Raw genomic sequence first — 72,089 nt, forward strand, 5'->3', positions numbered from 1 at the left:
GGGTGACCTCCCGGGAAGTTTCTGCTGGATTACCGCAGCGATGTCCGTTGAAAACCCCACACTGTCGGATAACCGCAGTGGCTAAGTGGGGACAATATCGATGGAGGAACGGGTCATTACAACAACTTACAACTTTCCAAGGTACTCAAAACTGAGCTATGATGCTGCTGTAATACCAACTCAAAGTTATGAGAAAAGAAGATAACGTGAGCATTAGGATTAAGATTAAAAATTCAGTATATCAATGAACATTTATTCGGGATAAGAATCTATAATGACCTCTTGCAAAAAAAAATGCACTGAATAAGAATGCCAAATAGTTTGCCAGCAAACATAGAATTAGTAAATAACTCACATGACCAAAACAAATGGGAAAACCGACAAATCATCACCACAATTGTTATATCGATCAGTTGTACATTTCTACGATCCCAAACACACATATTCATAACATTATTTGCAATTTATCTAGAATACAAAACAAAGCTTGTCTAAGTTAGGCTAGATAAAGAGCAGCCGAGATTCGTCTAGGAGGGACAAATCTAAGGCCGTGGTTTTTTCAACTAACCATTATAAATACTTTATTAATTGGTGTCCTATTAATTGCTCATAATTAATTTTTCATGATAAATGTTCATTTAATGAATCTAATAAATACATAATTTTATTAATAAATATGTTTATTAAAAACTATATATATATTGATCGACAAAGAATTTGGTGCTGGCGAGTTTCGAACTTAGGTAACTGGTATCATCATCCAATGACTTTACCACTGTACTACAGTGACCCCGGTTAAAAATTATATTAATAATTTTTAATGGTGGTAATGAAAAAAAAAGTGGGTGGTGGAAACAGTGGTGGGTATTTGTGAGTGGTAGAGGTGGTAACATTACTGGTGGTGGAAAAAATAGTGGGTGTTGCTGGTTTCTACGTATGGTGGTGGATGTTAGTGAATAGTAGTGGACAATAATAGTTTTATGTCTTTACAAAATGGGCAACATTTTATTGTGATAAATGTAGTTGGTTGTTTTTAGCACAACTGGTAAGGAAAAAACACAAATATTTTGAGGAGGATACTAAATCATATAAGACAATATGATCATGACCGCTAGATCACCCAAATGGGATCCCAGTTATTTATAGTACCCGATCGAATAAATCACGGTTTTTAGGGATCAATTTATACTTGAAGAATACAAAACAAAGTTTTGACAAGTTAGGCTAGATAAAGAACGATCAATTTATACTTGCAGAACATAAATCTGCCGCTATAAATGATCACGTTTATTTAAAATTTAATAATAAATGTTTAATTGATATTTCATAATAAATGTTTCTTTAATTAATCAAATGAATATATTTTTATTGATACGTAATAAATTTATTTGATATTAACCATATCAGTAAGCATTAATGGTGGTTGTGATGGTGGGCAGTGGTGGGGATAATGATGGTGGGTATTGGTGAGACTGGTGGAGTGGTGACGATAATGTGGTGGTGGAAGAAGTAGTGGTAGTAGGGTGACAAAAGGGGTCATAAGATAGGTAAATTAAGCACTAATGGTGGTTTTGATGGTGGGTGGTGGTGGTGGATCGACGGTGGGGATAATGGTAGTGGGTATTGGTGAGACTGGTGGAGTAGTGACGATAATATGGTGGTGGAAGAAGTAGTAGTAGTAGGGTGAGAAAAGGTGTCCTAAGATAGGTGAATTATTTAGTCACCCTTGGTTAATTTTTCTTTGTTTTGTTTTAATTTGATTTTAGTTTCAAATTAATTTTTTTAAAATTAAAACAATTTTTAAAGGCCATTTTTTTCCAAGAAAAAAAGATGTTGTGATTTTAAGATTTGTCGAGTAGGGGCAGGAAGAAAAATGAAACCTATAAAAAAATTGACCAAACACAAGGCTACACGCGAATTAATTGTAATCGGTTCAGTTTCTTACATCTCTCATTATTCTCCTTTTTTTTGTCATGATTTCTGTTTCTATCATTATTTCTCCCCTACTTCATGGGATTATGTAAGGATACGCGTGAATTAATTGTAATTGATTCAGTTTCTCACATCTCTCTTTATTCCCTTTTTTTGTCATGGTTTCTGTTTTTGTCATTTCTCCCCAACTTCGTGTAATTATGCATGCTTGAAAAATAGTTCATGATAATAGGTAAAGAGACAAGAAAAGAAATAGGTCGAGAATTAAATATTATTATAAATTTTGGGAAAATGAATAGACACAAATCTATGTAAATTGGGAACCCAACAATTTATATCAAAGAGAAAAATTAAACTATAATGCTAACATATTTTGCAAGATTAATCTAATTGATTTTAAAGTAATTTTAGGTGTTTTTATTTTTGTTTCAAGTTTCGTGAATGACCTTTGATGATATTTTTTGAAGTAGTGAACGAAGTAATGTTCTAATACCCATAGGATTTGCTCTAACGATTAACTATGTTTTTCCCAAAGAGTTGTATGACTTACATATACAATATTAAAAGATTCGAGGATAAGGACATGTTTATTAATCAACTCCTCAAAACATTTAGACCTGGATCGATCGGTTCGATTCTTCTCAGACAATTACGACATGTGTGAATCGATGAATGCATTTGGAACACTTATCCTTTCCCATGTCGTTACGACACGGGTTGAGACCTAGTAAAACCAATAAATATTAATACTGCAAAATCATCTTCCAAATAAAATTTAGAATTTAAATAAATAAATAAATCTAAAAACATTGCAAGACGAAAATCGTTGGCTATAGCAATGTGTAATCACAAAATAGGTTATTCCAAACCCTAGTTATCCTTCTTAAAACACAAGAATAAATTCTCATAAGAAGTTTCCTAGACACTAAGACCTCTGAAAAATTCTTTATCGTCCTCGAACTCCTTGTTGTCAACAGCCTTTATAACATAAGGTTCATGAAGAAAGGAGTCAATTCCAACAAACCTTCTTGACTGATGTCGAACCAGGGCCTTCTGTATTTCAAGAGTCCTTAAAACAATAGCCTTTATTTGATGAATCTCCTTCCTTGTTTCCTTCAACTTTTCAAGAACATCAGAAAACTTCTGAAGATTAGAGGGGATAGCCCTTGGTTTCTTCATATTCTTCCTTTTTCTCTTCAAAGTTGTAGAGGAAGGAGACTTATCTTTTTCCTTCATGATTGATGGTTTAACAATCATATTAACATCTTTTCTATCAGAAGACATGATGCTTGGAGTCTCCCTACAAGTATGGAATTGTGAAAGAAATACATAAATAAAGCTCAACAAACAATCTTGTGATAAAAAGAGTTTTTCAGGGAAGGAAAAAGGAATGTTGGGTTACAACCTATATACAGAGTAGGACTCACGTACGACCAATTCATAACCCTAAAGAAGTTAAAATTATCGACTTTAACCCTTTTTTAATGAAAAAGAAAATTCTTTTCAATACCAATTTATGACATGAAAAGATCAACAGAATTCCAGAAAGCAGTAACCAAAAAGAAAAAAAAATCATTTCCTATAATGGTCTTAAAGGTGTAGTTGACAGTGTCCAGTTCATGTAAATTAGCAAAGAATTATGCAGTCATTTCAGGATGAGCAGTTCCCATAGGTTGATGTATTCTGCCCCATGCAAATTCTCCAAAGAACCTAGAGAGATGTTCTACACTAATTTTTGAAGGATCATAAAATCTTTCCATAATAGGTGCTTTCTTCCTATATTCCAAAAAGTGGTCGCGAGCCTCTTTGTTAACAAACCAAGCTCGCAAACTGGCATCATAATAGGTTTCTCCACTAGCATACCACCCGAACTCTCACCACGACTTAGTCTCTTCCTAGATGTCATTGTTGAGATAAAAACCACAAAGTAAGATGAGAAACTTAATTGGTACATGAATTTTCGTTAATTGCAAAGATCTAGAACTGCAAGATATGAATAAACAAAGGTAAACTCGTTTAGTAGTTTTTTGTTGCGAATCCAATGGTACCAAGAACACTCAAAACAATTGAAAAAAAGAGTTTTGGAGATTAAGAGTTAGCGAACTGTTGAGAAGAAGGGTGAAAAGAACGAGAAGCGCTCCTTCTCTTTTATGTGCGGGTGGAACATAAACTGAACAAGTTATGTATGTTTCGGAACACGGTTCTGCCGCGTAGTGGTTACGCATTCAACGTATATGAACCGTACGTGTGTAACCAAGGACTTGTTTGTTTTAAGATACATCAATTTCTTGATGAGCAACAAATTTTTCACTTGAGCAGATCTTTGTATGGTCATGAAGACGCAATACAAGTAGTGACGTACACCATGACACCAAGAGAGAGTTTCTTTCCAACTACTCTTACATCTTACAATATTGAGAGAAATCCAAGGGACTGTTTATACGAGTTTTTCAAAAAGCTTAAAAAGAGCACATGATAATTTTTGTTCCTGATTTCTCCGTTTACAACTTATAACAAATAGTCTCTTCAGATGATATTTAGTACTGCACATGGAAACTGTTTTAATAAGAAGAGTTATCTTGACTTTTTCACAAAGGAGGGAAATACCATTATCTTGAGAAGATGCATCAAAATTTGATTGATGAAAAGAGTCAAGTTCAGAGATGAAACTGACTGATAGATGAGGTTTACATACTTCTTATATAATATCCAGTTTGATTTCTATCCAAGAGTTATATCTCAATTTCTCAAATCAATCTGCAACCGAACAGATAGAAATCTGTGAGCCGGAATAATATGAGAAATAACTTGGATGGTATAAAAGACCAATATCCAAGTGTCAATCAATTTCAATCAACAACCAAAGGTTGGATTCACCAATTGATTGAACTACGCACAACCTGTGATATTTCAATTATATAAAAAATATAATGCGGAAAAGAAATAACACAAACACCAGAAATTTTGTTGAGCCGCTACAGACTCTAGCCTACTACAAGTTAACTTCGGATTGGAATGTAGTTGATCCCTAACTAAGAGTTGATTCCCTTTGCTGATCTCGCCCACAACTAAGAGTTGCTACGACCCAAAGTCGAAGACTTGATAAACAAATCTGTCTCACACAGAAAAGTCTATTGAATATATAAATCTGTCTCCCACAGAAATAACTACGAGTTTTTGTTCCGTATTTTGACAAATCAAGGTGAAAAGGAACCAATTGATACACCGGTCTTATATTCTCGAAGAAAAGCCTAGTAATATCAAGCACCTCACAATGATCTTAATCGTATGGTAGCAGAACAAGATATTGTGGAATCACAAATGATGAGACGAAGATGTTTGTGAATACTTTTTATCTTACATATCGGAGATTGAATATCGAGCAAATCTTAGAGAAGATAGTACTCAATACGATAGAACAAAGTAAGATTAGAACACGCAACTACAGAGAAAATAGTTGGGTCTGGCTTCAGAATCCCAATGAAGTCTTTAAGTCGTTAACATATAATGGTTTTAGAAAAACCTGGGTTAAAGGATAATCGACTCTAGTCGCAACTAGTATCATACAAGAGGTGTGGGGATTAGGTTTCCTAGTTCCTGGAGTTCTCCCTTATATAGTCTTCAAATCAGGGTTTGCAATCAATGCTACATTGGTAACAAAGCATTCAATATTCACCGTTAGATGAAAACATGATTAGATTCAAGCTAATATCTTTCAACCGTTAGATTGAACTTATCCTGTTACACACAAACGAGATGTGTGTTCGCTTAGATATGGGTAACCGTACCTAAACGCGTATACTTGGTTGGCTCAACAATAACTAACCGAAGTTAGCCATATGAACACTTTTATATCAACCTTATTCATCTTTATCACAACTAGTTCAAATAACTCAAATGAAACTAGTTATAGAGTTTTTCAATTGTTTATATTCTCATAGAAGTATACAAGACAAAATTGAAGCAAAATCGATTTTGATTCACTCGAATCAATTCATGAACATTATAGCCAGGATTTGCAAAAGATTGCATTCCTTATTATATAAATGTGTAGTTGTATTATTCTCATCCCAGCTTATTATTTGTTCACGAATAAATCGATTTTAGAACTTAACCCACTCAAGTATGTAATCGGGTACGCATACTTAGAGTTCTGGACTTGGTCTGTCCGCCAGTATGCGAACAAGTACGCATACAGTCGTTCACGACCGAACTTAGTTGAATTAGTATGCAAATGGGTACGCATACTAAATTCTCGGACTTGAAGTGTTAAGCCAGTACGCATACGGGTATGCATAATAAGTTCCCGGACTTCAACTGTTAAACCAGTACGTATACGGGTATGCATACTATGGTTCCCGGACTTGGAGTAACTTGCAACTATTAGCATACAAGTACGCATACTGTGCTATATCCAATCAATGGTTAATTGTTCTAAACTCCATTTTAATCATTGAGACATTCTTAGAAGACGAGAATAGCTGTCTCACACAAACTATTAGCTTCAAAGTAATTTTCAAGTGATTAATAGATCAATACGAAACATTCTGAGTCTACATCAAATGAATGTTTCACACAAATCATGTAAGATGTTACCATGCGATTTTCACATGATCATCTTTTGACTATCGTCAAGAATAAAAGATGAACTTGGTTAAAGCGAAAGCTTACCAACACATATTTTGAGAAATATGTAAGCGAGTTAAACTCAATTAGAAACATCAAATGTGTATAAAGTAAAGTCTATATAGCTATACAACTTTTGTCTCAATAGGAGATAAAATAGAAATAGACTTCTGAGTGATAGATGAGCTCAAGTCTCCACATACCTTTTGTTGATGAAGTTCCACAAGCTCCCCTTAGTAGTTCTTCGTCTTCAATCGATGAACGCCGTGAAGTCTAAAGCTCAACTAGACATTCTATCCTAATCCGAGATATAGCTATAAGTATACTAGAAATCAAGACTTATAGTTTTGGAAACTAAACTTGACAAACAAGCTTGAGATAGCAACACTTGCGAGTTCGACCGAGCAGTGCTCTAACAATTCAGACTTTGAATTTGTACTGGAAATGCCTCAAAATCTCTAGTTTATGTTAATAAATGCCATATATCTGTAAAATTCAGGTTTGGTGTAACTCGTTTATTCCCGCAGTCTCACTTGTATTTATGTGCCGTTATATATGCTTGAGACTGTCGATATTTATACATGTCATTATCTGGGTTGATCCTCAACTCTTTAGGTTGTATATATATAGTGAAACATCTTTGTATGATCCAGTAGGAAAAGTTAGGTTTATGTCTTGAGAAAGTTTGAGTCTTGTTCCATTCTGTTTCACATACATGTTTGCTGCCATTGTGAATATCAGCTGATTTCCTTGGACTCTAGCCTTGAATAACAGATTTCTAATATTGCTTTCGCCGACGTCTGGTAGTCTTTTTACCTTACTCTACTCATCATGGTTCTAATGGTATGTTGCTGTTTAATTTCTAATTATATTTAGAAACATTGAGGACGATGTTTAGCTTAGGTTTGGAGGTGAAGAGTGGTCATTATGTGACTGTCACTGTGCTATATTTTAGAAAGAACTCTACCGTTATTTAAAAAAAAAAAAGTTGAGCTCATTTACCTTGATTTGTGATACATGTACATATATGATATTTTAGGGTTCTTGACCTAGACGATAAGGTACTCCTCATTTCCAGCACCATACCATGTGAGTTCAATTTTTATTTTTTGTTATTTTTTGTTATTTTTTGAAACTACTTGCACAATCTATCAAGGGTGCATAGCGTATGTATTGGCATAGTCGAGTATGCTGCCAATTATCTAGAATACTGATGAGTCTTGCTAACGGTTCGAACTCCTAGATTTCAAAAAAAAATCTAAGTGCTGCTACTTTGAACTTGTACCTTTGAAAGATAGATTGATATATCAGACTGTTGTAAACAAAATTTGAGATGCATGTGCCACATTTCATGGATTTGAACTCATATTTTGTCCTTGAACTTTGTGGTATGTTCTAAGCAAACCCTCACGAGACTCAACTCGTCCACTAGGGACAGTTAGTGGTCTAAAAGGCTTATTGCATTCGCTAAATGCAATCGAGAGACCAACGACAGCGGTATAGGTAGGATTTCCTTAGTTTTTGCTTTACTCGAGGACGAGCTAATTCAGGTTTTGGGTTGTGATCGGTGCCTAATAATGCATATCTCTAGGTCACTTTGTTGTCTTTTATCACATCTCAAGTTCCTTAATGTCTTATTTTAAGTCAAATTATGTATTTTGCGTCTCAAGGTATCAATAATATTCTTTTTTTTTGTAGTAAATATTGATGTTTTGTGTTCATTTGTAGGATTGATAAATATGGGGAGGTCCATAAAGTGAGCTGGTAATAAAGAAATTGCAGAAACATCATGGAAAGTGGAAATGGGAAAGGTGGCTAAGAAGTGGAAGGAAAATGAGGTGTGGGTTGCGTTATATAATTCACGGGCCAAAGTACAAGCTCATTTCACTCTCACGATTTAGAAAGAAAATGCAATCCCGATCTCTAACACCCAAACAAAAGTCCTAAATCTAAAGCAAGCAGCCAAACATGCCTTATGGAACTTTACCATCGACATTTCCAAGGTCAGAAACAAATTTGCTTACTTTCCTTTCTCCCTCACACCACCGACAATACCTTATTTGTCAACTGAAACAAGAGACAACCCTATCTCTGTCAACCCCATCCCTCTCTACCCATATTTCGCTAGCTTTCTCCCCACTTAGTATCATGTCACATCAAGTTACTGTTAGAAGCATGATATGAAGAGGCATGTAGACAAATTCAGGAGACGTTGTGATATGGATGAATGTGTATTTTGTAGTCTGTGCCGTGGTGAGTTCTAGAAACATCAAATCCCTAATTTTCTCATTGTACTTTATTGAAAACAAGGATTGAAATTGGGAGAATTTTTGTATAAATAGAGAAGGGTTGTAGATGAAAACTCAAGCCCGGAGTAGCAGGTGCAATTTGTACTGTAGGTTAAGGTTTAAATTCAGTTTTCTCCATATTCTAATTTCATAAGCTAGGGTCTATACGGAGCCCATAATCTGCTACTAGTTTATTCATGTTATTGTTATTATTCTTGTTCAACTTAATTGATTAGGGAAAGGTTTAATCTTAGTGCTACAACTGATAACTCTCACCTTGTATGTCAAGCATCCTAGGTAGTTAGAACAATTATCTGTTGTGCATCAACTCATGCTTTATCGATTATATTTATTTGTGATCATTTATGTTGTAACAAGACATTTAATTCCATAGGTTAACACCTTAGTTAATGTTAAACTATCCCCTTTTAGGACACCTTGGATATGCGGCAGACTTGAATATTCGTCGCTTTCTACTATAAGGACAATAAGAGTTTCATTAGGTGAATTATCTAGTGTAGGTTATGTGGTTGAATTGATAGCCATAGTGCCCGTTTAATCAAGTGTTTAACTTTAATCTCATTTAGATTTCTGTTATTTATTTACTTCTCATAACAAGCATCTCGTCGCATCGACAAACTCCGTATTTAAATTAGTAAAAGTAGAACTTGGAAATTTAGTTTCACCAATCCAACTCCCCATAGGATCGACCTGTATTTGCCGTTATCTATGTTCTAGACACCATACACTTGCAATATTTTTTAGATGCACTAAACGAAACAAGAAAGACATAAGATGTAACGTTGTTCGGCAATGTGCCTACGTCCACAAACGGCTACGATCAACTCTTATTATAGAACAATTACAGAGAATTAAACCACAACTATGAGCTGCAGGTTGCTGTTCACAAACACCAAACTAATTCTTTATGAACAGACGTTCTAAACCCTAAAATTCTCTCCTTGTGAGAATTCTTCTCTAAACTGTATTGTGTGTGATGTATTTTCCCTTAAGACTTGTATACCTATTTATATAGGTTACAAACTTGTCTTCCAAGTATATGAGTTATACTAGGAAACCTAAACATAGCTACAAAAGGAAACCTTGAGTTTAACTAAATTAGGAAAACTCTAGCTATACTAAATTAAGGAAACACCTAGACGATTCTAGAATACTCTAGAATCTTCCTAAAACATCGACAACATAACAGGTCGTATATTTTTCCCTCCTAGACAAATCTCGGCCGCTCTTTATCTAGCCTAACTTAGACAAGCTTTGTTTTGTATTCTAGATATATTGCAATGTGTGTTTGCGTTCGTGAACTATGACTGTCCCGTATATGTCAAAAGTTAAGTCTATTATATCATTGTGCAAATATTGATGCAAAATATAATGAACTTTTGATGTCAAAGATTAAGTCTATTGTGTCATTATGCAAATACTGATGAAAAATAGAATGAATCTTTAAATATTCCGCAATATTGATCTTTTCCCTAATCCACTTTTATGTGAAAGTACTGTATGGCTCCGTAAGTTTTCTTAATTGAGTTTTTTGGATACAAATTCATGTTTCATGTGATTTGTTAATGTCCAAAGAAATCCTTATTTTCTTGTAAAAGTAAGGTCGCTCTTGTTGTTCTTTCGGGAATGAAATTTTATGGGGAGAGTTCTTAATTGTCAAATTGATAAGTGCATAATTCATATGATTTTAGTATCCATTCCATACTTGTTTTAGCTATTATTCTTGCATGTATTCGTATTATTACTATTGTTTTCTCTTATTTGCCTCTAATAGGTGAATCATCCAAAAATGATCTACAAAGTTCTGAAAGAGCTAAGAAGAGAAGTATTCCAAGTATCCAAGTGCCAAAGTCCAAGAGAAGTGGAACAAGTGCGACGAAAAGGAGCAAAACGCTCAAAATAAAGAGAAGGGACAAAGAATTATCTTAACTCATTCAAATTAAGTATTTCTCATCACCATCTTAAAGATAATTGAAAGATAAAAAGAATGCAAAAAGAATGAGGTCATTCCGAGTTCAGATGAAGAAGTTATGGCCAAAACAAGCTTTTATTGAATACCGAAGACAGTAAAGTATGCAGACGGGTTTCATACTTTAATTCCGAAAATTTCTGCTGGAATTTGAAGTTCGCGGACTGGGTTTGCGAACTTAGCAAGTGAAAAACGTGTATTAATAACTTGGAAAGCCTAAGGGCACGTTTGGATTCGTTATTTCGGGTCGGGTTCTTGAACCGAACTAAATACTTGATGGCCAAGCAATGTAAGCCTATAAATAGGTATTAGGCCTTTCACATATATCATCTCATATTATACTTTTGTTCTTCATTAATATTTTATGGTTTACCCCTTTAGGGGGAAACCGGGTAATTGTGTAATCATGAGAAACTAAATCATTTGTTGATTAAGGATGAATTCAATGTTCTAAGCGTGAAGCTTTATTAATAATACAAATCTATTGAGAGTTTTTATCATCATCATTTACCATATCTAGGGTTTATGAGTGATTCTTAGATTGATTTTTGATGCATACTAGATTAGTCTATTGATTGTTCTATTGCTAGTAGAAGTTATGAGATAAGTAATCGTCGATTAACTCTCTACACAAGTAGAAATCGCGAGACCTTACAGAGGGATTCTGTGGAGCAATCGTGTGTGAAGACAACACCAGAAAGTAAACCTTGATCTAAGAGTTTAACTATTGGGATCAACCTAAATTCACAAAGCATAAGGCGTTCGATTGGATTACACCTTGAGTGATCTACTACTTGGTGGTTCGTTGGATAGAATCTGGTAGTCGAGTACTTCTGTATCCAGTGATAGAAGGAGTTTTGGGGATAACACTGATCTAGCTGTTATTCTACGGTTGGTGATGAATGGTTCTTACGAACAATAGATAAGTATTCTAATCCTGTTAACGCTTGGTAACGACAAAGGATTCCTTGATCATCTATTTTCTTCTTTATCGTCTTTATATGTATCTTACATCCAAACCCCCCTTTGTTATTTACTTTATTTTGTTGATCCAATAACCTATCAATTACACAGCTCTCTGTGGGAATGATCTCTTACTACCGCTATATTACCAGTTAATTAGTGGGAAATATATTTATTAATTTGTTGAGCCTACGACAACCCATACAAATTTTGGCGCCGCTGCCGGGGAGCTGTCGCTAATTGATTTGTTATTTATTTAGCTTGTTTTTATTTTTGTTTTGATTTTCTCTTTCTTGTGAATCGTCATGTTTCCTTACGGAAATAACATGTATGGAGCACAAGATCAATCATATAATAGTGGTAATCAATATGGTTTTCAATCTCATTCTTATGACAACTACCAACCATCCTATAGGTATAATCAAAACCAATCTTTTGGCTATGATCAATATCCAAGGGAACCTTACGGATATTCTCATACATGTCAACAACTTTATGACGGGCATGTAAGTGAGCAATCACACGAATGGGAGGATAGTTATGCTACTAATCTTATTTCTTTGAGTGTTGCAGAAAAAATGTGTATCATGATGGAGGAGTTGCAAGGACAAATAGTTCAATATTACCATAATCAAGATGAGCAACTCCAAGAAATTCAAAGGAATGCAGACAACTTAAAGTTACAAATTTCTCAACTCAATGAGACAAGGAACGAAGAAGAAGTTTGGCCTCAAAACCAAATTAATGATGAAATTCCTAACGAAGACAACAAATATTTTGAGGATGAGCAACCTTTCATTCGCCTATTCAAAGGAGGAGCCTTGGTATGACCGAACCGTTGTTATGAACGGTGTGACATACTCAAATGCATATCAACGTTATAATGAACATCCATATTACAATGTTTTTAGGCCGGTTGATTTACAAGAAGTAGACCCGATTATTCCCTCAACGGAAACTCATACAGAATGCCCTAAAATTTATACTGAAGAAGAGTTCATGAGAGCGGAATTTGATTCGGATGATGAAAGTGTTGAAGAGATGGAGATTGAAAATGAAACCAAATTGATTGAAGTCGTGGAAGACCCAATTGAGATAGATAATAATAGTTCAATAAAGGACCACGATACTCTTGAGGTAAATAATTCATTGTTAATTACGAATGAGGATCCAGAATAAGGTTTGTCTAATCCTTTGCATAATTCTATATCCATTGATCCTTTTCCTCTAATCGAAGTAGATTCTCAAAGAGTTGTTAACCCAACTTTTAAGAAAATACCTCACTTAGGATTGGAGTTGTGTGATTCAAAAGTTTTAACGGATTATTTTGCTTCTAAGTATCCACCACTTGATGTGTTTGATTCGAGTATTGTGCAGGTTCAACAAACTGTGGAACCTTTTGAAGTTCCCGAATTTTATGTTTTATATCCACTTTCGAGTATAGAAAGTATTAAGTGTGGGGGAAACTTCAATAAAGTGATAGCTTAAATATTTATATCTTGTGCTAATATTTTTTTGAAGATGTTATTTTAATTGCAGATTGTTATTTGGAAGGATTACCAAATTTTCAGATAATTGGTGTACGGACGATAACAATAACGTCGGGCTGACAACGTTAAACCAAGCGCTTCATGGGAGGCAACCCATCGGTTTTGTATCTCTATCCCTTTTATTTTTAGTTTTCTTAGTTTTTCATATCATATCTTGCATTCCCATCTTAGATTTTACAAAGTCTTATATTTATAATGAAAGTTTTGACGAAGCTATTTTCGTCAGAAAATTCTGACTACGCACTTGTCACGAAAATAACTCTCGAGACTTCATATGGAGTCCGATTTGAGTGGTTGACCCAAAATTTTAAATAGGAAAGACTCACCTTTCTTTTCCAAAAATAAAATCTGAATTTGGAATCTGTTAACTTGGAGCAATAGGCCTGGACATTTGAGTTTCGTTATTTTTACAGAACTTTTTCAGATTGCATGTCTGTCAGTCCGGAGGCCATAAAAGTCAGACCGTTTATCAAAACACTGTGAAATTTTGACACGTTTTAGTAAAAAAGTAGGTGAACAACTTTAGTTTAGGATGTTTTTTCTTGTTCCCAACCCATTTGTACAGTTTTCGAGTTTTTGAGGGATGTTATGTCAGAAATCAGAATTTTCGGTTTTGAACATTGAGGACAATGTTGAGTTTAAGTGTGGGGGAGTAGTTAAGCATTTTTGGCATATATAAAATAAATAAATAAATAAATAATAATACTCTTTGATTTCTTTCATTCTTGAGACTTCATATTTTGGAGTTAATTATGAGCTATTTAGGATGACACTCTACACCTTTTAAGGTTGAAACAGTTCTTACGGCTATAGATTGAGTTCCACTTTATCATTCCACAATCCTTAAATATATACCTTCGTAATTGAATGCGAAACTAAGCTATGGTAGTTGTTTGAAAGATTCATCCTCGCAATTAATCATTACTGAATCACTTTCTTTTTATCTTTGCAGTTTTATGTTTCTCTAAAGTGATTTGATGGGATCCTGATATTATCGTGGATGTTGTAGCAAAGTAATCATTGGTTGAGTATTTGAAAGCCCCATAGACAACTGTCTAACACTCATAAAGAGTGAGCCGGAAAAAAAAGAAAAGAAAAGAAAGAAAAAGAAAAAGAAATAAAATAAGGCTCCTCTTCATTTGTCGACACTAATAAATGATAGGTCCGGCATTGCGGATTAATCTTAGTCGATGAAAACAAAAACCATATCATCATTATATAGCAAGTCAAAAAGACTATTGATGAGGTTCTTGACACTTGGATAGCAGTATGTGTGAAACGTTGTCCCTGTCTCCGTCGCCTAAGCAAGCGTGGAACGCAGGATCCAAGGCAACTATCACATACTTGCTGAAAAGGAACATGCGCTTAGAGTATCTAATCATTTGGTCGAGTTAAGTGGGTGCTTCTCTCAACTATTGCACTATAAATATATATCCTTTGACGACATTCACATAAGCATTGTGGGTAACATCTTTCACTTAAGTCAACATTTGCGCACTTCACTTTTCTATTTCCATTTTTCTTATCTATCCATGTGATTTCAGTATGCGAGTGTTGTGGCAAACGTTGCATAAGTACGATGACTATCTTAGTAGAGTTTTGCAAACAGGTTGAATGTCACACGCAAGTAATTGCTTGTCTGTGATGATTGTAATGTATGTGGGATGTTTGCAGCTAAAGAACATATGCAAGCTAATTATTTGGCTTTCTACTTTGTGTCTATCTTTAGTAGTTCTTCCAAGGCGAGAAATTGGAGTAGGTTTTGTGGGTATACCTCTTGTAAGCCCTCACGAGAGTATAACTCGTCCACTAGGGACACCTAGGGGTTTAAAGGCATGTTATTCATGCTTAGAGTAACCGTATTCTCATGACATGGAGTTGTTGTAATTAGGATTAGTTTTATTTAGTTTTCTCGAGGACTAACAAAAGCTAAGTGTGGGGGAATTTGATAAGTGCATAATTCATATGATTCTAGCATCCATTCCATACTTGTTTTAGCTATTATTCTTGCATGTATTCGTATTATTACTATTGTTTTCTCTTATTTGCCTATAATAGGTGAATCATCCAAAAAGGAGCTACAAAGTGCTGAAAAGATCTAAGAAGAGAAGTATTCAACTTATCTAAGTGCCAAAGTCCAAGAGAAGTGGAACAAGTGCGACGAAAAGGAGCAAAACGCTCAAAATCAAGAGAAGGGCCAAAGACCTATCTTAACTCATTCAAATTAAGGATTTATCATCATCATCTTAAAGATAATTGAAAGATAAAAATAATACAAAAAGAATGAGGTCATTCCGAGTTCGGATGAAGAAGTTGTGGCCAAAACAAGCTTTTATTGAATACCGAAGACAGTAAAGTATGCGGACGGGTTTCATACTTTAATTCCAAAAATTTCTGCTGGAATTTGAAGTTCGCGGACTGGGTTTGCGAACTTACCAAGTGGAAAACGTGTATTAATAACTTGGAAAGCCTAAGGGCACGTTTGGATTCGTTATTTCGGGTCGGTTCTTGAACCGAACTAAATACCTGATGGCCAAGCAATGTAAACCTATAAATAGGTGTTAGGCCTTTCACATATATCATCTCATATTATACTTTTGTTGTTCATTAATATTTTATGGTTCACCTCTTTAGGGGGAAATCGGGTAATTGTGTAATCATGAGAAACTAAATCCTTTGTTAATTAAGGATGAATTCAATGTTCTAAGCGTGAAGCTTTATTAATAATGCAAATCTATTGAGAGTTTTTATCATCATCATTTACCGTATCTAGGGTTTATGAGTGATTCTTAGATTGATTTGGGATGCATACTAGATTAGTCTATTGATTGTTCTATTTCTAGTAGAAGTTATGAGATAAGTAATCGTCGATTAACTCTCGACACAAGTAGAAATCGCGAGACCTTACAGAGGGATTCTGTGGAGCAATCGTGTAACACAAGAAAGTAAACCTTGATCTAAGAGTTTAACTACTGGGATCAACCTAAATTCACAAAGCTTCAGGCGTTCGATTGGATTACACCTTGAGTGATCTACTACTTGGTGGTTTGTTGGATAGATCTGGTAGTCGAGAACTTCTGTATCCAATGATAGAAAACGTTTTGGGGATAACACTGATCCAGTTGTTATTCTACGGTTGGTGATGAATGGTTCTTACGAACAGTAGATAAGTATTTTAATCCAGTTAACGCTTGGTAACAGCGAAGGATTCCTTGATCATCTCTTTTCTTCTTTATTGTCTTTATATTTATCTTACATCCAAACCCCCCTTTGTTATTTACTTTATTTTGCTGATCAAATAACCTATCAATTACACGGCTCTCTGTGGGAACGATCTCTTACTACCGCTATATTACCAGTTAATTAGTGGGAAATATATTTATTAATTTGTTGAGCCTACGACAGCCCATACACAAATCTCTGTGGGGAGTGCGTCTGTGGAATATTGTAGGAGTTTTCTTGCATTTTTATAAACTCCTTGATGAATACACTAAGTTTCGACTATGTGAAATCATCGAAACAAAGTTGATATGTTCTCTTTTAGTCATGAAGTATCTCTATGAGAATTTCATTATGATCCCGCTAGTTTTCGTACCTTTGCCAATTTATATTGACAAAAAGGGGGAGAATTATTGTGTAGTTCATACTACAAATACATATGGTTTACGGATCATCATGTAAGGGGGAGTGGTTTTTCATTGTGAGATGAAGTATTAACTAAGGGGGAGTGATACATATCACCATAGTATTCTTGTCAAAGTTGTAATACAATTGAACTTTGATGCTGTGTAATAATACTATGACACTGTATAACAATAATTGAGAACAATTGTTTTCTTATTGTTATGACTACGGATCTTCAACAACTATGATGCTACTTTCATAATCACTAGAGTACTTGGAAGTGACGAAGATTTCGAGTAATGTCTCGGATTGGGATAGAATGTCTAGTTTAGCTTTAGACTTCACGGCGTTCATCGATTGAAGACGAAGAACTACTAAGGGGAGCTTGTGGAACTTCATCAACAAAAGGTATGTGGAGACTTGAACTCATCTATCACTCAGAAGTCTATTTCTATTCTATCTCATATTGAGACAAAAGTCATATAGCTATATAGACTTTACTTTATACACATTTGATATTTCGAACTGAGTTTAACTCGCTTACATATTTCTCGAAATATGTGTTGGTAAGCTTTCGCTTTAACCAAGTTCATCTTTTATTCTTGACGAAAGTCAAAATATGATCATGTGAAAATCGCTTGGTAACATCTTACATGATTTATGTGAGACAATCATTTGATATAGACTCAGAATGCTTCGTATTGATCTATTAATCACTTGAAAATTTCTTTGAAGCTAATAGTTTGTGTGAGACACCTGTTCCCGTATTCTAAGAATGTTTTAATGATTAAAATGGAGTTTGGAACAATTAACCATTGATTGGATATAGCACAGCATGCGTACTTGTATGCTAACTGTTGCAAGTTACTCCAAGTACGGGAACCATAATATGCATACCCGTCTACGTACTGGTTTAACAATTGAAGTCCGGGAACTTATTATGCATACCTGTATGCGTACTAGCTTAGCAGTTCAAGTCCGGGAATTTAGTATGCGTACCCGTTTGCATACTAATTCAACTGAGTTCGGTGTTGAACGATAGTATGCGTACCCGTTCGCATACTGGCGCACAAACTAAGTCCGGAACTCTAAGTATGCGTATCCATTTGCATACTTGAGTGGGTTAATTTCTAAAATCAGTTTATTCGTGAACAAGTACATTTATATAATAATGAATGCAATCTTTTGCAAATCGTGGCTATAATGTTCATGAATTGATTCGAGTGAATCAAAATTAATTTTGCTCAAATTGTGTCTTGTATACTTCTATGAGAATATAAACAATTGAACAACTGTATAATTAGTTTCATTTGAGTCATTTGAACTAGTTGTGTTAAAGATGAACAAGGTTGATATGAAAGTGTTCATATGGCTAACTTCGGTTAGCTATTGTTGAGCCAACCAAGTGTACACGTTTAGGTACAGTTACCCATATCTAAATGAAGGCACATTTAATTTGTGTGTAACAAGCTAAGTTCAATCTAACGGTTGAAAGATATTAGCTTTAATCTAATCAGGTTTTCATCTAACGGTGAATATTGAATGCTTTGTTACCAAGGTAGCATTGATTGCAAACCCTGATTTGAAGACTATATAAAGGAGAACTCTAGAAACTGGGAAACCTAATCCCCACACGTCTTGTGTGATACTAGTTGCGACTAGAGTCGATTCTCCTTTAACCTAGGTTTTTCTAAAACCATTTTAGGCTAACGACTTAAAGACTTCATTGGGATTTTGAAGCCAGACCCAACTATTTTCTTTGTAGTTGCATGTTCTGATCTTACTTTGTTCTATCGTATTAAGTACTATCTTCTCTAAGATTTGCTCGAGATCCAAACTCCGATAGGTAAATAAAATGTAGTCACAAACATCTTCGTGTCATCGTTTGTGATTCCACAATATCTTGTTCCGCTACCATACGGTTAAGATCATTGTGAGTTGATTGATATTACTAGGTTGTTCTTCGGGTATATAAAACCGGTGTATCTATTGGTTCATGTTCACCTTGATTTATCAAAAGATGAATAAAAACTCGTAGGTATTTCTGTGGGAGACAGATTTATCTATTCAATAGACTTTTCTGTGTGAGACAGATTTGTTTACCAAGTCTTCGACTTTGGATCGTAGCAACTCTTAGTTGTGAGTGAGATCAGCAAAGGAAATCAAGTGCGTAAACGAAATATTTGGTGTGGTTGTTAGACCCCCGCTTTTTCATAAATTGACATGTTCAAGGACATGTAAAAAAACAGGAAGTGATCCCATATGTGGCTTCTCAATAACATGATATTTAGTGGGCATGATGTCCAAAAGAATTTGAGACGGTAAATACTGCAAAATACTGGCACCAAAAACTTGGTAGGACTTATAAACCTACTACAAAATACCGCAGGCGCACAGTTTCTAGAACATAGATAACGATAAATACGGTCCGATCCCACGAGGAGTTGGATTGGTGAAACTAAATTTCCAAGTTCTACTTTTACTAATTTAAATACGGTGTTTGTCGATGCGACGAGATGCTTGTTATGAGAAGTAAGCTAAAGAACATAAATCTAAATGAGATGAAATTTTAAACACTTGATTAAAGGGGCACTAGGGTTATCAATTCTAACACATAACCTACACTGGATAATTCATCTATGAAACTCTTCTTGTCCTTATAGTAGAAAACGGTGAATATATATCAAGTCTGCCGCATATCCAAGGTGTCCTAAAAGTGGATAGTTTAATGTCAACTAAGGTATTAACCCCAGGAATCAGATGTCTTGTTACGACATAAATGATCACAGATTAATTTAATCGATAAAGCATGAGTTGATGCACAACAAATAATTGTTCTAACTATCTAGGATGCTTGACAAGAATAATAACAATATCATGAATAAATTAGTAGTGGATTAAAGGCTTCATATAAACCCTAGCTTATGAAATTAGAACATGGAGAAAACTGAATTTAAACCTAAACGTACATAACAACTTGCACCTACTACTCCATGCTTGAGTTTTCATCTACAACCCCTTCTCTATTTATACAAAAATTCTCCCAATTTCAATCCATGTTTTGAATATAGTACAATTAGAAAATTAAGGATTTAATGTTTCTAGAACTCACCACTGCACGGACTACAAAATACATATTCATTCATCTCACAACGTCTCCTGAATTTGTCTCCATGCCTCTTCATATCATGCTTCTTACGGTAACTTGATGTGACATGGTACTAAGTGGAGAGAAAGCTAGCGAAATAGGGATAGAGAGGGATGGGGTTGACAGAGATAGGGTTTTCTCTGGTTTCAGTTGACAAAGAAGGTATTGTCGGTGGTGTGAGGGAGAAAGGAAAGTAAGCAAATTTGTTTCTGACCTTGGAAATGTCGATGGTAAGTTCCACGCGGCATGTTTGGTTGCTTACTTTAGATTTAGGACTTCTGTTTGGATATTAGAGATCGGGCTTACATTTTTTTCTAAACCGTGAGTGTGAAATGAGCTTGTATTTTGCCCATGAATTATGTAACGCAACCCACACCTCATTTTCCTTCCACTTCTTAGCCACCTTTCCCATTTCCACTTTCCATGATGTCTCTGCAAATTCCTTATCACCAGTTCACTTAATGGACCTCCCAATATTTATCAATCCCACAAAATGAACACAAAACATTAATATTTACTACAAAAAAAAGAAAAAGATTATTGATACCTCGAGACACAAAATACATAAATTGATTTAAAATGGGACAGTAAGGCACTTGAGATGTGATAAAAGACAACAAAATGACCAAGAGATATGCATTATTAGCACCGATCAACAAACTCAATACGACTCCGAGAGTTAAACTCAATCAAGGAATAATATCTAGAGTTATATTTCACTCTCTTGCGATTGGAACGTTTACAGAAACAAGTCCGTGAACCTAATCACAAAGAGATTACTTGGACGGTACCAAAGACCAATTGTCCAAGAATCAATCTAGTCGTATCCAACAAACTAGGTCGGATGTATCTACTAAGATTGTTCAACGTACAACCTGTGATATTTCAATTATAAAGATAAACAATATAATGCAGAAAAAGAAATAACACAGATACTAGAAGTTTTGTTAACGAGGAAACCGCGAATGCAGAAAAACCCCGGGACCTAATCCAGATTGAACACCAAACTGTATTAAGCCGCTACAGACACTAACTAGCTTATCGGTTCTGTAATCGGTGTTGTATCCATACCCGGTACGTAAACCTAAAAAGTTATGTATGTTCCGTAACTTATATTTGTCTTAAGGGTACATGTACCATGACAAATATAATCACGAATTAGGCTGAAGTACACGTAGCTGGTACTCGTACTTTCCATGTCGAATATTTTCAGATGCACAAAAAATTATTTATGGGAAAAATATCGTTTGGTCTTTTTTTAGGTGGTCCCAAGTCAGTTTGGCCCTTTCAAAAATCACCTTTTCCATTTGGTCCATAATTATTTAAAAATATTAAATGGACCAAAGTACCCTTCCGTGTTAATTCCTACTTATTTTTTGTAGCAGTTCATTTTGTTTGATGAACTCCGGAGTTCATTCCTTCAAATGAACACCTAATAAAAAGCCAAACTAAATTTCCAACTTATTTTTTGCAGCAGTTCATTCTGTCTGATGAACTTCTAATAAAACTAAACTAAATTTCCTACTTATTTTTTGTGTGGAGTTCATTCCGTTTGATGAACTTAGGAGTTCATTCCTTCAAATGAACACCTAGTAATTCAACATGAGTTCATCTTTAACACGAGTTCATTCTTTACATGAACACCTACTAAAAAACAAAGTTCATCTTCAACACGGGTTCATTCTTTACATGAACACCTAGTAATTCAAGATCTAAAAACAGAGTCCATTCTTTACATGAACCCAAATCTTCAACAACAACAGAGAAAGAAGAAACATAGTTTATTCCAGAAATGAACTTCGTCATCTTCATCATCAACAACTCATCTTCATCATCTTCATCGTCTTCATCATCAGCAGCAACAACAGACGAAAAAAATATCAAAATCTTCATCACAAACCAGAGTTCATTCCAAAAATGAACTTCTTCATCTTCATCTTCTTCATCAGCAGCAACAACTCATCTTCATCATCTTCATCGTCTCCATCATCAGTAGCAACAACAAACGAAAAAACATCAAAATTTTCATCACAATCCAGAGTTCATTCCAGAAATGAACTTCGTCATCTTCATCTTCTTCATCAACATCAACAACTCATCTTCATCGTCTTCAATAGCAACACGAACAACAACAGCAGCAGATCCAAAAATCTAGAACAGAAGATCCAAAGTGATGATGAAGAAAAAGAAAAAGATGAAGAAATCAAAGGATTTCAAGGTTCTTTTGTAGATCCGACACTTGCCCAAGCATGTGAAGATGATAAAGGTTCATCATCATCATAAATAGCAGCAGAATCTTTAACATCACCGTCTTCATCATCAAAACAACAAAAAAACATCAAAAAAAAAAACCCCGCAAAACTTCTTCGTATTCATCATCATCATCATCATCGTTCATCTTCTTTATCACTATCAGAGAAAAAAATGGAGAGAAGAGAGAATCGTTCATCATCATCTTCATCTTCTTCATCACTAGCAGGAACAAAATGGAAAAAAAAAAGGAAAAAGGAGAGAAAAGGAGAGAAACTAGATCTGAAAACAGGAAGAGAGAGAAAGTAAATCTGAAAATAAGATATTTTCTAGGTTTTTTTTATATGTGGTCCCAAAAGGATATTTCTGTCACTACACAATGACAATTACATCATCCATGACGTCATACTAGGACCAAACCATAATTTCTAGGATCAAATTGTAAAATATATTTTGAAAATGGACCAAACAGACAGTTGACTCAGTCAACTGGACCAAACTCTCTGTAATATTTTATTTATAGGACCTATTGGTATTTCCTATATTATTTATGTGAGATAATTAGCATTTGAATAAATCTTTAGGAACACTATATGGACATGATTGATCACATTATAACTTTTGATTGTGATTCAAACTTAAAGTCTTAAGTATTTATGAAAATGATTAAGCTTATAAGTTTAATAGGCTAGTTTTGGCTAACCGTCTATGAACAATGTCTTTGTACACGGTTCGATTACGGTGCATCCTAACCAGAGTGTATATCTTGATATGTCAATCACATTTCAAAGATTCATCTAAGGATGGATATTGTTTGCTTGGTTCCAAAGTTATCTTAGATTAAACCTGAAGCAATCTATGCTTTGAAAGTCGATAAAAAGAGAACCTGAAACAACTAGGATTTTTAAATCCTGACACTACTTTTGTGTGTCCTAGTTGTTAACTAGAGTCATCCTCTTCCTAAAAATCTTTTAGGGTTTAGCGACTAAAAAGACTTCATAGGGATTCGTGAAGCCAGGTCCAGCTATTGTTTATCTTGATAGCTCGAGTATTCTGATCTTATTTGATTGTTGAGCTTGCTCCATCAATCAAGATAGATAGAAATCATCAAAGTTTTCTTCGTTTCATACTTCGTTGATTCCACAAGTTTAATACTTGTGAGGTGAATAATAATCTAGGATGCACTTCGGGAAGCATAAGTACGAATTTTGAGGTTAGCTAGACATTTTTTTATTGCTATCGATTTCCAGTTTCACCTTGATCTACGATCAAAAAGGAAATCACACAAATAGGCTTATCTGTGGGAGGCAGATTGGTTTAAAATCTTCAATTGAGTTGAAGCAACTCTTAGGATGTAAAGGACGTCAGCTAAGGGAACCAATTGCGCAGAGTCATGCTGGGATTCAAGAGGCATAAGGAGCGCGACTGTAACTGAATTGCTGTGAGGGTTTAATTCGGTCTCAACTACATTCCAGTCTGAAGTTAATTGGTAGTAGGCTATTGTATGTAGCGGCTTAATACAATTTGGTGTTCAATCTGGACTAGGTCCCGGGGTTTTTCTGCATTTGCGAATTCCTCGTTAACAAAGATTCTGGTGTTTGTGTTATTTATCTTTCCACATTATATTATTTATCTTTATAATTGAAATATCACAGGTTGTACGTAAATCAATCAAAGTAGATACATCCATCCTTTTTATTGGATACAACTTGATTGATTACTTCGAAATTGATCTTTGGATCACCTAAGTAGTCTCATACGTAAATCATGTTCATGGAATAGTCTTTGTAAACTTTCTGATTGTGAGAGAAAGAGATATAACTTTGAATATTATTCCTCGATTGAGATTCATTAAGTTGAAATCTCGGAACTGTATTTAAGTTTGTCCATACAGGTTGCCTAAGAAAAGGTTGGTGGAATATTTTAATACCCTCACGTTTCAAAAAGGATATGCTTTGAAAGCTGATCAACATGAGATTTTCCTTGAACAACTTGACTACGGGTGAGGTAGTCTTCGATCCATATCGAGAAGATCGAAAAATTTGCATACTTATAAGGAAAAATGATGTTACATTTTACAAAGGTCTCTTGTTCCCCCCAATGAAGTTTCAATGTACGATCCTTCTCTGGTAATGCGACAACTCCGTTATGTTCAAGAAGTCCCCTATCCCGGTGATGAATCATTATTTAAAGTGTTAACGGAGGAATGCAACACGTCCCAAAAATCCGTTGACTTAGTTTCCCATTGGGACGAGAGGTGTGATCGTAAATTTGATGTAATTCTTTTGAAAGAGGTGACCGGCGGTCATGAAGTGCATGATAATTACATGACGTGGTACTATGGTTTTTCCCATCCTCGTGTAACTCAGGAAAAATTGTTCAATTGGCTCGGAAGAAGAAGAACACCGTGAAAGAGCTAACAAAAGGTCTTAAGAAGTTTATCTCATTCTTGAAAGAGATTACTAAAACCTAGATAACAAAAAGAACAAGATCAGGATACACGAACTATCAAGGTAAAGATAGTCGGACCTGACTTCACGAATCCTTAAGTGAAGTCTTTCAATCACATACCTAATTATATTTTTCAGAGAAAACCTAGGTCAATAGAGGATGACCCTAGCAATCAACTAGGACACAAAAGTATCAGGGATTGAATTTCTCAGTTGAATGAATCTCTCAGTTGAATGAATCTCTCTATTTATAGATTTTAAGACTGAGGGTTACTTAGAATTCAAGCTAGGATAACTCAAGAATGAAGCAAACACTTTCTTTGTTTAGATGAAACTCTAGATAGGGTTTCAAGTAAGCATGCGATAAACTTGTCTTGAGATCACATAGAAGAATATATATTGTGATTCGGGTTCCGAAACCGTGTACAATGATAGTTACTGGCAAGTATGCCTTTTGAACTTGTAAGCAATATTGTGTTCATTTAAACACTTAAGACTTGAATTATGATGCACATACACAAGGTGTTTTAGTGATTATAAATATACTAAAGGTGTTTATGAGAGCCACAACAATATTAAATATATTTATGAAAATTGTCTTTGAGCATTTGCTAAAACGTACTGGGACTGTTTCTGAAACGGTTCGTGAACTGTTAGCCAGTTCGTGAATTTAGGATGCTATGGTTCGTGAAACGTTCAGCTATTTCCGAATTCATATGTTTACGGTTCGTGAATCTGAGTCTCTAGAACCAAAACTCAAATCTTGAAATTACATAGATAAACACTTTCTCGAATAGGGTGCATCAGGCCTTAATAGAGAAAGTTAGCTATTTCACAAATTCAGATCACCATAGTGATCACCACAGTTTGTGAACTGTCCCGTTCAGAACTCTACGACTCGTGTACTGGGTATCGTGAACCTACCTATATTCCGGAACTTCAGATATCCATGGTTCGCCAACCTAGCCTGAGTCCATATTTCAGTAGTTCTGATACACTATCTTTTGATGTTGAAACATTCCCATTTTCCATAAATATAAAATATCATTGCTTGAGCAATTTTCAAATGATCCATATGATACAAAAATATTTCTTGAAAAATAAATTGTTTTGAACTAAGATTTCTAAGGACCAATGAACATCCATTGTTTAAATCATATTTCGAGATGTTTAACAAGACAAGCTTGACTCGAAATTTCTTCTTTGCAATATTAATCTACTAGAAGTCATATGACATAGTCTAATAAAGATAAAATGATAATGCATGTGAATAAATAGAATTGTTCAGTCTTCACGTACCTCTTTGTTGATGAAGTTCTCCAAATATCTTAGTCGATCTTCAGTCTTCGAGGGTAATTCAGTGATGTCTGATACTCAATTACCATCCTCTATACCTAGTCCAAGACTTGACTTTAGTAGACTATAAATTAAGATATAGTTTTGTTCATCTAACATTGACAACAAGCTTGAGATAGCGAAACTTGCGAGTTCGACCGAGTAGTGCTCTAACATAAATTACAAATCTAGTGGTGTAACTCCTATAAACAACATTCTCATAATTTAAAATTCTAAAATGCATAAATTATAGAAAAATAAACTTACCGCATCCGGAAAATCTTTGAAATAAAACGTATTTTAGTGCTCCACCGACGTTCCAATATTACTCGAATACCTTGTTGTCTATGGTTTTTATGATGTATTAAACGAAAACGCCACCAAAGATATCTTTAAAGCTGGTATTTGAGAACTTTAGGAAGATACCCGTACATCTCATGGATCACCCATATCTTAATTGGTATAGTGATCTAGCACTTCATTATGAGATACATGATTAGGGACTATATCTTCTCCAACCACTTATTCAACATTACCGAACTCCATATCTTAATTCTGAGTCCAATTTTGTCCACTTGGAAGGCTGCCTAATGATTTTGCAACTTTTCCCCCCTACAAACTCATCGTGAAAAAAACTAGTTTATCTATAAGACTAAGCACTATGGTAAGGGATATCCCTTCCCTATCCCCTAATTGTAGGAAATATGGAAGGGAAAAGGTGCACCATAGTGCTTGGCCTAGGAGAAGGAAAAAAGCCGTAAGGAATGTGCAAGCTAGCCGAGGTCAGAGTCTCTGCCAAGCATGCGATTTGTTTATCCTAGTTAGGCCTATTCCTATGCATATGGAAAACATTAAGTTTTGACATATATGCACCCACTATGGGTATGCCAAACTGCCAAACTCATATGCCAATATGCCAGGAATAAGATATAGGCATACACGACAGAGTTTCTAGTGAGCGATAGATTGTCCATCGCTCGACGGTCAAGCCAGCGCTCGCTGGTCATTAAACCGCCAGCGCTAGTCAAGCTGTCGCTCGCTGGTCTAATCAACGCTTATCAGATCTTCATCCAAAGGCTGTCATTTCCCCCACTATAAATACATCACTTCCACCCATTCCAACCCAACTTAAAATTCATTTCAATAAGCCTAGTGCTCGCATAACCGAAGTGGATTTTACTCCAGAGGAAGATGTTTCTCTAATTCGATGTTGGGTTTCAGTTGAAAGCAATAGAGATTTCAATTTAGAGACTTTTAACTTATGGGACACTATGTTTCAGAGGTTCACGACGTTAAGTCATGTAAATCCAAGAAGAACAAACGAGTGTCTTCAAAATCGTTATTGTTTCATCAATAACAATGTTAGAAAGTATCAGCAAATTATGTGGTTGATAAAAGGGGATAATCCTAGGTTGTCAAATGAAGAACTAAAAATTAGAGTTCGTACCAAATTCGCCGAAGACAACGGAAGATGGTTTAGTCACGACGAATGTTATGAACTATATAATGTCCATGTGCAGGGATTCAAATTATCAGTTATCGAGCCGGTTTGAGACTCACTTGGTGGTTGAGTCTCATCATAATCACCATAATCTTGATAAGGAATGGTTGGAACACGATACAAATCTTTAAATGCGTGGTGTTGATATCCTTGAGGAGTTTGCTGCTGGAATGGTTGAAATGCCGATGAGGTTGAGGCAATTGAGGGGGGGGGGGGGCAATTGGGGTATACATAGTTGATTGCCTAATTACTTCCATGTTCACACCACCACCTGGAGTCATTATGTCAGTTGGCGTATGACTAAACATACGTGCAGGAGTTGTAGCCAAGCCAATGTTTTCTTCACCACCACATACTACTTGACTATCTAACACTACATTTGGAGTAGAACTTTCTGGTAACTCCTGCATATAATGACGTCTCAATCTTCTATCACTTCCACGACTTTGCTGACTTCCAGTTGGACTCATTCCTCCACCACTAGGACTCAAACGAGTCATTCCTCTATCACTGGTACTCATTCCTCTAACAGCTCTACCACTGGGACTCATTCCTCTAGTATTGGGACTCATTCCCCTACTACTATCTGAACCATCATTACCATCAAATCCTTGACTCATTTCAAACATCATGCTCTCCCTCAGTTGTTGCATCTCTTCCAAGGGCAATTTCTGAAATCCCTAAAGTAGACAATTCATATCGTTCAACCGGGTCTGATACTGCAACTCATTAGCATTGATCCCCAAGTATGGATAAGTCCGATCAAGTGCACTAGAAACAATTGGATAAGTAACAACCTCTCCAGATGTCCCGGATATAGTCTGTACCTCCCAAGAAAATGGTGGCATGTTTGATGATGAACTTTGAGAAGGATATGCACATGCATCACCCGTCTCTGGTGGAGGTTGGGAAGGAAGAAATTCATCGGCAAGTGGCATCCTACCTAAAGATGGGAAATCCATCCGACCCAAACTTTGCGGTTGCATAACAATATTGGGCTTGAAAATAGTGTTATACCAAGATATGTAGTCATTTCTGTCTATTGGCTCCTGGATCAATTGATCATCTTCTGTCCAATGATGACCTTCCCTTATCAATTTGAAGTAATCGTCTGCTGAAATATCTGAATTGGGATAAGGGTTGACGGCTATCACTGATCTTCTTTGCAACTTAAGAAGTTGTCTTTCACCATAATACCAAACACCCTTTTCAGAAATAGGGCCGTATAACACCATCCTTGTAAGGATTAGTTGTACCATTCTCTGAGCTAGTTCTTCTTCTAACTCGGGTATTGCTTCATACGGCTGGGAGACAAGGTTCAGGCTTGTTCTACACAACTGCTGAATCTTATGAACAATAGCAGTATGTTGACCATCTTCAATCTGTTGCGGTGCCCAATTCTCAGAATCATACTTTCGTATGATCGGAAATACATTGGTATGATTCTTAAGAGAAGGTTCCGAAACACGGAAATATGTATACCACCAATACTGAAAAATAATAACATTATTGGTTACTAAATTTTCCATGTGAAAATGACAATCAAATACATAGTGTAAAAAATATTGGTTCTTACCTCCAGAACTCCCCCAAAAGCATTAAAACTATCTTTCACACATGTCGAGTTATCACGAGGGCCATGTAAATCTCTGATAAAATCGTAGACCCCCAATCATATGTTGGTGCTTGCTCTAAATCTTCTAATGCTTCGAGAATCCCAATTAACACCACTGAGCCAGCATTTGGAAATAGACATTGGCCTAGTGTCCACAATACAAACAGACGTTCGAGATCCTCATAATGATCAGGGATCAAATGTTGATTACCATCTTCCCTGTTTTCATCCATTTTCCTAGCATAACGCTGAAAGGAACTTTTCAACCCAGCCACCTTTAACCCATGCGCTTTTATTTGTCTATATGTAGGATTTCATTCTAATTCATTTGAGTATAAAGGAAGTCTTTGTTTCTATCTATTTTCTGATACCCAATTTAGTCTGTTAAATGGAAGTAAGTTTCCTTCACATGGAATTCCCGTTAACATTTACAAATCTATCGGTGTAAATCCTATTAACAATAATTATTCATAATTAGAATTTGTTTATTTTTATAAAACAAAACACATAATCTAAAAATTAAATTACTAGAAAAAACTGACTTACCGTATTCAAAGTCCTTGAAAAAGAACGTGTTTGTAGTCTTCCACCATCGTTCTAATATAACTTGAACTCCTTGAGTCATGTAGTTATAGGTTGTATTTGATATAGATGTCGCCAAGGATATCTTCCAACTCTCTCTTGAACAACAGGGGGAAGTAATTGAAAAATCGTACATAACTCAGTCCATCCACCTCTTAGAGTTACCGAACTAGCTCGCTCCTCATGGTCAGATATGTGATTAGATAACATACCTTCACCGGCTACTTGTCTGACATTACCAAACTCATAATTTGTATCCACGACAAAACTTATTCCACCAACAGGGATACTAGTACATCCTTTGGTTTTTCTGTTTCTTTTTCTTCTCTCCATATTTGTTTAAGAAATCAAAAGATAATTGTTTAAGTTTAGAACAGAAGTTTAAGAAAATCAGTGGATTTGAGAAAAAGAATTGAGAAGAGTTGAGAAGATAGGTGCGGTATTTATAGGCGTCAGAAACTCGAACGTTGTCGATATTGATTATAACGCCAACGATGGAGTTAATAACAAGCGATATTAACAATATCGCCAGCGATATCATTCGCTAGAAACTCAATCGCTCCGTGGTTTTTCCATAGTGACACAAATGGTTTGCCATACCACCTGATATGTCAAACAACTTTTTTTTGCCATACCCATAGGAATAGGCCTCAGGGGAATTTTGATTTTTGCCCATCCCCACACGATTGACCTAATTAGGTTTCCGAGGGGTCTATATGTGAGTAATACAAAGTTGTGGTTCTATATATAATTTTATAAACTACTAAAGAAGACTGAGGAACCTAATTGCTCTCTACAGTAAGAAATTCAGTAATAAGAAAGAACAGAATCACAGAGGAAAAGGTTTTTAATGGATACGCGGCAAAATCATACGAGAACAAATTATCATCTTTTATTATTAAGTCCAAATAGAATTACCGCACACAAATTCAGCCTCATCATTCACCAGTTATCTTAGCCTAGTCTCAAAGCCCTAACTTTTGTTCCGTTTTCATACATAAATTTATTTATTTTTTTCATCGTTTCAACAATGAAGATACTTCGCAGGGATGTCACCTTAAATGGTCCTGGAAGTGTTAAGGTAAAACTGATTCAAGTATTCGATTTTTGAACCATAAAAAAAAAAAAATGAGTATTTTTAAACCCTTTTTTATTTTTTCTCTTCCTGTTATTTGCAGATGACTCCAGAGGAAGCAGATGATTTGTGGACTGCTTACAATTTGGTTGCTAAGAGAGACACTGTTTTATCTACTACAGTCAGGTATCCCCCTTTGGATAGTTTTATACCTAATTCAGTGTCCTGACATTCAAAATTGTGGTCAAGTAGTCTTTACTGAGAAATTTTCACCACACGTTTCAATTCATAGTTTATGAGTTTCAGCATAGGTGTTGTAAGACTGTTCTTTGAAGCACTGTTTACAATTTGTCACAGGAAAGTTATAAGAGATAACGCCACTGGGGGAAGGGATTCCGAGCGTATGAAGCTCAAGCTGGAAATTAGAGTTGAGGTAAACAAAGTTTACATCAATCTTTCATGAAAAAAATGGAAGAATGTAATCTAATTATGTGCAATTCCCATTAATTTATTATTTTATTTCATTATTTTGCTAGCTTTTGTAGCACTAATCGTGTAAATAATATCTTCATTGCCAGTTAGATCATATGTATTTCTTGTCACTGTTTCCTTAATAATTCAGCTGACACTTTCTCCTTGTAACTTATTGTTCTTGTAGTCTGTGGATTATGACAAAGAAGGGTCAGTCCTGCGCATACGTGGAAAGAATATATTGGAGAATGAACATGTGAAGGTAAGTCTTATAGTTTACCACCAAAACAAACTCATCTTCCTATGATGTTGCTGCTTCTGACACTTGGTCGTAATCAATTATAGATTGGGTCCTACCATACTCTAGAAATCGAGCTTCATCGACCTTTTGTCGTAAGAAAGGTATGCTTTGGAGGCCTATATAATTAAATTCTCCCTTGATTGCTTTTATATCCAAAGTCCTTTGTTGTTGTGATTTTTACTACTTCTATTGCATTTATGTTTCTGTTGTCATCAATGCAATTGCAAGCATTATGCATGACTTGCTCCTTTGTACTTAGCTATATGCGTAAACTATAACCTGCCTATTCCACCTTCTGCTTTCATCAATTCGTATTTACCTGTGCTCATTTGTAATCATATCCAGAATCCAACTTATTATGTTGGTTTATGTTTTCAATATGTTATGCGATTTTACATGTTTGTTAGCAACATACAGCTAACGATTACTTTTTACCTTTAGGTTTTATGGGACTCAATGGCAGTAGATATACTCAAGCAAGCCTCTGGTACTCTCTCTATCTCATTACATCAGCAGATTCAAATGGTTTTCTGTGTAGTATTTTCTTCTGGGTCCCCTTGTAAATGACTTAATAATAGACTATGGACAAATGAATATCTTCATAGAAAACAAAAACCTACTGTACATTTTCCGTTTGTGGAGTTTCACCTCCTCACTGTCTGCTTCACTTTGCTTGTCGTGTAGAAAAGCGATTTGGTGACCTTGCCAAACTTATATGTTCGTTATATTTATATGAATGGTTGATAATCAGCCTTGCTAGGGTGCTAGCTACTTGTTAGCTATTTACTCAAGCTTAGGTGGATGGTGACCTACCCACCATCCTTAGAGCCTAGATCCTCGAGAGGGATAGTCTGTTGGGCTAAATGCAATTATCCGAGGGTGCTAGTGATGCCACGTCAGAAGTAACTACCAAGCATGTAGTTTTCTATCAAGCGCTTTCATACCAAATGTGATGGTTCAGAAAGTCAAAATTTTGCATCTATATGGCCGATGTCTTAATCACATTGTTGGTTACAATCTTATCTGAATTCTGGATTGTATGGATAATACTTTAATATTCCTAATTGTATAACTTCTAAAGCTCTTCAATGTATTAATATTTTATGCATTATCGATCACATTGCAGATCCTGGTGCAAGTGCCGACCTAGCTGTGGCTTTGATGCAAGAAGGATTAGCACACATATGCCTTATAGGCAGAAGGTATAAACATTTTACTGCACATTATTTCGTATAGTGGCTGGCTAATTATATGTTGGGCAAGATTATTGCATGATGACCTTTTGGTTTCTCTATTTTTTTGCTATATTTAACATGCCTAATATTTTATAGTGTGACAACAACTCCTTCACGGATAGAAGCTTCTATACCCCGCAAGCATGGTCCAGCTATTGCTGGTTATGAGACGGTAAGCTGCTAGGTTTCTGTTATACACAGCCAGCATGTGGAACAGTTCTGCTTCAGTTCTCTGTGGGTTGATGCTGAAGTCTCTTTAAAGGGTCTCTTTAAAGGGTCAATATGTTGTTTCTCTGAGATCATAGTGTTGCTTTTTCCTTTTGCAGGCTTTGAATAAGTTCTTCGAGAATGTTTTACAGGTGAGCTTTATTATGTATTAACAATTTATTTTATATATTTTATTTCTTTAAAAAATAAAATAAAAATTGGGCATTATTTACTTGCCCTAAAATTAAAGGTGTAGAATGTCGTTTCCTAACAGTGCAAATTTGTTTTCCTCAGAGTTTCCTTAAGAATGTCGATTTTAATGTTGTTCGGTGTGCTGTTATTGCAAGTCCGGGTTTCACCAAGGTACAATAAAATTTTCCAACGTTTTTTCTTTTCGGTTCTTTTCTGATCATCGGAAATTAAAAAAATTGCATTGGAAGTATGAAGTATGTATGCTGGATGGATAACTGCAATTCTGGTTGTATAACCACTTCCAAAACCATATCCTTGATTTTACCTTTTTGATAGCTGTAAAATTCATCTTTTAATTCAAGTGCTTGATATGCTGTAGGATCAATTCCATAAATACTTGCTTTTGGAGTCTGAAAGAAGACAGTTAAGGCCAATCATTGAAAATAAATCGCGTATACTTCTTGTGCACACGACCTCCGGATTCAAGTATGCTTAGTGTTGCTCCTTTGCTTTTGCTTTGCTAGAATTTTTAATGCCATAAGTAGCATATGCCTTTATTTTTGATGCATTATTTCTTTGGCACATAGGCATAGTTTAAAGGAGGTTCTTGATGCCCCAAATGTCATGAATATGATTAAGGATACAAAAGCAGCACAAGAGGTGATGAAATCCCGACGCCTTCTCCTTTATGTAGCTATGTCTTTCTTCCGCAATTTTGTTTTTATCTTTCTTGGCTATTCTGTAATGTATATACAAATATATTAATAAAAGTTTTGTAAAATTCTGTATGTACTCTCAGGTTCGTGCTCTCAAGGAATTCTTCAACATGCTTTCAAATGTATGTTCAACCCTAATTTATTTCAAATTTGATTTGAATTCTAATCGGAAAATAGGAGTTTCGGTTCGATGGCTAGTGACCATCGCCACTTCAGATACTCATAGTCATTAGCTTGCTTAACTTATGAATCTTGTGTTTCGTGTATCTTTGCATGCTGACTGACAAAAATATACAGTTCGACGAAGAGTTATCGCTAGTATCGCTAACCTCTAGTATTGTGGGTTTCTTCCGAGTATCGTACCTTTTAATTACTGAAGCTGAACCGTGTTATCTTTTTCTAGGATCCGGATCGAGCTTGCTATGGTCCGAAGCATGTTGAGGTTGCGCACGAACGTATGGCTGTTCAGACTCTTCTAATTACTGATGATCTTTTCAGGTAAATGTTTGTGCAGCTTCTTAGAAGCATGCTTAAGATTATTCCAAACTCCTCAAGTGACATTTTTCTGAACTGATATTGGACAAATGGCCAAGAGGAATGGAGGTCCTCATACTATTAAAGGCCCATGTCATTGTCTATTGCTAAACTGGGTAATGTTTTTTTTTTTTTTTAAATCAGAAATTCGAATACAGCGACAAGGCAACAATATGTGGAATTGGTAAATTCGGTGAAGGATTCAGGAGGCAATGCTTTCATATTCTCTTCAATGCACGTGTCTGGAGAGCGTAAGTATATTACCTTCCAATTATTTCCTTTGCTCCGATACTCTTGTAACGTGCTATTAAGCTGGGTTAAATTTTGGACCAGGAAAGCCCGACTTTGTATAAGATCATGTGCAGGTTTAGAGATCATGGAATAGTCGAGTGATAAGGATTTTTTAGATTTAAAATTTGGTTCTAGTCTTTCCGCATTGTACTACAAAAGAGCAAAAGCTATATTTCTTTATGACTTCAATATTTAAACTGAATTTCTAACACCATATCTCAAAATAACAGAATTAGCACAATTGACGGGGATTGCGGCTATTCTACGTTTTCCTCTACCAGACCTGGAAGACATTGAGATGTGATGATGTTACCAAAGATTGTTGCAAAATAAAGTTCTTTCCCCCCTCCTCTCATAACATGTATGTACCATTTTTTTTCTTTAATTTCAGTCTCCTTTTAATGTAATTTTATTTTTATCTTTATAGTAATCTTTTTATTGTAAGCTGGAGCAGTTAAGGTTTCTTTGTAATATTACCATTTTGATAGTGTTGGTGTTGATCTACAGATGTCATGATCAAATGACAACAGCTGGGGGTGGATAATGATAGTAATGAAATACAAGTTTATGATTATTGAAGGATTGCTTTATCTCTATTATTATTATTATTATTCAAAATTTTTTTTTATTATATTATTGGATGAATATTATTACATGAAACTAGTTGGAAGCCTAACAAGCTAAGCTCCAACGACATACTAATACATTAATTGAACAGGTTGCTGTGCTAATCTACCAGCGAGCCTCATGAGTAACCTAGCCAAGGGAGCCGAAACGGCGGGAGGGGAAGCTGAGATTGTGTCACAAGGGGGGCAAACTAACACTACCTTTCATGTTAATTCCTGCAATATTACGCCATTGGGGACTCGAACCTCTGACCTCCTGGAGCGCATTAAACTTTTGTTACCTTCCATGTTATTATTATTATTATTTATGGATGTAATAGTATTAAGGTGCTAGATTCCAGATTTCTATCTATTAGGAAATTTGTATACTATGGTTGAGTCTGCACAACGGGTAGGGTGGGTAGGATATGGCCTATTTCGCCATCCTGGATGGCGGGTAAGAAATATTTTACCCGTCATCCTACCCGTCAAATAGTGGGCAGGATAGTTTACTCGTCACCCTACCCGTCAAATAGTGGGCAGGATAGGATACGGTTAAAACACTGGGGATAGGGTAGGGTAGAAATAGCGGGTAAGGTAGGATATGTGCACCCCTAATTTGAAACAATGCAGTTACGGTTCAGGGCAGTTGAGAGGAGTATCACCAATGAAGTTGGAGAATAAGTAGCAGGTCAAAAAGGGATGACATATAAAGGTTGCGAGACTAACAACAACAGTTCTGATGAACAGGTTTTACCGGGAGAGCAGAATACCTGTGTGCAGGTGGAGGTTTGTGGTGATGGGTTTAATGCTTCAGTTTATGGTCATGGTTTGACAGGTATATGTAATGCCAGTAGGCAGGTTATATAATACAGATTCTTCTTATGAAAACTGTATAGCCAAGCTGCGACACGTGTTCTTAATCTTAACGATGCAATGCAAACACTATGTAAAACAAATAGAAAATTGATAGATTGGAGAACGTAGAATATTCTCAGTGCTTAGAATGATCAATGAAAATACTGCATCGACAATCGGCCACGTTCCAATATGGACAATGTCAGCTATGATTGTGACATCACTGGTACCGTCTGGGTTCTTGCTTTCTTTTCTTCCTTTTTTGCTTTTTGTTGTTTTCCTGTGAAAACATTTCTTGCCAGTTCCTGTTAAAATCCGATGCAACTGTAATTCTGATCATATTTACATCCATTTTAGCAATCTACTACAGGGTGACTTTACCAACGGTAATTCTGATCATATTTAACTTTTTGACTTAATCAAGCTAATCTGTCATCAAAATTACTTTTGCTTTTTGCTCCTGAGATGAGAAATACTTTCCTGTAAGAAACACAATAGTAAATGCTGTATGATTTCGCAGGTTACAGTCGACACAATATAGTTGGCTCCAGTCATGCGCCATATGGCTAACATGCTGGGTCAGAGTCTTACAACCTACTCCTCCTTATGTTCATTTCATACGCCTGTCAAGGTATCATCATTTTACAAAGCAAAATCAACACTTGGCTGTGTCAATTACATGCAAATGCAACAGCAGTTTTGGTGGCGGAAAAAACTAAGTCCCAACCAATACCCTAACAAACTAACACCAGTCTGACAGTGCCACCAAACCTGAAACAGAAATATCATATTTTCACCGTTGATTCTTACTTGTACAAGTTAGCTAAACAGCATCGACTATACTAGATAACTATCGTTTCTGACTACAAATTAACCGCAAGTTTCGTTTTCAGCCTCTAACATATCTTCTCCTCCTCTTCTTCCTTTCTCACTCTGTTTTTCTCTCTAACCAGTAGACTCATCAGCACTAAAGATAATAAAAATGCGAAACCCTAATTTCTGGAGTTGCTGATTTTTTTTTATCATCTTTCAAACAAAGTTGGGCCTCTTTAATTACTCCAATGGCTTCAATTTCAAGTGTTTGTTTGACGAAGCCAATTCTTCCTCAATTACAAAATTCGTCATTGAATTCTTCAAAATTGAGTTCTAGACTTATTTACCACAACAATGGGTATCCGAAATTGAAGCGAAAGAAGAGATTTACTGGTCCATATGCATACTGTTCGACTTCCTCAACATCGTATATGGGCGGAATGGGACAAGAAGATTCATCGTCAGTTGGGAGAAGAAAGTCTGTATCTTTGAATGTTACAGATGATGAAGAAGAAGATCAAGTTGAAGAAAAGAAAGATTCTTCTCAGATTTTATCAGCAATGCTTCCTTTTATTGTTGCTGGTACCGCTGTTTTTGCTCTTGTTCATCCTCCTACTTTCACATGGTAAGAGTTAATCCGTTCGATTCTTAAAAATTACAGTAGATTTTTTTTTCCGGTTCTGTTTGGATAACCATTTCTTACTTGGCTTGATATTTGGTTTTTATCAAACTAGGCCTCAATTTTAAATTCTTAAATTCAACAATTTAAGGTTCTTTATTAACTGAAAGGGAAAAGGAGAAGTATATTTATATTGAGAACATTTATTGCTTTATTTTCAAGTTAAGGGGAATAAAAAGAATGACTCTTGATTCTTCAACTTGTTATTATATATAGGGTATCAAAAGAGTATTACGCCCCAGCCCTTGGTGGAATCATGTTGTCAATTGGAATTAAACTATCTATCGATGATTTCGCTCTTGCACTCAAGAGGTGAAGTTCATATCTAATTTTTTGTATCCACTATATGAAGTATTTTTGTCTTGTTTTTCTTAATTTTGATATATTGAATGTCATTGGAGACTGTTTCTTTCTTGCAGACCTTTACCTTTATCTGTTGGATTTATGGCGCAATATTTGCTGAAACCGGTCGCGGGTATACTGATTGCAAGTGCATGTGGAGTGCCCCCAATGTTCTATTCTGGTTTCATCCTTACCTGTTGTGTCGCTGGAGCTCAGCTTTCGAGTTATGCAAGCTTTTTGAGCAAAGGAGATGTGGCGTTGAGCATTCTTTTGACGAGCTCAACTACTATAGCTTCTGTCATTGTTACTCCTCTCCTTACTGGATTGCTTATTGGGTCTGTCGTTCCAGTTGATCCAATCGCAATGTCCAAGTCTATATTGCAGGTAAAAGAAACACTACTTCTAGTGCATTCACGGATCGTTGTATATATATTTTTTCTTTATCAGTCAGTAGTAATATGGTGCTGACGAGTTCCCATCTCAGGTCGCTAGTACCATCACCCAAATATTTTACCACTTTACTAGAGAGGCACCTACATGGATGAATATTTCTTGATTTTTTCTATATCCTTAATTTTTGGGGGTTTATTTCAGGTTGTGCTTGTTCCAATCACTCTTGGGCTTGTGCTTAACACTTATGCAAAATCAGTTGTTAAAGTAATTCGTCCAGTGATGCCTTTTGTTGCCATGATTTGTACTTCACTGTGTATAGGAAGCCCTCTGGCAATAAACCGAACTCAGATCTTGTCGACGCAGGGTCTCCAATTGATTCTACCCATACTGATTTTCCATTCAGTTGCTTTTACAGTTGGATACTGGGTAGCAAAAGTTCCATTATTCAGGTAAATTACATCCAGATTTCGAAATTGTTGGGTTGCAGCATGTCTCAAATGGATCTGTACACATGTTACTTAAGTAAATCAGTCTAGAGAGGCATCTGTATAATTTTGACAATGCGTATATATTGAGTCTGAGCATGGCCATCCCTACAATATGATCATTAGTGACTGAATCAAGTCCTGAATCTAAACACCTGAATCTATGGTTTTGAAGTGGTTTTCTTCCATTCTGAAGCCTTTCCATTTCTGACCTAGATGGTACACCTATCTGTCGAGGAACTTTTCACATCTTCTGTTTTGTGTCCATAAGTTGTTACTTGCTAGTACTGTTTTGTCTTCATTGCCTAGCCGATACTGAATTTTGCTTTTGTTTTATAGGCAAGATGAGGGAGTTTGTCGAACAATATCATTGTGTACTGGAATGCAAAGCTCAACTCTTGCAGGTCTTCTCGCTTCACAGTTCTTAGGTAGCAGCCATGCTGTCCCTCCTGCATGCTCGGTCGTAACCATGGCAATTATGGGTCTCTGTCTTGCTTCTTTCTGGGGAAATGATTACAGAATTAGAGACCTTCCACGGTTTTTCCTCCCACAAACTGGTTCCACTGTTGAAGGCTTAACGAACTAAGTATCAAACTCCTTTGTTAACTCACTTCATTGAAGATCATCATTGATACCTTGCTATGCTTTGCACTGATGAAATCAATACCTAAATAGACATGCATCTTCTTCATCCATCTGATGGATGCGACCAGAAAGGATCCAACCATGAACGATATCTATCATCTTCAACAGAAGGCGAAGTAGAAGAATGACATCATACATGATACTTGTGGTAAGATTATAGGATACATAAATGGGAAATAGGATGGGGATACATTTAGGTTTGGATACATGGTCACTAGTGGTAAAAAATTTACGTAGTTTCTTAACCTTTTTATTCATAGTCATATCATAGATGTAGCTAACAGGTTTGGTATTCAGTTGTAGCTCTAATTTCTGTACCTCAATAAGAGTGTCTCTTTTCATATTCTTACCCTTTTGTTTGTTGTTACACTTCTTCGGCTTTTTAGCATTGCGACACCTTGAACAAAATCATATTTTCTGCGACTCATGTTGAGCATTAGCCTCACAGGCCACCATCTTAGTACGGTTATTCCATCGTTTTTAAAATACCCTCATTATCATCTATATTATCACCATCAACACCTTCGATCACACTATGGACAACATCAATCTCATTTCCCTTGTTCATATTATATTATCATCATGAAAATGTATCATGATTCTTGTTTCTATTGCATGAATAATCTAATACATTAGTGATAACTTAACTCACCATTCAATTAGTAGTGGTGGATGGTAGTAACAAGGACGGGGTAGAAAAACAAAACAAGCTTCATGCCTGGTTGGCTTATAAGGTATGTCATTTTATTTGTTATTATGGGCATATTTAAGTCGAGTATTGATAAATAAAAATACATACAAACTTACATTACGTAATGCACTTCAGTTTGCCTTATTAGCAACCCAGAATGGTTAGAGCCCTTTATGTCGAAAGAGAATATATATGTTGTTGCAAGTTTATCACTTGTTGACTGTTGTCCATGTTGTTTTGCATAGCTAACGAAGGAGGGCAAAACAGATTCAGATTTATGGCGATTGGCATGGGGTCCGGTTGGAGCGGTAGAGTTTGAAAAATACCGCGTAAATGGTTTTGCTTTTTCTCCAAGATACGAGGAAGACCGTGGTACTTAAGATAGTGGTATCTGCATAGAGGCATATCTAAGTGGTATGGATTGATCAACCAAATCCTAGAATTAGACTATACTACTTTTCATGAGACAGTGTTCTATTGTGATTGGGTGAAGGTAAGTAGTGGAATCAAAGTTCTGATATATTCGTTCACGAAAACGAATATCGGCAACGGTGGACAAACTTGAGAAGCCAAGTCCTGGCGATTTTCAGAACATATTTGCAGATGAACCTCATTTAGCTCGTTTTATGGTGCAACGAAGAACTTAATCTTGATACACAAAATTCATTATCGAACTTAAATTTCGACGAAAAATATGTGAATTTATACCCTTCAAAATGATCATTGCATAATTTGATACAATCGGTTCAATCCAAATCACTCTTCAATTTCGTTCTCGACAGTGGTAAAACAATTTATGCTAACTCTCGAATTTTCAAGATTTGATGGTCGTATTCGAACGTCTCGCAAAAAAGAACACACGATTCACATTTCTTGAAAGGATCCACAAAATTCATTATCGAACTTAAATTTTGACGAAAAATATGTCAATTTGTACCTTTGGAAATGATCACGGCATAATTTGATACAATTGGTTCAATCCAAATCATTCTTCAATTTCGTTCTCGACGGTGGTAATATAATTTATGCCAACTCTTGAATTTTCAAGATTGATGGTCGTATTCGAACGTCTCGTGATAGAGGCATTTATGTGTCTATTTTAATCTCAATTATTTGTATTGTTAGTGTTCGATTTTGTACTTATTTGATTATTTTTATGGTTTTCTAGGTGTTTTGGAGAAATAAGCTTTTGCGGCGAAATTGGATCGAAAAGTGGTATTTGCGCTCGTGGGAGAAAATTACTAAAGGCACCCCTCACTTGGATAAGGGGCACCTCAATCACTTGGCTCCGATGTACCGCAATTGTTGCATTCCAGTTCCACTGTAACTGTTGCGGTCTAGTTTTACATCATTGTTGTTATCCTGATTCATGTAACTATTGAAGACACATGAAGATCGCTTTCAGGTCCAGTAGCCCATCCAAGACCTCTGGGAGGTCCACTGGCACACAAAGTCTTTTACCATCCCACGATTGAAGGGTCTCACCAATGGCTGTCGCATTTTCGCTCACAACTGCCGCAGCTCCGTCTGTAGTTGATAGCAGTTTAGTACCAACAACAACTGCTACCCAGTTTGGTCGGAAATTGCTGTCGGCCCGTAAATTCAAGTTTCGCTTGCAACAATAGTCAACACAAATTCTAGCTCAGTGACTGCCAGGATAACTCACTTTTTCCAACAACTGCCACCAGTCTAGTACTATGAAACTGCTGCAGTTCAGTTTCACATCAACTACTACAGCCGCAGTTTTGATTCAACTACTGCAACCTACTTTTGCATTAACAGCTGCAGCTCACTTTCAACAATTATTTTCGCATCAATTACTACTTCACCAGTAATTGTTCAGGTCATCTTTCGCCCCCAACCATTGGACACCAATTTAAGGAAACTACTTCGCTCCAGTATCACGCTTCCGTTGCAGACCAGTTCGATCTTCAGTCCAGTTTTTGTCTACAACAATGGCTCGTACTCACCTGCTTCCCTTCGATCTTCCAATCACAATAACCTCACTTGGGGGCGTCTTGGTTATGATTTCCGTAGACAACGAGGGAAGGTTGCCATTCGCTTCAACAACAATAATCCACACTTGGGGTCAAATTTTGTCATTGACCAAGGGAAACGAAACTTCTTAACCCCACAACAAGTTGGAGGTTAAGAGGGGGCGACGTTTGTACCATGAGTAAAAATGCTATATAGTGGGCCAGATTGCTACTTGAACCACCATTTGGGTCTGGTTCAATTATGCCATTCACCCAACCAACTCAGTATACAAGCTAATCGAGTCTGTCGGCCGATCAATAGTCAAAGTCAACGACCAGTCAACCATCAAAGTCAACGTCCGGTCAACCGTCGAATCCATGTTGCTAGTCGCGTTTCCAGCCATGTTGCCAACCGCGCTGCCATCCAGATTTTAGCCATGTTGCCAACCGCGCTGCCATCCAGATTTCACCCATGTTGCAATCGTGTTGTCAGCCATCCTCCATCCATGTTATCAGCCATCTAGTCTTCGTTCATATTTTCAGTCAAGGTAGTCTGCCAGTCAAAGATCGACAGTCGCAGTCAATATCAAAAAGTCAACCCTGTCAGTCAAAGTCAATATCGTTGGTCAAACCCTCTAGCCCATCTCAATTTGGCCCATTCTCACCGATCCAGTGCAAAAACCAAAAGAAGTTTCTGGATGACTTGCTGACCAAGTTGCTTCGATATGAAGTTTATCTCGAAATTAGGGTTTAACCCATATGTTCAACTGCATAAATAGAGGAGAATCTCAATCTTAAAAAGGGGGCCTCTGATACAGGAAAATACACCAGCAAACCCTAAAAGGAATCAAAAATCAATTGTATCAATCACATCAATAAATATATCTCCTTATGGGGATTCATCCGTGAATGTAGGCAAAATTTACCGAACCACGTTAAATTAGTTCTCTCTTATTTATGCTTGTTTTGTGTAAAACCCTAGTTTTCATCATCATCACCAAATCGATTATGTTCCGTGCTTGGAAATATTTCTGAGTACAAACAATTTTGTTGAATCAACTATCAATTGTTCTGCAAAATAATATTTCTCATATTGATTCAACTATCAATATTCGAGAAGTAGTATTCGACACTAATCCATCTATCAGTGTTTTGTTGGTTCATCAACCAATACTCAGTTGGTCCATCAACCAACACCTAGTTGGTTCATCAGTTGACCATTATTTTAATATTATAATCTCTCCGCTTGTCATTCGACTCACTTATGACATGTTAGTCGAGGATAAAACTTCTATGATCATTCAACGATGATCATCTTCATATGACTTTCTGTCAAATGCTTGACGCATCAACACAATGGTTTATGATCGAGCGATCTCATTAAACCTATGCTTATCAATCCAAATCATTCGACTATCGTTGTTGCTTTGTTACCTCAGCTAGCACAATGATATGTCACAATCATCAGTGACCCACCAGATTCAACGTCTATGGCCCACAAGCATGTTTTTGTCTCAGCAGGCACTTCACGCTTCATCTGTTATAACCATTCAATTATGATCTATGTTCAATTCATCAGTTAAGACTCGTAGTCTAACTAGGTAAACGATTGACCACATAAAATACGCATGAAAAGCAGACTTTCACATGAAACATCAATTCATTTTACATGGGGGATATTCACTAGGGTTTCGGTCTGGTGGCCTACAACACGTGGGATGTGCAATACATCCACGATGAGAAATGTGAGTAAGCCGTGATGATAGTTGAAGGAGTAAATGTGATAATGGATGGTTAATCAGCCAAGTCTCCCATGCAAAGTGAAACTGGTTTACACACGATTTCCCACTTTCCCATTCTTCCGCTCCTCTTCAACCGTCACCGCTTACACGAGATCGATGTTCTAACTACCTCTGCAATAAATAGGTCCCTTAGCCTATGATATGGACAACTTAGCAAGAACTGTATTCATTTCATTAGACATTAGTCGTCTAACAACCATATCAAAGACATGAAAGATTTTTCTCAGTCTTACACAAAGAAATCATCTTAAAAGCAGTTCAACACATCACCCACAATGAATAAATTTCCATTGATCTCTACACATTCTCAGCTTCCCTCCCTACGGATCGACCTTTCTCATTCCTTGGGAACAAATTAAATCTAGAATGACCATTTTCTTGGTTTAGGCCAGAGTCCTACAAATTAATCTTTAGAACTCAAAGTACTCCCGTGCAGTACATTTGTTTAAAGGTTTATACGTCTTGTTTCGTCGAGCACTTGCTTCATCAAGTACACTTACATACTACACCACTTTTACCCGAAAAAACAGTAAACCGTTTTTACCCGCAAACACCTCCCCACCAAACACTCGTGGTTTAGGGGTAAATATAACTTCTGATAGGTGAGATAGTGCCACCTACCAAAGAAAAAAAAAACTTTTTATTTTAAGTAAAACTAAAAAGTCCAAGAATCCTGCTAGTCCTTAGAGCATCCCTAACAGAGGGTGAGAATTTTATTATCTTATGACACGTAGGATTTTAGACCCTCATTTAAAATAAATTCATCTCCAACAGTAGGTCCTATTAGAGCATCTCCAACAGAGGGTGAGATATTTATTTTCTTATTGTTGATGATGGACTTTTGACGAAGGTTAAAATCGTAAAATCATAATTTTGCATATTTCTGATTCAGCAATTCGGCGAATATGTGAAATTCATGTTTCAAAATTTAGGCATGAAAGATCATGCCGCCATAATCTCTGACTGAGTGAATATCCTCCCATAGCATATAAATATGCAATTATTAAAGACATTCAACTGAGCTTTCGATATTTTGCATGTTTCATCAATACTGAGGAACTTCAGTACTCATTTTTGTATAGAATCGATGATGATTGGACGACTCCTAGATGGATTGACCACTAGTATAGAGCAATAAAGTCTTCAGGATGTTGCAAATATTCCCTGACTATGCAGAATAAACATACAGACGAGTATGATGCCTCTACCATCTCATACCTCACTCTCGAATAAATACAATGATCCTAGACAGAATTCCTGCTAGTATAGAGCCATCAATTAATCAATTCTAGTCGCAAAATTCATCAACCGAATTCCTAGAAAATATATTAATTTCATCATAATATTTCATTACTTCAACTCATGGCTTTTCCCAGTAGAATTCCATGGGTTAGTAATAAATATTCAACGTACGGGCATTTGGGCCATCACCGGGTAAGCCCCGAGAAATGATGCGAGTGTACTTATCAATAATGCACGAACGAGCACCCAAAAATATAGACGAACGAGGAAATATGGAGAGATTAAGGAATAATAATAACAAATAAAGAAAAGGCGTCAAGCGACCGGGCCCACCGGCCGGAAGGCCATGCCGCGGCCGTGTTCGATCCCATGCCTCTTTTATTCCTTGTTTTATTATTATTATTATTTCCCTCATCTCTTGAAGCTCTCTCATTTGAGCAAACTTCCTTGTTTAAGCAAAACTCCTAAATTTTTCCATGTTTTCCAAATATTACACAAAACTGAAAATAATAATAAAATAGGGAAGAGCACGGGATCGGGCCCACCGGCCGGCCGACCATGCCGTGGCCGTGGCTGGTCCCACGCCTCTCTAGTTCCTTATTTTATTATTTCTCTCCCATCTCATGAAAATTCCATTGATTGAGAAAACTTCCTCGTTTGAGCAAAACTCCTAGTTTTCCATATTTCACCACACAAGCTATACAAATAATAATAAAAAATAGGAAAGAGTGTCACGTGATTGGGACCACCGGCAGGCCACGGCGTGGTCGGTCCCATATCTCTCTAATTCCTTATTTTATTATTATTTCTTCTCTCATCTCAGGAAACTCCCTCATTCGAGCAAATTTCTCCAATGTACAAATCTCCAAAAAAATGCCAAAAAGCCAAATTGTCCCACGACAGTCCCGGCTTTTTACGACAAATATTAAAATATCATTATTTTAATATTCTTAAAATATTGGTCATACGAGCAAAGTCCTAATTGCTCATTCGCGCAAAATTGAGAATTTCAGTCAAGATCAAACTCTTCTGGAAATCGCTCAAACGACCAACAAAACACCTGGAACTCCCAGGAATGCACGTGTGGGGGTCATGGTGGCTCGTGCTCCACCGTGACCAGACCTGGCCAGTCCCTTGGTCACCATGGTCGTCCAGTCCCACGTCTCTCCAATATTATTTTCATAGTAATAATTCATATTTTCATGATTCTCCAATGAATCCTCGTTCAGGGACATTTTTCCGCATGCTCGGACGTCCATCCTCCACCAAGGGATGGTTTCATACCCTTGGTATGTCCTATTCTCTCTTCATAATTAGGTTTTACCACATAATGCTCAGATGAGCATTATTTGAATGATTAAACGAGCATTTAATCATCCTTTCACCAACTGGTCTACGAAGGACTTTGGTGCATGCTCATTCGAGCACCTGGGTGCTACCTGGTCCCACCATCCCATGTAGTCGGTTCCTCTCTCACTCACTGATTGATTTTCAGTAAATCATTCATTCATCAACAATCCATAAAAAATAGGGTTTCGAACCAAATGCTCTGAAAATCATAACTATGAACAGGTTCAAACACCAACAATTTTATGTTGATCCAGCAATCAACATTTTAATTAATTATACAATATTCGATCCACCTACCAATATTTTTAATTAATATTTTATTTGGTCCCGCTACCAATAATTCATTAATCAACAATATTTGCTCAAACTAGCAATATTGATTCAACTATCAATATTTAATTGCTCGACAAGCAATATTTCTCATATTGATTCAGCTCTGAAAATTCAAGTAGCACTATTTCTCATGTTGATTCAACTATCAACATTCGAGAATTTCACACTGATCCAGCTATCATATTTCATTGGTTCATCCACCAATATTTGGTTCGTCAGTTGACCATTATAATCTTTCTTCGTCATTCGATAACTCATGACAGAGTGCTCAAAAACATTTTCTATTAATAATCCCATGATCGAGCAATCTCATGGACACGTTAGTCCAAATTATCAGAACATTATTATTACCTCAACTGGTGAAAAGATATATCACAATTCATCAAGACTCAACGATTGTGCATTATCTTGTCCCAACAGACACCACGCTCAATCGAGAGTCTCAGGGCATATCACATTCGTTCATTATGCTCGACTCATCAAGGATAAGACCCATGTCTAGTCAAGAAATACACGTCTGTCTTGCAGACTCTACATTCATGAGACATCAATCATGTCACATTGGGGGATATTAACTAGGGGTGGACAATGAACCAAGTCTCCCGCACGATGAGGAACTAGTTTAACCACGATTTCTCACTTTCTCACTCTTTCAATCCAGCAACCGTTACACTTACTGGGATCAATGTGTCTACTATTCTTGCAATATAAATAATTCTCTGAATCCACAACTGAATAACAAGAATTCTCATCTACACAAGAATTCTCATCTGAACAACAACTCTCAAAAGAGCACAATTAAATCAATCAGAACTTATTTCGAACTCAACAGTTCACATAAAACTTGCAGAATTCACAACACATCCACAATCCTTGATCATCATTGATCTCACAAACTTCTCAGCTTCCCTCCTACAGATCGACCCTCATTCCTCTTTTTGACCGAATTGATTCTGGAACGGCCATTGTCTTGGTTTAGGCCGGAGTCCTACAGATTGATCTCTCGAACTCAAAGCACTCCCTTGTAATGCATCTGTTTGCAAAAGGTTAAGGAAATTTGCTCGGTTGAGGAATCGTTCGTCTCACCACTTTTCCTGAAAAACCAGTGAATCGTTTTCACCCATCAACAGATTGACGACCATAGTGGGAAATTAATCTCTCGGTTGCAATCCCAATTCCTCAAAATATGGTTGATCTTAGGTCAGGCTCAGTTATAAATCCTAATCCTAACATAAACAATGCTAGCACTAGCAACAGTGGTGGTACTCCAGTTCCCATTTCCAATAATGGCGCTACCGATACTACCCCTCAAATCAACGATGTCCATGCTGAAACCAACACCGGTACATGCAACAATCCTCTCTTAGGCTGAGATCCTGAAGAAATCAGAGAAGATCCACCTACTATAGCCAATCTCATGGATGTTCAGGAAGTTCTCACCAAGAATTAGACAAACATGTGATAGACACATTTTTGTGTCTAATTTGTTCTCAATACTGTGTATTGTTAGCGCTCGATTGTACTTATTTGATCATTTTATGTTTTTGTAGGTGTTTTTGGAGAAATAAGCTTTTGCCACGAAATTGGCTCGAAAAGTGGTTTTTGCGCTCGTGGGAGAAAATTACTAAAGACACCCCTCATTTGGATAAGGGGCACATCAATTACTAAGGGGAGACCACTTGCTATTCGCACCCCTATTATGGATAAGGGGACACCCTCTTTATCACCGTTTGAATTCAGTTTTGGCGGGAAAACTTAACCAGTCACCTGCGTATTTTCTGTGCGAATTATGGAAGAGACTTAATGAGATTTAATCGTTGTTTTCGGTTTGGATTGACTGTTTTGGGCCAAACAACGTTGGTATGGATGATTAAATTGACTATATTGGGGTGGATCATTGATATGAAGCTAAACAGGGAAAGGTATTCATCGGGTTTCAATTTGGAAGATTTGAACGGGATTGAGTCGGAGATTATCATGGGAGTTAGCTGGTTCAGGCCTGTTTTGTTGAAACAGGAATGGTAAGATTATTTGAATCGATAAAAAAGAAGGTTTCATCAAATCTCGAGAAAACAGAGCAGTTACCATATCTCGGGTTCGTGGATTTGTTTAGGAAGGTGCGTGGTAAAACTGGAAGTTTATCTTCTCTGATATGTTAATATCTATCTTAGGGAAGAGTTTGGTGGCAATCAGAACACGCGTGAAGGTGAAGATAAACAAGGAAAATCCGTGACTTTGCGAGGAAGAAAAGAGATGGGTTGAGAAGATATTATCGGGATTTATTGATCCTGTGGAGTATATAATAGCTTCTGGGAGTTCATAGAGGGGTTATCGAGTCTTTGGGAGAAGTTTGGGGCAGTTGCAGAGAAAATCCAGAGTTGCAGAGGCGCGTTTGATCATCACAGAGAAGGAGGAAGAAGAAGAAGAAAAGATCACAGTTTCTGTGTAACGTTCAGGAACTGTCATCTTTTCTCTCTATATAGATAACAATCTCCTTGAAACAGTTTTTCACTTAAACCTCTATAACAGTTTGAAACAGTCAGTCTTTGACGCCTATACACTGTGGCAAACTGCCTGCTTTATTAGTTTTCTCTTGTTTTCACCATTTTGAGCTCTGAACACCTATTGTGAGCACGTGAATAATATGAAGAGCTAAACTCCATTGCTGAGGCGACGGAGGAAGCCATTTTTCCAATTATTATGTGGTAATTTCTATTTAACTTAATTTTTGCAATTCTTTTATTATTATTTGCACTGAACTGAAATCGAATATATGATTTGATTAAGTGGTTGTGTTCTCAATTGATGGGTCATGCTTAGGTTAAGTCTTTTGATGGTCCATGCTTTCGATTTACAACTTTTATTTTGAGAATCTACTTGTCTAGGCAAAAGTATTAGAATCACTTTAAACGTAAAGAGTTGCATGAATATTGATTAGATTAAATCACATAAAAATTGAAGATTGGTGGAATCCTGAGTCTCGTTGCTTTTAAAATCTTGATAAGAACATCGTCTTGAGTTTTCTGTTTTAAAATATAATTCTAAATTCAAATCTCTACAAGTCTTTAACGAACCACTTTTCTTACCACTGTAAAAATTACATCAATTTTTGGCGCCACTGACGCGGACTTGTATTTAAGTTTAGGTTTTAGATTTTTTTTTTAGTCTTTGTTTAATTTAATTAGAATTTTATTTTCTAGATTTTACTTTGGTATTTTTTTTGATTTTGGTGTGCAGGATTGACTCTAAGCTAAAGTTGGAAAGTCAGACTTGCTTGCCATAAAAGGAGAAAGCCGAAGATTTTATTTTTAAGGACTTTTATTTATTCGTTTTTTTTCCTTTTGGACTTGTAATTTTCTTTTATTTGGTTGTTTGTTATTATTTTATTTATTGGAAAAAAAAACACTTGCACACGCCAATTGCATTTTCGTCCGACACCGATTTTTAGGAAAACAAGTGGTTTAGTACGGTGAAGCCTCTGGGCGTTATCATCCGAAACACCACAAACCTCAGCCTCGTACCTTTGGGTGTATTTTGCTGTGGTAACCCAATCCTACCTAAATTAGTTAGCTCAGCATTTGCATGTGCACAGTTTTTGGTTGAATTCTTGTATGCCAGAACGTAAGAGAGACGCTCTAGGACGGTTTATGCGTGAAAAACCTAGAAGTGATATTTTAGGAAACAAGAGTCTTGATTACCTTAATCTAGAGAGTCCTATTTTTGAACATCCTGATTTTACTGAGGAGAGAATCCCTATTACTCAGGTAGAGCCAGAAATGGCAACTTTGAAAGCTTTGTTAAATCCGACTAGGACTACTCGTCCCTCATGTATCAGGTTAGCAGAAACTGAAGCAAATTATGAACTTTCAACCTGGAACCTTACAGATGCTCCCAATATTTTTAGGGAAAGAAAATGAAAACCCCTATTTCCATATTAGGGACTTTGAGGAAATTTGTAGTACCCTAAAGATTAGAAACCTTGATGATGATGCTTTGAAACTTAGGTTATTCCCTTGTTCCTTGAAAGATAAAGATAAACCGTGGCTATATAGTTTGGCTTCCGAGTCAATCGAAACATATGAACAACTTACATCTGCCTTTTGGAACAAGTTTTTCCCTAGGCACAAAACATCGTCTATTAGGACGCAAATCTGCACGTTTTCCCAACAGGAGGGAGAATCTTTGTATAGGTATTTGGAAAGGTTCAATGATTTATTAGCCCAATGTCCTAATCATGGTTTAGAAAAGGTTAGGTTAGTTCAGATCCTTTATGAGGGTTTAGATTATTCCACTACAACCATAGTGGAAGTTATGTGTACGGGTGGGTTTGTAAACCAAACAGTTGATGCGGCGATGACATTTCTGAATGAAATCGCCGAAAAGACCCAACAATGGGAAAATAATAAGGAACCCCAGAAAAAAATTCTTCTAGGTAGAGGAAACGTTAATAGGGTAGAAGGAGGCTATGAATCAGATGCCAAAATTGCAGAAATAGCTAAAAGTTTAGAAGATTTAGAAGTGGGTCACACTAGTAGTCGAGTGAAGCCTTTTTGGGAAGGCCAGATTATGGAAGAGCAAGCCTACAATAAAACTAGATTCGATAATTCTCAGAAGTTCGACCCATATTCAGAAACTTATAACCCTGGTTGGAGAAACCATCCGAACCTTTCATGGTCTAAGGGCCAGAGCCAAGGTCAGTTTAGTAATTCTAATACTCCTCCAAGTTTTGGCTATACTAAGAATCCTTCAGGACAAGCTCAGTTTCAGAATCAGTCCGATAAGAAAATTTTAAGTCTAGAGGAAACTCTCGCCTCGTTTATTCGAAACACTGAAAAGATGCACCAATCACTTTCACAAAGCGCAGAAGCTAGTAACAGGATATGGCAAGAAAATAGTCAAGCTATTATCGAGTTAAAAACGCAGGTTAGTCTGATAAATGAGTCCTTGAGAGAAAAAGGTAGGTTCCCTAGTCAAACACAACCCAACCATAGAGGAGTTCATGAAATAGGTGCAAAACCAACAAATCAATTAAATTCTATTAGCACCCTTAGGAGTGGTAGAGTTGTAGACAATAAGGTAACCATGCCCGATATTGAGCATACTGTAGTTCACCCCTCAGGACCATCCATAGCTGAGGGGACCGATAAAATCTCTGATGATGCCAATTCGGTTCCTGAGAGGCCCTATTTTATGCCTATAGCCCCATTTCCCCAGTTACTAGTACCAACAAAGAGTGAATCCAACTTTAATGACATAATGGAGGTTTTTAAGAAAGTTACCATAAACCTTCCGTTACTAGAAGCAATTAGGCAACTGCCGGCATATGCCAAGTTTCTTAAAGATATGTGTACGCGAAAGCGAAAGATTAGTGTCCCTAAAAAAGCCTTTGTAGCTAGTCATGTAAGTTCGCTCATTCAGAACCCCACAACTCCTAAGTATAAAGACCCAGGTGCGCCTACCATTGCTTGCACGATAGGAAAACATCGGGTAGAAAAATCTTTACTGGACTTAGGAGCTAGTGTAAACTTACTTCCGTACCATGTGTACTTACAGCTAGGACTTGGTGAATTGAAACCCACCAAGATAACATTGCAGTTAGCTGATAGGTCTGTTAAAATTCCTCGAGGTGTTATAAAGGATGTTCTTATTAAGGTCGACACGTTTATTTATCCAGTGGATTTCATGGTCTTAGATACCCAACCTGTCCCTGACCCAGAGAACCAGATACCTGTGATTTTAGGTCGCTCATTTTTAGCTACGTCCAATGCAATCATAAATTGTCGAAATGCTATCATGAATTTATCTTTTGGTAATATGACTATTGAGCTGAATATTTTTAATGTCAATAAGCTACATTCTGAGCTAGATGACACGTGCATTGAAGAGGTAAACATGATAGGAACCTTAGTTCAGGAGTCATTACCAAACATCTTATCGGAAGATCCATTAGACAGTTGTTTGTCCCATTTTAGCCTGGATTTAGACGATGATAGCAACATTGAAAAAGTAAATGCTCTGTTGGATTCTATTCCTGTGTTAGATACTGATAGATGGAAAGCTAGGTTCGAACCATTACTAGTTTCTGAGTCTACCTTAATATCTTGTTTAGAAGAGCCTCCTAAGTTGGACCCTGAATATGCATTTTTAGGCCCATCTGAGACTTTCCCTGTTATTATAGCTTCCGATTTGGATAGTTATCAGGAGAGTAGGACACTGACCGTGCTTCAAGACAATAAGGAAGCTTTAGGGTCGACCATAGAGGATATTAAGGACATAAGTCCTACAGTGTGTATGCATCAGATGCATTTAGAGGATGAACCACCTGATTATAATTTAGAGAAAGCAACAGACCTTTTTCAGGAACCTAATGGTCTAGAAATTAGGAATATTGTGACTAGTCTATCTAGAGACACCCAAAATTCCAAATTTGGGGGTGGATTATATGCCTCTACCATTTCACAAGAGCATCTTCATAGAGAAGTTCAGTTGTTAGAAACCCATCCTCTGGTTGATGTGGTTTACCCATGCCATGATACCCAAATTGATTTTTTTTTCCCACCAAATATTTTTCAACCAATTGTGGGAACGTATAAATTTCAGATGTGTCAATTATTTAGTTTTGAGACTAAGCCTAAGTACTTTAGGAGATTAGAATCGACACATTTGCCTAAAATTGACCACCACTTTCATTGTGGTCAATTGTGTGAGTCAAACCTGATTGACTTTAAGGATCCGCAGTTATTTAGGTTATTATTATGTGCTCCTAAGTTTTCACTTGAGTATTTCCAGACTCTAATACCTGAATCGGATCTTAGCTACGAGGAAATCCAACCCATGAAAATATTTTATTTGGACCCAGTTATAGAACCTGAACCTGAACCACAGCTAGATGTAGTTATCTTAAACAGGAAACTAGACAAGGGTGTGCTTTATTTGTTTATTTTCTTGGCAGGTTGCAAATTCCTTTTATTTGTGGTAGCTTTATTTGGTTTTGATGACCCACAGATATTTTGGCTATTACTTTATGATTCTATGAGGTGACTAATCCTTTCTTAGTCTGGCCGAAGACTTTAAACTTAGCACTTCTTGGGAGGTAATCCAACACTTATGCAACACGGTAATATCTTTCCTTAACTCTTTTGCTTCAAATGGTAACAGTTTCTCCTTGTTCATGATTTTAATTTCATCTTTAGAATATTGAGGACAATGTTAGATTTAAGTTTGGGGGTATGGGAGAAACTTTTGATTTGCAGTATAAATAAACAAACTCCAGAGCCTAGAAATTTATGCTTATTAAGGATGGCACTAACCAATCTAAGTGGATGGAAGCATCTTGGCTGTAGGAGTTGAGGAACCAATCTGATTAGATGGAAACATCTAAAGAGTTTATTCATAAAAGCACAGAGCTCAGGTGTTAGAAATAACATGGTAGTTTAGGCATATCTCGTTGAGTCCTTTTCACTTTTGTTCTTATTTTGTTTTCTTTTTAAAATATGTTTCTCTAAGTGATTAGGTGGGACTCACGATTCAAGTTGTTACCACTGCTAGGGTGAAATAGAGTGATTGAGAAACAAAAAAACAAAAAAAAATTGAAAAAAATTGAAGAAAAAGTTAAAAAAAAAAAGAGTAAAAAAAAAAAAGAAAAAAAAAGAAAGAAAAGAAATTCAGACCAGACCACCAGACCAACCGGAATAAATTCAATAAAGTCGACCACTGGTACCCTTGTATATGCCAGTTATGTTGACCTAGAGTTAGGATTATCGACCACTGGTTCCCTTGTATATGCCAGTTGTGTTGATATTAGTCAGACTAGTATCTCAGTCCATTAGGATAGGTTCATTTTGGCAGTGGCCTTCAGACAGATATGAGAAACACCGATCACCTAGTTAACATCAAAACCATCTATGCTTTTCTCTATATCCATCCCTTAATCTATCCATGTGATTTGTTGACTCCGGATATTGATGTCCATAATGCAACTATCTGAGTAGAGCTCTGTCACTTATATATGAATTTTAGTATGCTTGAGTGCAAACTCGTATACAACAATTGGAATTTCGCATCAGGTTACTTCCTCCTGTAGTCAATAAGTATGCCAACCAAGGAGATTCTTTAGTGCCTTCCAACGTTCTGCGTACATAGCTAGGGTCTGGAGTAAAGGTTTCGTGGGTATATCTCTGGTAAGCCCTCCCGAGACTATAACTCGGCCACTAGGGCCACCTAGGGGTTTAAAGGCTTATTGCATCTGCTAAATTCAATCGACGATGCCTGCGACAGTGAGTTAAGATTTTATTTTAGTTTTGCTCGAGGACTAGCAAATGATAAGTTTGGGGGTATTTGATAGACACATTTTTGTGTCTAATTTGTTCTCAATACTGTGTATTGTTAGCGCTCGATTTTGTACTTATTTGATCATTTTATGTTTTTGTAGGTGTTTTTGGAGAAATAAGCTTTTGCCACAAAATTGGCTCGAAAAGTGGTTTTTGCGCCTGTGGGAGAAAATTACTAAAGACACCCCTCATTTGGATAAGGGGCACATCAATTACTAAGGGGCGACCACTTGTTATTCGCACCCCTGTTATGGATAAGGGGACACCCTCTTCATCACCGTTTGAATTCAGTTTTGGCGGGAAAACTTAACCAGTCACCTGCGTATTTTCTGTCCGAATTATGGAAGAGACTTAATGAGATTTAATCGTTGTTTTCATTTTGGATTGACTGAATTGGGCCAAACAACGTTGGTATGGATGATTAAATGGACTATATTGGGCTGGATCATTGATATGAAGTTAAACAGGGAAAGGTATTCATCGGGTTTCAATTTGGAAGATTTGAACGAGATTGAGCCGGAGATTATCATGGGAGTTAGCTGGTTCGGGCCTGTTTTGTTGAAACATGATTGGTAAGATGATTTGAATCGATAAAAAAAAAAGGTTTCATCAAATCTCGAGAAAACATAGCAGTTACCATATCTCGGGTTCGTGGATTTGTTTAGGAAGGCGCGTGGTAAAACTGGAAGTTTATCTTCTCTGATATGTTAATATCTATCTTAGGGAAGAGTTTGGTGGCAATCAGAACACGCGTGAAGGTGAAGATAAACAAGGAAAATCCGTGAGTTTGCATGGAAGAAAAGAGATGGGTTGAGAAGATATTGTCGGGATTTATTGATCTTGTGGAGTATATAACAACTTCTGGGAGTTCATAGAGCGGTTATCGAGTCTTTGGTAGAAGTTTGGGGCAGTTGCATAGAAAATCCAGAGTTGCAGAGGCACGCTTGATCATCACAGAGAAGGAGGAGGAAGAAGAAGAAGAACAGATCACAGTTTTGTGTAACGTTCAAGAACTGTCATCTTTTCTCTCTATATAGATAACAGTCTCCTTGCAACAGTTTTTCACTTAAACCTCTGTAGCAGTTTGAAACAGTCAGTCTGTGACGCCTATACACTATGGCAAACTGCCTGCTTTATTAGTTTTCTCTTATTTTCACCATTTTGAGCTACAAACACCTATTATGAGCACGTGAATAATATGAGGAGCTAAACCCCATTGCTGAGGTGATGTAGGAAGCCATTTTTCCAATTATTATGTGGTAATTTCTATTTAACTTAATTTTTGAAATTCTTTTATCATTATTCGCACTGAACTGAAATCGAATATATGATTCTGATTAAGTGGTTGTGTTCTCAATTGATGGGTCATGCTTAGGTTAAGTTTTTTGATGGTCCATGCTTTCGATTTACAACTTTTGTTTTGAGAATCTACTTGTCTAGGCAAAAATATTAGAATCACTTTAAACGTAAAGAGTTGCATGAATATTTATTAGATTAAGTCACATAAAAATTGAAGATTGGTGGAATCCTGAGTCTCAGTGATTTTAAAATCTTGATAAGAACATCGTCTTGAGTTTTCTATTTTAAAATATAATTCTAAAATCAAATATCTATAAGTCTTTAACGAACCACTTTTCTTACCACTGTAAAAATTACATCAACATGGCCGCAACACAGAGAGGGTTGTGCACTTATCTCAAGACTCTGAAAGACAAGATGTCATCTGAGAAAACTCAGCCCCAACGCCGATCAGATAAAGCAAAAGCTAAGGAAACATCCTCAACTGTTGATCCTGAAATCTCCTAATCCACGTGGTAGAAAATGACGAAGTCCGCAATGCTGCAGATAACCCACCGGCAAAGGAACCAGCAAGTTTCATCACTCGTGAAGATTTGGAACGCTTTCTAGAGGATCATGGAAAAGACAAGATACCATATATCTGTCGTCACCAGCCTCCATATCCTTCTGCTATACAGAAAGTTCCTCTTCCAAAAGGTTACACATCTCCAACATTCACACTTTATGATGGAACCTACAAAGCACGAGAACACGTCTCACGATTCTTGGAGTCACTAGGCGAACATGAGTACAACCATGTTGTCCGCTTGAAGGAGTTTCCAAAATCTCTAACAGGCAGAGCATACACATGGTATAACAACATCGTACCAGGAAGCATCACTAGTTGGGGAGAAATGATTAATGCTTTCTACAGGAAGTACTTCTTTGTTTCAGTATAGGTCACCCTCTCAGACCTGAGAAGGATGTTTCAGAGGTACAATGAACATCCCAATTATTACGTGAAAAGGTTCAGTGTTTAGGCTTTGGACCGTCATGATATCACAGAGCAATAACTTGTAGACTTGTGCATAAATGGGATGATCCCGGTCTACAGAGACTTACTGGAAAATCTCTGGTTCCAGACTTTCTCAGAACTTCATGCAGCGGCCAAACGATCAGCGACTACTGCACCTGCTTTACTAGGGAGAGCAAAAGCTACAAAAGTCGAGGAACCACGGGAGACTCGAGGTAGCAGGCGCCTGATTAATAATAAATACAATCTCCAACCTTCCACGAATATTGTTGCTGAAGGGAGCAAAAGGAAAGCCGAGACCCAACATAAGAACGCTTCTCCAACATCCCAGGCTCCGCCAAAAGCGTTAAGGAAGGAAAATCAAGCCCGAAATGGTCAAGCAGATCCAAACTTTCCTTTTCCCATCGAATAGGTAATCGAGTTGTTAAAAGTTTGGATCCAAGATGGTGCAATTAAATTGCCATATGTTAGGAGAGAGCCAACTGAAGAAGAAATTGAGAATCCTCGGTATTTCCGCTTCCACAAGTTTGTGAATCATCCAACAAGAGATTGCAAAGTTTTGAAGCGCATTTTCAATGAAAATGTCGATTCAAGAGAGCTCAATCCGGGGACTGAAGAAGTACACAAGGACCCTCTTCCAATCAGGATCCTCACTCTCTCTGAACAACTTGTCAAAGAAGCAGTTCAATCCTTGGTTGAACATGTATGTGAATTGCTTCATCTGTCGAATTCACAAAGGAAAGACATGTTCACAGCACTGAATCACATCATGTCAGGAAGACGTTTGTCCATCCCGGAAACACTTCCTAAGCCTCCAGCCACAGACAAGGAGATGCATGGCTGGGGACTTCTTACCGAAGTCATTCTCAAAGGAAAAGAATTCAAGAAGGCATAGATCGATGTTGGTACTGCCATGAATATTATTTCGTTGAAAATACTTAGAGCTGCAGGTATCACTCGACAAGAAGCCACTCATGCTCCTGTCTCAATCAGAGATCATGAAGGAATTTCCAGAGACGCTTATGGCTATATCACAAGATGAAAATAGGCTCAACCTGGGCGAAAACCAAGTTTTACATAATCAAGGAAGATTCAACATACAACATGATCCTCGGACGAGCATGAATTCACGTTGAAAAGAGGGCTACTGAGACGCCTTTAATTGCACATTTCTCAGACGAGGAAAATTCTGATTTGGAAGATTTCGTAGATGTTCCATCAACAAAGCATTTGGAGGAAAATCAAACTCTGATGGAGTTGAAACAAGAACCCTAAGAAAATACATTGACATTCCCCAAGAAATTCCGTACTCAATCAAGTCTCATTCCTTGTATGTTCATATCATCTATTTTCAAACATGCGCTTCTAGCAGGAGGACTCAACTCTGCTAACAACTTAGATGTTGCAAGACGCCATGAATGGGTAGTTTCGCCACAACAATATTTTACCCAGTGGTTAAATAAGGAACCTTTCCGAATCTAGCATCTCACTGAGACATTAATTGCTGAAATGATGTCCAAACACAAAGAATATCTTGGGTATTCTCCTTTGCACGAGTGTCCACATGTGCCACAAAATTGGAAAGCTCTGACATCTGCACAAGCATGGAACCCCAATGTAAAAAGAATGCCGAACCAGCAGAAGATATTCAAGGCACAAATGATCAAGCCTAATAAGTTTCATGAAGGAGATTTAGTTCTCAAAGCAACTAAGCGCAATCTTCGTCCTGCGAGAAACTCAAACTGGGAAGGACCTTTTATGATTACTAAGTCCGTCGCTGGTGGATAATACAAGTTAATTAATACGGATCATAAGGCAAACATGTCAGTAATACACGAGAATTAGCTCAAAGCATTTGATGCCTGAGACATTTGACGTTTTAGGTATTGGATGTTTGAGGCACGAGCACCCAAAACGTCTGAATTTGGCATTTAGGATTTTCTTTCACTGTATTTTCAATTCCTCCAAAATGTTTGCAATACTTGCATTCAGTATTTGAATTCAGCAATTAATCAAAGTTCATTTTACTTAAAATCTCTATCAAATCCAAAAGAAAATCCTCGATCATTTACTCATCCAAAAAATCAATCAAAAATCAAAACCAAAATAAAATCTCACGTCTCTCAGAATTTCAGAGTTCAAGAAATCATAGAAAGGAAACTAAAGGAAACCGGCAAAGTAAGAATTTTGCTCCTCTACCGCCTTCAAGTTTTGTAGATCTACCTTCTCCATCTCCAGCTCTTCAATTAATCTGGCAATCCTGGCATCTTTCTCCACAACAACATCACTGGGAAAAGGTATATTTTTCTCACGTGTATCCTTGATGGCATCAATTCCCTGACGAAGCCATTTCACATTGAAACCAAGTTTCTCAGAATTGTCCAAGTTGTACTCCCAATTAAAGAGTACATCTTTGGTAACAATACTTTTACCCTGGTTCATATATCATCTATAACACGCAAGATAACACCTACTTGCGTTATCAAGAAATAAATACGTTCGGGATCTTTGGTGGAAACAATATGACCATACCTCTCCCATATTTTCTGATACAAGATAGCATATCCGGTAGAGACACTAAATGCACCTACTAGTTCATGATACAGGAGTGGATCGCTAAACGGAGGATCAAAAGCAATCCCTGCATTAGGGTATTCGTGAACTACCATGCGAGTCTCAACCATTTGACCTGTTTTCTCCACCTCTGAAGCGACAACAACTTGGGCTTCAATTTCTTTAGTGACTTCAGTAGCGGTATCCTCATGACTCTAAAGTATAGAGGCGGTTGAATCACCACATTGGTTCACAATATTGCTCGTGTCATCATTATTAGCTCGGTTATCCTCAACTTCGTCGTTTGACACCTAATATAACTATTACATGAGTTAGAACACTTCAAGCATGGAAATTAAAAGGCAATAATAAAATTCATAATGTAAGTGATCTAATATCATAAATATTCTTCATTATACATTCGAGACACAAGCAAATAGTGTAAGGTCATAAAAAGACGTTTTACAGCAAACTCGTTTGAGGTGATTTTACACTGCTCTGTATGAGACAACAAACTGGGAGCAATTGGTATGGAATCTAAGGTTGAGTCATATGTAATTCTCTTTTTATGTATGTCATCTACAACATATCTAAAATTCATAGTAATTGGATAAGCAAGCAAAACGATGTGGCCGAAACATCAAACTACATGACAGCTGAAATATTACTGAAAACTTCCTAGAAGTTTACTGTTTCATCGATTTCGACCCCTAAACGCGCTCGAAACCCATAAATATTCTTCCCTAAATCTAAGAAATTTCCTGGGCAAAAGAGAACTGGGGTAGATCACAAAAATATGATGTCGGATGAAGATTCTACGGCGTTTTTGCTTAAAAACTGAATTCTGAATTTTCTGGTGACGTATTTTGGCAAAACTTCTCATTCATTCATATGGATTCTTACTCATTCATCCACAAATCAGCAATTTTATACTTCTATGAAGACAATATAAGATGTGTACTTACTTGGGTGGTTTCTGAAGCGTTCGAGGAGTCAGAATTGCCAGTGTCATCATTAAGAGCATCATTGCTTTCATTCGGCCCTGAATTTTGAGAATCTCCTTCTTAATCAACCTCCGAAGACGAACGAGCATCATCTATACTCTCCTTATCCATGAGAATCTCCTCCTGGATACATCAACAATAATTATTATTACTTCATTCAAGAAGTATTATAAATGATTATACAAAGAGATACTTACATCAACCTTTTCTTGTGCATCAGTGGTACCCGATTCGTGAATCGTTTGTCCAACAGAAGTGAATCGAAGACCGTCAATAGTTGATGGATCAAAACCCTGAAACAAGGTAACAAATATTTGTTTAAAATCCTAATTACACTGATAAGAAAAGGTCACATTAGAAGAAATGTCAATGCCTAACCGAAGGGACAGATGGAGACCTCGCAACATCTGGTAACATCCAATAAGTCTTGCTTCTGGTTTCTCTGCCCTGGGGACTTTCTTCCATTTCCATAAAGTACACATCGATTCGAGGTCTCACGACGCGCCTATCCTATGGAAAAAGCTAAAGAAATGATTAAGATGCAATTATCTTATCTTTACGAAGACCATAAGGAGAATACTTGTGAATATCTTGGAAGTATTTTTCGTTTATCACCAGGGAGATGTTCCAATCTCGGTCGAGCAGAAATCATCTCAGTAGTAGGGGGTTCTTGTGCGGGAGATTGAACAACCATTACAAAATTATGGAAACGCTCGAGTTGCTCATTCCAGAAGTGTACATAACCCGGAGTTGCATATGTGGCTCGGTCAGAACAAGGAAACAAATAATCACGTTCATCCACATGTGTGCAATCTAAACGAGTTCTAAGCTGCTCAATTAACGGTTTATTCTTTCGAAAATTGGGGACACACTGATCGAGATCTATCTGATGTGTTGCTATATCGATATTATATTCTTCCACAAAAAATTTCCTCGCATTACAGATATTAAATGGACGGGAGTAAAACTCAGCATAAAGGATCTTTCACCATCACTAAGACATGTACCAGATTTTAAAGTGATATTTTTTCCAGCATTAAAAGTGATCAACAAAGAAACCAAAGGAGGAACGGATATCCATGGACGAAAGTTAAATTCAGACTAGTTGTCTAACAAATCGATGAGACGCGCCTTGGACCGAGGTTGCTTTGTAGACCAACACATGATTCGGGGGTTATCTCTTTCAGAGAAAGCATGACGTGCATCAACATTTAGTCCTTTCAAGACGCTTCAAGGAGTAGGCGCATAATTTCTAAAACGCTCCCACAATAATTCTTGGAGAAACATTGAATTAACATATGATTCAATTTTCATAAAGCCATTAGAGACGCTTATTTGTGGGTGAAAACTGTTTCTGCTGATTTTGGTAATTTTGGCTGTATGGATGAGAAACGAATCTAAACCCTAAACAATGCACTGCATGGGAGTACTTTTGATTCGAGAGATCAATCTGTAAAATCCTGGCCTAAACCAAGAAATGGTCGTTCCAGGCTTGCTTCGGTCACAAAGTGAAGGAGAAGGGTTGGTCTTAGGGAGGGAAGCGAAGAGAGTGTTGAGACCAGAATGGTTAATTCTGAAGATGTGGCTTTTTTTTATGACTTGTATAAGAAAGTGGAACTGGCTTGCAGAGTGAAAAGCTATCAGTTCTTGATGATTTCTGGATACTATGTTGTTGCCGACCAAAAACTTGTTGTTTGGTGGAAATAAGTGAAGCCTATTTATACAAGTCATATTGAAACGTACCCTGGTCTCGTAGGAAGTGGGAAAGACTGGGTGATGGAAGAGTGGAGTAACGTATAACCGCCAGAAACCCATGCTTCCATGATGAAGGAAGTGGATCCGTTTACACCTGTTACTTATTGCCGCCACTAATTGTCCCACTTCATGACACTTTCTTATAACGGGCGCATTGCACGTCGCACGTTGTAAACCGCCAGACCAATACCCTGATGAGTATCCCCCAGTTTGTGACATGTTTGATGTCTCGAGTGTTTTCGTGGAAAACATGTAGCACTTTGCTACGTGCGGCAAGTCAAAGTCAAGAGTCTTTCCGCAGGAAAATAGCATGTGATGTTATTAGGCACGTCTTCGCTGGTCGCCTAAAACTTGCCACAAGTCCGTCAGTTCGGTGGCAAAATTGGATGGCTGAGATTGCATCTCATGAGGAAGGGTAGCCGTTGATGATGACTACCTTCTGTTGGTGCATGGTAATGGCACAGTGGCGCTGCAACATAACTGGTATAGCTCGTGTATGCCAGTGGCACGGTTAGGGCTGTCAATGGAAGAATATCCGTCGGATATTTGGATATCCGATATCCGACAGGTTAAGCATTATCGGATATTCGATATCCGAGAATATCCTATAGGATATCAAAATCAGATATCGATATCCGATAGGTTAAGCTATCGGATATCGGATATTTATCCGATAATATCCTGTAGTGACAAAAAATGAAAAGAACCTGTAATCAGAGATGAAATTCAAGTTACAGACTTACAGTGTAATCTGTAATCTTTAATCTGAGGCGAAATTCTCATACATACCATCTGAATTGTCTTCAAACGCATAAACAGTCTTAAAACGTTACACTTAAGTAGTTATGTCTCTAAGTAAGTCTCTTATTCACACACATACATGAAATTAAACACAAGCAAATGCTAAAGAAAGTAAAAACTGGAAACACAAAGTATGATAAGTACAGTGTGTCTCTGTCACTCTCATCTCCATCCTCTGACTCTCTTGTCTTCATTCGTCTTCGGTTTCCAAATTTTCCACATCTGCATTATAACAAGTCATTGAAGTCGACATTCATATAAGAATAAGATACTCATCATAAAAATTTAAAATTAATTATTCAAAAGTTAACTGATAAGATTATAACACACATTTATTCTCAAGGATATATAAATTTGTTGCTCGTGTAAGGTGGATCACCGGTCAGCGAAAATACCAGATGCGAATCAATTTGGTTAGTCCAAGTATAACGGCATCAGGTGAATGCAGTTTAATTCAAACTCTATGAGCTAAACACCTCAGTTGAAAAAAATGATGCGTCTCACTAACTCTCATATAAAATTGTAGGAGGAGCAAGAAGGGTTGTAGAAGAACCAATTAAGAGGTTTGATGGATATATTCTGCACTGTCAAATGGCTACTGATCATCAAAAGAACAAACTTGGTCTTGGAGTTGGTGGTTTTAGTCCATATACAGGTGTTAGTGCTGGTTTTCAACATGAAGATGAGAAGCAATGCATCTCTCAATACCAACTATTCTGTGCAAAGTTAGTGCAGGTTCCTAGAGATACAGGGTACTTTGTTCGGAAGGGAACTTAAAAATTTGTGAAGTTATGCACCACAAAACACAGAAAAATACTAATAATACATGATAAGCTTTTAAGAGACATGAGAATACAACATCTGGCTAAACTTCACATCATTTTTCTAATCAAAATACTAACAACACTTGGAGATTACAACTTACATTCTTCTTCTTTGCTGCTACTGGAGTTTTAGCACCTTTCTTGGGAGTCTGCAATAAACATTAACAACAAGAGATCAGTACCTGAGTTCGATTAACCATAAAAGTATCATACGTTATCTCGGCCTTCATAATTATGAGTTTAGAGGCCAAATGAATCTGATTCCATTTCAGGCCTTATTAGTTGAAATATATCAGTACCTAAACAAATTTTCCTTCACACTAACCATAAAAGACACGTGACGAAAAAGAAACCCAGCACCTGAAAAACCAATTGAGTTGAGATGAGGTTAATGATTATTCTCGGATTTGAAATGAATGCAAAGGCCTGAACAACAAAATTTGTAGATATTAGCCAAGAACAATTATATTGTGGACACACTTGAGCCGTAAGTGGGTTGCAGACAGCTAAAATTTATTCCCCTTGGTGTCAACATTGACCCAAATAAAGAGGAACGTCTCCATCACCTGAAATCCATCGTTATTTTTACTAACAAACAATTGAAGAACACCTAAAAGGAAGAAATTAATGAATCATATGAAACTAAAGGAAGATCAAGCGTATTTCATTAAGGAGCATTATATACTTACAAAATTTGATTCCGTATTTGAAATTGATGAAACCCCAATTTCTTCTGCAGATTTTTCTTTGATGCTGGCTTAAGCGGAGATAGATAGCTTTCTGTGGAGAGAAAATAGCCCAATGTTACATTTACAAAAGTAGAGCAAAGAGACATACCTCAAAAGTGAGTATGCAAAATCTCCCCTTGAATAAGAACTGAACACATACAAAATACCCGTAGATAAATAAAATGGATACGTTGCAAGGTGAGATTGAATCACTCCAAGAGTTCTTTCCTTCATTGAGTTTGAAAACTCATAATTATGAAACCCTAATTTGGAAACTCATAATTATGAAACCCTAATTTCATAAGAATCGAACATAGAAATCGAACATGGAAATAAAAGATAATCAGTACCTGATTGAGCGGGTGAGTGATTGATAAGCAAAGCAACTGAGTGAGTGATTGATCGAGAGTGATCGAGAACTGAGAAGAGAAGAGGAGGAAAAAAGGAAAAGGAAATGACTCGGTTCTCGACTGAATTGACTGATAATCGATTGAATTGACAAAATTACAATTATACCCATAATTCTATCGGATATCAGATATTAACCAAACGGATATAGCCCAATCCGATATCGATAGGTTAAGGAAGAAATATCCGATAAATATTTTTATCCGATATCCGATAAAACGGATAAAATCCTATAGGATTTCGAATAATCGGAAACGGATTCCGGATGTCGGACATATATTGACAGGCCTAGGCACGGTGGTATAAGTGGCGCCTGGCGTAGCCATGGCCACGAGATTTAAGCGGCTGGTTGCTTAAAACTTGCCACAAGTATGTCAGTTTGGTGGCAAATTTGGATGGCTGAGATTGCACCTCATGAGGAAGGATGACCATTGATTATGGCCATATCTTGTTGTACAACAAAGTGGCACCATTGGTATAGTGGCGTCTGGCGTAGCCATGACATAACGGCATGCCAGTGGCGTAGCTGTGGCAGCTGTTTTGGCATATTGGTGTTATAACCAAATATGGCTCTCGCAACATTGACCTTGTTGCTAAGTTAAACTTAAGGCCTTAGGAGAATCACTTAACCTAGTTGGCATGGCGACTTTAGCTAAACTAGGGTTTTGCGTATCGGAACCTTAATTAGCACGTGCGCTGCGGCACAGTGGCGTGGCTGAGATAGATGGCGCATGCCAGTGGCACGATGATGCAAGTAGCGCCTAGCGTAGCCATGACCGCTAGATTTTGGCACATTGGTGTAGACCCGAAATGTGGCGTGGCAACATTGGCTCTGTTGCCACATCAATCCCAATGCTCTGGGGAACGTTACTTGGCTTGGTTGGCGTGGAAACTTTGCCTAAATTAGGGTTTGGCATGCCGAAACCCTAACTAGTGTGTGTGGCATGCGGACGCGGCATGGCGACACTTTTTGTGCAAATGGTGTCATGGCTGTGCCAAAGGAACTATAACAAGGCCATGGTGTGGAAACGATCACATGATTAAGTATTGTCGTGGGTGGCTATGATATGGCGCCATTCCTATGGCTTCTTGGGTCCCACACGACTCGTGGCATATTTTGGCATGTTGCCGCAAAGTGGCACGTTGGCATGCTTATCTCGTTAGCGCAACATTGCACGTTTGGATGTTGGGGCGGTTTTTGGAAAGCCAATTGGCTTCGTGACTATCTGGCGCAGTTTCCCATTTTTAGCACTGTGGCAAGTTTAGAGCAACCTGATTGGTAAGAAAAGAGGGCCGGCTGAGCATGGGCGTGGCTACACTTCTGGTGTGAGTGTGGCGGCTTTAGAGCGACCTGATTGGTCGATGGTAAATGGGGTCGGCAAGTATGGGCCCAGCCACAACTTATGTGCGTGGGACGAGTTTAACGTGAACTGATTGGTCGAGGGAAATATGGTCGGTTTAGGATGGGGCGTGGCCGGTGGAAAATGGCGCCGGCTGGCTTAAGGCATGGCCACGCCTCTATTTGCTGCTGCTCTTATCCTGCGGCTCCTTGTTTTCTGATTCTGGGCAAGATTTTGCACCTACTAATCCATGGCAGATTAATCACCTAGTTTTCCTAGGCTTAATTTCGACAAGCAAGGTCTGATATACTGCGCAAGGCGCAAAACCCTAACTTTTGCAAGTTAGTCGGGTTAATTGGTTGAATTCTATGTGTTGACGCAGAGTTCTTTTAAGTTCATTGCCAGAGAGCAACATGCTTTCTGATTGAATACCTTATGCAACGACCTCATCCTTGATGCTTGGAAATTCGTGCTACTTTGCTGCGAGTGAGCACAAATCGTCATGCCATATCAACATTAAGGGTTCAGCCGGGGAACATAGCATAAAAAACATTCAAGGAAACTTATATTAAGTGAATATAGGCAAGGTTCCAAAATTTACAGAATATCTGGGATTGTTGCTACATGCACCATTCTGGGTAAATTTCATGAGAAAATATTGAGTTGCTCAATAAGTGTGCCAGTGAAGAGCTTGAACACTCATCACTTTTACATGGCTTTGTCTCTTTGCAGAGTGACGACCTATTAAATGCAGGGTTTTACAATTTTAGCCCGGAAATAAAAGCCACCATCAACATTAAGTCCCTGCTTAGCACGTAACAGTGGCATTGTTGCGGGGTAAGCATGAGATGGTGACAAACAAGAGTAAAATCGAAAGGGCAAGACGTGAAGATATTGCCAGGAAAATTCTACTAGCCTTTGGTGGAAGGCACGAGGCCGTAATCCTTGTATTGGAGACTCTGCATAATTCCGGCTTGGCCATAGGGTGCTGGCATTGGCGCTGGAATTCTGAATACTGATCGGCAGAGATGGCGCTGCGACTTGGTCTGCGAAACGGTGGATGTCGCTAGCTGGATAGGTCACGGAACGTATGGAGATGGCGCTTGGATTCAGTTCACGGAATGATGGAAACTGGCTTCAGTCCGCGGAATGGTGGAAACTGGCTTCAGTCAAACAATGAAGATGGAGACGGCTAGGTCGCAGAATGGGAAGAGATAGCGCAACTTTGATCACGAAGTGCTGGAGTCATGGCGCTGCTTGTCTGATGGAGCGCGCGGAGATTGCGCTGCTTTGAGCGGTGAAGATGGCGCTCCTTTGGCTAGGTCACAGAATAGTATGGAGATCGCCTGACTTGCTTTGCGGGCTCCGTTTCCTTCTTCTGTGCATGACCCGAAAGAGGAAACCTTCTTCTACTCAAACTCCAAAAATACAATGTATATAAAATGCGTTGTCCACCCTTTTATTTTCGTACCATTGGCTTTATCTCTGTAGCGACAAGCTTCTTTCTATCAGTAGTACAGGTGTTGATGGTGGATTTTAGTTCAGGGCTAAAATTGTAAAACCAGTATTTAATGCGCCATCGCCCTGCAAAGGGTAAAGCCGTTTAAGAAGTAATGAGTGCAGAAAACCTCTTCGGTTTTTTTGAAGCAATTCAATATGAATATATATACATGAAATTCACTCAGAATGGTGCGTGCAACGGCAATCCCAGATATTCTGTGAAATTCTATGTTTTGTTAGCATTATCAATTAATGCATGATTCGCCTAGTATCTCCCGTGCTATGTTCTCAGCCGAACTCTCATCATTGACATGACATGACGATTAAGTGTTCACTCTCAGCAGAGTAGCATGCATCTCCCGAAGTACTAATATTGAGATCTGCATGAAATACCCGCACAGGCTACATCATTCTCTAACAAAGAGAATCTCATATCGACGCACTTTTGATTAAGGATAGCTCGATTGAACATGTTTAATTTCCCTAAGGGAAATCTAGTCTGTCTATTTCAGTCTCAGAAACAATCATGGCCACACAATTTGGCCGCACAATTTAACGAGCATAGCCAAACCCTAGCAGGAATGGGCAACCATCATGATGACCGTCGGTGGGCCCACTAATTCCCTGAACGATCGGACATCGCCTATACACCTCCCAGCGCGGTCAAACGCCAACCCTAAGCAGGGTGGTCATGCTAATTGGAAGAAGCTCGATCGAGCTGGGCTGTCCAAAACAATCTTCAACATATCACAACTGCCCAACTTTGCCAGCTTGGTTGGACGACTTAGATTGCTCCACAAGTGATTAGGGAAGTGCTAGCACGCACACCGGCGGCCCCATTTTCCCCTCAATCAATCGGTTTGATCACGGCAAGGCCATATGTCAATGAAACGCTTGCCCAAACTATGACAGGCGTGATGCTTCTAGACCCTAATTTTGAGTCGCGGAAGTACACTAGCGTCTTAAATCGATCACGACCATCCAACTTAGCCAGCCTATTTGGATGGCTTAGATCGCGTTTTGGACCATCAGGAAGGTGCACACGAGTTCACCACCGGCCCAAATCCATCCATGTTCGACCGACTTGCCTGAGGGAGGCCAATAGAGCATCTAGTTGCTCGGTCGAACTAGAGTGGCCGCAGCTGTTCAAAACCCTAATTGGGGTTTACGGAAACACGATTCTGTCGTAAATTGATCACGACCATCCATCTTCACCAGCCTAAAAGGATGGTGTAGATATTGGTTTAAGCGGTCCCAAGGGTGTCAACGTGATAACCATTGACCCATCTTTACATGTGACCGACCGACCTATGCAAACCAAGGCTCGATGCCTCGAAACGTGCTCCCAAAAGGTGGTAGGTCACACGGTCTTCAAACCCTAATTTGCACTTTGCTGCAATATATTTCTGTCACAAATTGATCATGACCACTCATCTTCGCCGGTCGAATTGAGTGGCTTAGATCTGATTTTGATGGATCAAGAGATGTAGGCATGCACAGCAGCATATCGTCTCCATGCATGCCCGATCGGTCCGTGTGAATCAGCACTTAGTGCTTGGATTCGATCATCCAAAATAGGGACGGCCGTATGGTCCATAGACCCTAAATTTCATCAACGACAATGCATAACTGTCGTAAATCATCTTGTCCATCCAGCTTTGCATGCATAATTGGACGATGTATATTTATTTCCAGCAAACCTGCAAAGAAGCATGACAATCACCAGCCGCCTCTCTTTCACATGGAGTGATCGACCAAGTGATGGCTTGTTTACACAACCCTCAAACGATCGCCCAAAGGTAGTCTGGCATGCTGCCACTTTAAGACGCTCAATCCGCGACTTATCCAATCAAGCTTTAAAACAACGATGCTTCATGCATATCGATTGTTTTGAGCTGCTTGCTTAAAAGGGATACATTACATGCATTGAGCACGTACGATATTTTATGAATATCAATTCCATAAATAACTTAGTTATTTAACCTAATAACACCATATGCTATTTTTTGCGACAAGTCCCACGACTTGACCCACTCATTCAAGACATCAAATATGTCACAAACTGGGGGTTACAGCGTGCAGCGTGCAACGCGCTCATTACAAGAACGTATCAGGAAAAGATGGACGGTTAACGGTGATGAGGGAAGTGGGCAAAGGCGTGATCGTGTGACAATCACCATCCCTACACGACCCCACTACTCCATCACTTAACTTTCCCCACTTCCTACGAGATGAGGATTGCGCTCAAATGACTCGTATAAATAGATTCTTCGACCTATTTTCAAAGGTACACGAACAACACAAGTGTTGTCAACACAGTATCCAGAAAAAGACCCAGAACTGATAGCTTACATTATGCAAGCCAGTTCGACATTCTGATACAAGTCATAAACATCCAACACCTTCATAATCTCAAATACCTTCTTCGCTTCCATCCCTAAGATCAACCCTTCTCCTTCACCTTGTGACCGAATTGAATCTGGAACGGCCATTTCTTGGTTTAGGCCAGAGTCTTACAGATTGATCTCTCGAATCTAAAAGTACTCTCGTGCAGTGCATTATTTAGGGTTTGAATTCGTTTCTCATCACCATACCCAAGTTTACCAAAAACAGCAGAATCAGTTTTTACCCTCGAACAATTGGCGACCACAGTGGGAGGTTGATCTCTCGGTTGCAAAAAATTGATTTCAATCTACATTTCAATCTTCCTAAATTGAGAACGGGTAGATCTTAGTTCTAAAACTCAGTCATTAACCTGATTTCATTCCAATCACCAATCTTATTTTCCGCTCCGTGATGTATCCCTACCAGTTGAATTCTCCGAAAATCACAAGTGATCAGAATCCAATCACTATGAAAGACATGGTCAGGATGTTAGAAGACGTTCTCGCAAATCAAGCTAACATCGCCAAGCAGCAAGATGAGATGCTTCATATTCTAAGGAATGTAAACCGATTGTAGGAGGAATCGGCAAGCATCCACCCAGCGAACGCCATCAACGATGCAGACATGAGCAGAAAGGAAACAACCCACAAGATTCAACCAATAACAAGGAGATGAAACAGTTTCACGGGGAAACGACTCGCCAAGAGAGTCATGGTACCGACGAGATAAAAGATAAACACCCAGCTTACGAAGATTTGTTAAAAAATATGTATCAAGAGACCCTCGCAGAAGTCCGGAGGGTTCTTCAACAATGCGCAGCCTCAACTGCTCATACTCTGCCAGAAGCACCTGAAGAAGGAGAAATCAACCAAGGCCTTCATGAAAACAAAGATTGCACTAATGAACGGTGCTTCCACCACCTCATAGTGCTACTGTTACCGATGCAGAGTCCTTGAGAAAATTTATGCGTCCACAAGATCGCCGAACTAAACGGTCTGCGTTTGCGTCAACATACGCTCGCGTCTCTACTCCGCCCTTGAAACGAGCTTCGTACCAAAGT

At 37.5% G+C, this 72,089-nt stretch overlaps 2 protein-coding genes and 1 long non-coding RNA gene across 5 annotated transcripts; 2 read left to right on the forward strand and 1 right to left on the reverse strand.

The window, feature by feature from the left end:
• The first annotated feature begins 30,579 nt into the window (after positions 1–30,579).
• On the forward strand, positions 30,580–36,515 carry LOC113358232 (protein PELOTA 1-like). 3 transcript variants are annotated; one of them, XR_003364321.1, is made up of 17 exons: positions 30,580–30,935; positions 31,033–31,115; positions 31,287–31,362; positions 31,588–31,662; positions 31,746–31,802; positions 32,143–32,188; positions 32,828–32,903; positions 33,033–33,108; positions 33,263–33,295; positions 33,438–33,506; positions 33,715–33,821; positions 33,923–33,995; positions 34,135–34,173; positions 34,455–34,549; positions 34,730–34,836; positions 35,107–35,237; positions 35,384–36,515. XR_003364321.1 is itself a non-coding variant. In XM_026601768.1 (16 exons), the coding sequence occupies exons 1-16, from the start codon at positions 30,885–30,887 to the stop codon at positions 35,178–35,180; spliced, it is 1,137 nt and encodes a 378-aa protein (XP_026457553.1). In that variant the 5' UTR covers positions 30,580–30,884; the 3' UTR covers positions 35,181–35,455. The 3 variants fall into 3 exon arrangements, 1 of the variants encoding a protein (XP_026457553.1); XR_003364320.1 differs by having other exon boundaries at positions 35,595–36,515; XM_026601768.1 differs by having other exon boundaries at positions 35,107–35,455.
• A 726-nt stretch (positions 36,516–37,241) lies between these two features.
• On the forward strand, positions 37,242–40,107 carry LOC113358233 (probable sodium/metabolite cotransporter BASS3, chloroplastic). The gene is made up of 5 exons (XM_026601769.1): positions 37,242–37,777; positions 38,048–38,143; positions 38,251–38,557; positions 38,768–39,015; positions 39,391–40,107. The coding sequence occupies exons 1-5, from the start codon at positions 37,401–37,403 to the stop codon at positions 39,635–39,637; spliced, it is 1,275 nt and encodes a 424-aa protein (XP_026457554.1). The 5' UTR covers positions 37,242–37,400; the 3' UTR covers positions 39,638–40,107.
• Positions 40,108–65,050: 24,943 nt separating this feature from the next.
• Positions 65,051–65,621, reverse strand: LOC113361951. Its single transcript, XR_003365438.1, has 3 exons — positions 65,564–65,621; positions 65,358–65,448; positions 65,051–65,234 (listed from the first exon to the last, which is right to left on the reverse strand). It is a non-coding gene; the product is annotated as an uncharacterized LOC113361951 (long non-coding RNA).
• Between the last annotated feature and the right edge of the window lie 6,468 nt (positions 65,622–72,089).

Source organism: Papaver somniferum, chromosome 3, assembly GCF_003573695.1.
Source record: "Papaver somniferum cultivar HN1 chromosome 3, ASM357369v1, whole genome shotgun sequence".
Taxonomy (NCBI): Eukaryota; Viridiplantae; Streptophyta; class Magnoliopsida; order Ranunculales; family Papaveraceae; genus Papaver; species Papaver somniferum.

Excerpts from the sequence above, each read along its gene's own strand:
- LOC113358232 (XM_026601768.1), top strand. The coding sequence starts at position 30,885 with ATGAAGATACTTCGCAGGGATGTCACCTTAAATGGTCCTGGAAGTGTT. Across the intron at positions 33,109-33,262 it reads CTATTGCTGGTTATGAGACG|GCTTTGAATAAGTTCTTCGA; the intron begins GTAAGCTGCTAG and ends TTCCTTTTGCAG. Across the intron at positions 34,174-34,454 it reads TCTTCAACATGCTTTCAAAT|GATCCGGATCGAGCTTGCTA; the intron begins GTATGTTCAACC and ends ATCTTTTTCTAG.
- LOC113358233 (XM_026601769.1), top strand. The coding sequence starts at position 37,401 with ATGGCTTCAATTTCAAGTGTTTGTTTGACGAAGCCAATTCTTCCTCAA. Across the intron at positions 38,144-38,250 it reads TTCGCTCTTGCACTCAAGAG|ACCTTTACCTTTATCTGTTG; the intron begins GTGAAGTTCATA and ends TCTTTCTTGCAG. Across the intron at positions 39,016-39,390 it reads GCAAAAGTTCCATTATTCAG|GCAAGATGAGGGAGTTTGTC; the intron begins GTAAATTACATC and ends TTTGTTTTATAG.